This window comes from Liolophura sinensis, chromosome 6, assembly GCF_032854445.1.
Source record: "Liolophura sinensis isolate JHLJ2023 chromosome 6, CUHK_Ljap_v2, whole genome shotgun sequence".
Taxonomy (NCBI): Eukaryota; Metazoa; Mollusca; class Polyplacophora; order Chitonida; family Chitonidae; genus Liolophura; species Liolophura sinensis.
The window spans coordinates 6,865,282-6,937,370 of record NC_088300.1 but is presented as its reverse complement, the minus strand read 5'-3'; the positions used below and the strand labels follow the sequence as shown (position 1 = coordinate 6,937,370).

General features: G+C 40.1%; 5 protein-coding genes across 8 annotated transcripts in view; 3 read left to right on the top strand and 2 right to left on the bottom strand.

Moving 5' to 3' along the window:
- The window catches only part of LOC135469258 (uncharacterized), a 25,026-nt gene extending 7,750 nt beyond the window's left edge, over positions 1-17,276 (top strand). Inside the window, exons 1-3 of one of the 4 annotated variants that reach the window (XR_010444301.1) lie at positions 4,765-5,038; positions 12,995-13,182; positions 17,029-17,276. Coding sequence is in view for 1 of the 4 variants with exons in the window: in XM_064747854.1 (XP_064603924.1) it covers positions 11,180-11,190; positions 12,995-13,182; positions 17,029-17,231 (402 nt within the window). In the remaining 3 variants the exon portion in view is untranslated. Of the gene's footprint in view, positions 1-4,764; positions 5,039-11,122; positions 11,191-11,639; positions 11,742-12,994; positions 13,183-17,028 lie in introns of those variants that run through there. The other 3 variants (XM_064747854.1, XR_010444300.1, XR_010444302.1) reach the window with 3 other exon arrangements.
- Positions 17,277-23,147: 5,871 nt separating this feature from the next.
- Positions 23,148-43,187, bottom strand: LOC135467609 (integrator complex subunit 7-like). The gene is given in 22 exon segments (XM_064745383.1): positions 23,148-23,693; positions 25,837-26,028; positions 26,303-26,401; positions 27,200-27,335; positions 27,825-27,890; positions 28,414-28,517; positions 29,056-29,250; positions 29,867-30,022; positions 30,230-30,415; positions 31,938-32,080; positions 33,358-33,454; positions 33,871-33,974; positions 34,932-35,039; positions 35,655-35,769; positions 37,067-37,189; positions 38,163-38,279; positions 38,650-38,747; positions 38,750-38,778; positions 39,123-39,260; positions 39,577-39,723; positions 40,350-40,485; positions 43,088-43,187. Coding segments are annotated over 22 exon segments (2,844 nt in total). The 5' UTR covers positions 43,179-43,187; the 3' UTR covers positions 23,148-23,429.
- Positions 43,188-43,501: 314 nt separating this feature from the next.
- Positions 43,502-46,401, top strand: LOC135468375 (ATP-dependent RNA helicase SUPV3L1, mitochondrial-like). Its single transcript, XM_064746593.1, has one exon. It carries the CDS (start codon positions 43,550-43,552, stop codon positions 45,959-45,961), a length of 2,412 nt encoding a protein of 803 aa, XP_064602663.1. The 5' UTR covers positions 43,502-43,549; the 3' UTR covers positions 45,962-46,401.
- A 3,583-nt stretch (positions 46,402-49,984) lies between these two features.
- Positions 49,985-56,084, top strand: LOC135468917 (uncharacterized). The gene is made up of 4 exons (XM_064747406.1): positions 49,985-50,127; positions 52,341-52,585; positions 53,185-53,308; positions 54,140-56,084. The coding sequence occupies exons 1-4, from the start codon at positions 50,081-50,083 to the stop codon at positions 54,327-54,329; spliced, it is 606 nt and encodes a 201-aa protein (XP_064603476.1). The 5' UTR covers positions 49,985-50,080; the 3' UTR covers positions 54,330-56,084.
- A 479-nt stretch (positions 56,085-56,563) lies between these two features.
- LOC135468393 (aarF domain-containing protein kinase 1-like) lies at positions 56,564-64,798 on the bottom strand. Its single transcript, XM_064746634.1, has 9 exons — positions 64,139-64,798; positions 63,285-63,368; positions 62,475-62,678; positions 62,057-62,215; positions 61,692-61,850; positions 61,114-61,230; positions 60,428-60,571; positions 58,010-58,207; positions 56,564-57,221 (listed from the first exon to the last, which is right to left on the bottom strand). The coding sequence occupies exons 1-9, from the start codon at positions 64,271-64,273 to the stop codon at positions 56,865-56,867; spliced, it is 1,557 nt and encodes a 518-aa protein (XP_064602704.1). The 5' UTR covers positions 64,274-64,798; the 3' UTR covers positions 56,564-56,864.
- Between the last annotated feature and the right edge of the window lie 7,291 nt (positions 64,799-72,089).

The window sequence follows — 72,089 nt, the reverse complement described above, 5'->3', positions numbered from 1 at the left end:
CGTTCATACCATCTACTTCATTAGCTGTAAATGCTTGGAAGACGTACAATGCCTCTTGGGCCGACAGATTTGGTGGGCCACAAAACAAATCGATGTGGGGATTAACAGATTCGCTAATGTGTACAAAGATCCCTCCATTCAGAATTGAATCCTTGCTATGTGCTGTTGTCGATGATTGGCAACATCAGGTATTAGTAAAACTTCCCATGGGCCAAAATGGATGGGTGTGTAATTTAATTATATTGCTCCATTGGCCCATTAGTCGTGGAACTTTTGGGAAAAATCATGATTTTCACCTTATGACAAATGTATATATGTTATCGTTTGGTGGCTTCGAAAGTCTTTCTGCTTCGTACTCTGCTGATATACGCTCCATGTTTTTCGTTATGAGTTGGCTTCTATTGTTGGACCAAATACCCTGACGATAAAACGCTCATCGCTGTTTGCATATTTGCATTTTTTGTCAAGGCATATGCGGGACAATATGCCCTTGAAATTAGTTAATACACGCGTTTTTTTTTTTTCACACTGCACGATGCCCAAGCGGAATTCTCAGCATAGAAAGATTCAACATCGCATCAGTTCATAATGACAGTCTTTCTGTTAAATAACAAAGAAAGATAGAAGGATATCTATTAAAACTGAGAAAGTAGACCAAAAAACACATAAGTGAGCAAGGATAGCTAAAGATAGCATTTTCAAAAAATTCAGTCAGCCTTTCGCATTATTATGCATACCCAGGTAGGTCTTTGGTTTGCTTCTAACATTGAGCTCTGTTTGTGGCAAATAAGTTATTTAGATAGCCACTGGACAACACATTCTGTTTGTTTTGGGGGAATGGGTATGAGCAAAAGCGGCCCCTGAGATGCGCTGAACTGTTTCAATGAAGACGTTGGTAGGAGATCGTATGTTCATCCAACAGCATACCTATATGTCTAAAGAACCTCAACCCTGATGGACGAAGCAGCAGGTTTGCATCGTACAAACGTACTCCATTTCATGAATATTTAAAGATGTTTGCTACTATAGGATCACGATCAGCCTGTTGGGTTGGTCGAATTCCCAAGGGCACGTTCACTCACGCGTGTTAATGCACAATGAATGCGCATGCACCGGGTGAGTAATAATTCATGGACGTTTTAGCGATCGAGTGCTACTGGTTAAAATATTAACGCCCACATCACTGACAACAAAATTTCGAAATTAATTAATGTCAAACATCTTCAGATATGCTTGTGGAAAGTCGAGACGGGTTCCGGAAGAATGTATTTGTGGGTGATAATTTTGGGGGAAGATCTTCTGCTTTAGAGCTTTACAACAATAATTGCCTAGTATAATAGATACAGGATCGTGGGCGTATCACGGGAGAATCGTAAACATGTTTGTACATGTATTTCTCGCACACCAGATCGACATCAGTCTGAAAGCATCATGTTACTACTCACGGTTACCATACAGTGTAAAACCAGCATCATCAGTCCCGATACATTGTTTTTCTAACAATATCCCCGAATGCTTTGATCTTCATTATTTACTTGTTTCTGTATGGGAATTGTCCGTTGTGAAGGTGCAGTATATACAGGTTACAGCTCCGTGACAGGTCAACAAGGTTCCCAATGAGCTTCTCTTCTGCATTAACCTGCTCTGAGAGTTAATCAAATAAGAACGAATTCATCTGACATCTAAACACTAGTATAATTTGAAAGTAGTTATTAGCCTGTTTTATATAAAACAGATATAGATTCGATGAATTCATACATTTATTTATTTAGCTTATTGGAGTTCAAAGCCCAAGTCTTGATCAATAGCCGTGCAATCTGCTGTAACGAGAGTGACGCTTTAAGTGAATGAGCCATGCAGTCAATTATTGAACGACATAAATAAGATTTTTCTTTATTTATTCCTACAAACTTTGCCGTTTTCCATGCCTGATCAATCATGCGTATAAAGCATAGAACACGCGCCGTCAGATGCATCCAGGCACAAGTCATGCATATAAAGCATAGAACATGCGCCGTGAGATGCATCCAGGCCCAAGAACACTGCACACTTCAGATTTTCCACAGAATCATCTTTCGGTGGGAAAACGAATGTCAGTATTTGGAAGAGAGTAATGTTGTGTAACAAGTTTTGTCTTAACTTCATATGAATAAATGGAGACAACAATAACGTTTATTTCTTATATTGGAGACCTCTGCCTTTCATATCCTCTATCTGGAAGTGTGGATCGAAATTAAGGGTTAATATAACATATCTGCCTGGCGCTAATGCAGATTGGAGTGGACAGTTTAACACAAGAGTAGCCACACCAATTGGGTTTCCTGAGCTTATATTCAGCTGCGGCTTATCAGGTGCCAGGCCTGTGCACCATCATGTAACTAATATTGATTAGTATGGATCTTATTGGAAATCAATGAAGAATGGAAACCCTACATTACCCCCGGGACTGGCAGTCTATAGTCAATTACAAGGGACAAGGTACCTAATGAAATGTCAATCGTACGGCTCAGACTGCGGCTGTCCATTAGTTATTTACACTGTGAAAAAGGGATATTTTTTCATAGAACATTTATTAACCACAGTGGACGGTATTCTGGATCCTATATAAATGGTCTGGATCAACACCAAATATTCTTGCAAGCTTCCCGTTTCAACGATATGGTTAGCCCCCTCCCTTTTTCCTCAAAACCTCTGTTTTATATTCACTTTAAAAAAAAAAAGGAAATACTCCGCCTCAAGGAGTTTAAAAAACTTGAGAGGATAGTTTGCGCATTAAATATCTCTCCAAGTTTGCAACTCCTGGTTTCCGATTAAAGCTATAGTGCATCGTGGACTGTAGTTTGGTTGATGTTCTCCTCATGGATTTTCAAGAACAGAAATTCGCCTCACCTGAAAAAATTTCTCCCCCATGTATAGGCCTATCTGAAAAAAAAAACAACATACAAATATTTTAACTGTTGTATCCCAGGTGGAATCAAGCGTGGAATTGGGCGTTTATCCTTATTACACATAAGGCCAATCCGTTTGTACTAATTTATTTATTTGATTGGTGTTTTACGCCGTACTCAAGAATATTTCATTTATACGACGGCGGCCAGCATTATGGTGGGAGAAAACCTAATATCTACCTAATAATTTGTACTAATTTGTAGTCTACATCCGGTCCAGTGATGACAACCGCAAGTTTATCAGTCATAGTTTCAGGCCGTCAGTCAAAGCATTACAAAAGCCAAAATCCATACGCACACAGTCCTCATTGACTGGTCTTACCTGTTACATTTACCAAACACTGTTAAAACAATGCAATCTCCTAAAATTCCTAATTCGATGTACTCTACCAAGCAGCAAGTGACATAAACACTATAAAACAGTATCTGAGTTAATATCAAAGCTACCGTAATGGAAACTCAAAGGTGGTAATGAAACCTTACCGTTAGGGGCCTACCACTTGTAAATATTGTTATATACGTCTACACTGACGCATAAAGGACTGTACTATATGTAGATATGATTAAACACGTCTGCAGTGAAGCATGAGTAAAGAATGGTCATCATCCTGATGAGTGCCAGTGCATGTTCACTAAATCATATGACTGAGCTACAGATGAGAACAACAGTGGGTGACTTCCATTACGGACGCATTAGCCTACACATCAACATTTACCTAGATTTAACCCTACACCTCGCAATATATAACTGGGAGTTAAAATCACTATGTTGTATGAGCTTGTTTTGCAGTTCTCAGAAGAAAATCCACGTGTCCATCCATTTATGGACATCACCATTATGACGGGACGTGGTTATGAACCTAGGCCTTTTATCTAATTCCTAAACCAATCATAAGACCAACTTCCAAACAACATCAAACACCAAACTACCAAAAAATGCATATAACATATTAAGTAATTAGGACGCTCATTTAAAGAAGAAAGGAATGTTCTAGGCACGTAAATTTACTCAGCATCCAAATCATCTATGTACCGGTTGTTGTTAATTAAAAATATGCTGTGCATGCGCAGTTCCGCTTTGGTTGAAAATGTTCAAATATCCACCATATCATGCAACTCCTGTCCATATTAAGGAGTTCTGCTTAAGCAGAGTAGACTATATAGGCCTATAAAGCCCAACCAAAATTAAAGGCTATACAACGAGTTCTGTATAATTCCCAGACATCACAGGGATTACGTGAAGCATTAATGATTTTTCTGTTCAGTCTCACACCAATATATGTGTATATATAACTACATGTGTCTGTAATGCTGTTAAAATGTATGTACTAAAACATGAATCGATAGTTCGCATGGCTTTTGTGATTCTTAGACATGCACCGTTTGGAGTTTCCCAAAACAGGAGTATGGACAAACCGCTATAACCTTGCAGCGGGAGGAACTTGAGGTAACCGGACGTGCCGTCCGTCGGCCGATTTCGGGTTTTCAGAGTCATCCAGGAGAGATTGGGTGAAGGCAAAAACTAAAATTGGAGCCTCATAAATCGATAGGATGAAGGTGATAGGTATCCACGTTCGTAGTTAGAGTTCCCTGGCGCAGTTCCCGCTACAAGTTAGAGAATACTCGAGGCACGTCGGCCCGGCCGCCATGTCGACATTATCTCCTAATAAATTAACCCATCGATCCACGAGACTAGATTTGCGTGACGCCGCGCCAGCTCGTTACCATGGCAACTTTCGTATGGCCACTTTCACCGTAACCAGGGCTGTGCTCTGCGGCTGCTTGTAGTTGTGAAAATGCAGACGACCGAAGCGAAACTCTCGCAGTTGTTTCCTGTAGCATCAAAATAGTGGACGATTTGGGATGCCGTCACTTGGGTTTGGCCCAAAAAGTGTCAATAAGCACGTCGTTCTCTAGAGCTGTCGTCTGCCTCATTCAAACGCCACATAGAAACAGAGGCTGTTTTCACTGGAATACAATCATCCGGAATGACAGTTTTATTTCACAGCATCATCTCCGCTACTACATTATAACTAAGTGACGAAGGTCGGTAAAAGACAAGAGCTTGGACTAGGCCGACCCTAATTCAGGTATGTTCCACGGTGCATATAGCCTCAATTTAGAAAATAAATATTTACAGGCCTGTATTTATAAATTGTAAATTTAGTCATGCAAAACTGACAAATGTTCTATTATGATGCACTAGTTTCGTCTCCGTTTTGTTGACAATATGTGCTTTGTGTTGAAGAGGGAGGCGCGTGCATGCAAACCGCGAATGATGGCTTAGCTTGTAAAACCAAGTAAGAACAGATTTCAGAGATTTTTGGAATCTGGAAATGGAAGGTGCTACGGACCAAAATACATTCCCTGCAACAAGCAAGTTGAACGCGTTAACGAATGTTAATGCTGGCACTTGTTTACTATGTGAAGCCTGTGTTATTTTTGTTGACTCAGTCGATTTCTGTATAATCTATATACCAGGCCAGACTCTTCAGCTAGTGGTAATTAAAACGCCCATCAATTAGAAGCGCCATTGGTTTCACGTCGCGGTGAGATCAAAGGGCTGTTGACGCGGTAAATGGCCTTTGAGTAGTGAACAGAGGACGTATACTGTACGACTTCTGTTCACTGCCATACGAACCAAAGTAGGGTTATTATATGTTGATGCCATCTATGTAGCGGGAGCATTTAGCCAGACATTGAAAATATGACATATGCATTAGCGGCGAAATGCGAAGGCCTTTTCGTGATGTCGTCGAATACTTGATTTGACTCTGGGCTTACATATGTGTGTGCGCGAAAGATAAACCCGGTCTTTTCAGTTACACTGAGCTTATAGTTACTGCACATTCTGCTCTCCAGAACGCTCTCTGTGTACGGCGCTTCAGTAGCTGTTATAGTGGGCATTTATATTTGCTGGCGGAAGCCTTAAAATCCACGCAGAAGCCAATTCAGGCCATCGATCAAAACAGTACACGTATTTTGATGGCAGATAGCTGATGGGCCGCGAAACCGAATGTCTCGTATCCCATCCCTCTTCTACAAAATGCCAAGATCAGCTTTGTTCCGATTTTATTAGATAATTATTAATATATGGGTAAAGCCGACACTTGTGGTTTAACCATGACCATCTACTGCAATTCTACATGTTCTTAAGATTCCCATTTGTTGTGTTGTTAAGAATGTTGTGTTGTGTTGGATTGTGTCGACCATATTAAGCCTACAGACTCATTCACAGCTTGTGGAATGCATGCTTTGTTACTATTGGAAAGCCCCTGCGAGAGGAGGCTGTATACAGTGAATGCATATAAGTAAATCTCCTGTAGGTGTGTAAATGCATTGGTGTATTGATTAGGTCCTCATTAGGGGTAAATGGATTGGAAACAGTGTGACACGCACATATGATTACATTCACGCCAAACTGGTTCTGCCACTCAGGCCCCGGACGAGGGTTTGATCAAAGAACCATTGCATGGCGTTCACCAGGTTTCACATTTCACCCTCTGATGTTGTTGTACTTTTGTCTTGGATATTGTAGTGTAGAATACTATATATCCTCAATTTTATTGCTACTCAAAACTTATCAGTGCATTTGCAGGGATCATTAACGGTTATATCAATACCCACATTACCGTTATTACTAACCGTCACAGCACAACCACATACATTAGGTCCCAGTGCATTGTATACTGCATACAAAAAACATCACACTGTTATAGCATACACAATCCTGTGTACAATAATGAACTCCTTGGAGCCAGTTCTTTATGGACTAATGATTTGATCATTTTTTAAGATTCTAGCAAAGGTCTGTGCAGGCAGACAATAGACATTTAAATATCATTATTCGGTGTTCTATACATTGACAGTGTTTGCGCACCTGCACGTAAATGCTAAAGTTATTTGTACGGCTGGAAATGGTATGACTGGGTGGGGAGAGTTTATGTGTGTGTGAGGGGGGGGGGCGGATAGGAAGGGTGTGTGTTGAAGCTAGAAGGCGTTGGGGGGGGGGGGGGTGCAGGGGAGGGGGGTGTTGGAGCTAGAAGGCGTTGGATTATTGGGTAGATAGGCCTATTATTGAAAAATGCACGATAGGTTTCTGGTAAAATCTGGTGTATTATTGTTGTAATGCACTGAATAGCTATGAGACGTTTTGGAAGTGAGAGCTGTTATGTATATGTGAACACTACATTGGTATTGGAGCAATCTGCATAGTGTGGATGGTAGCTTTGCTGTGATGGGAAATTAACAAGGAATGTTGGGCCCATTCGTCTTAGAATACTAACCTGACACACGGTGCATAAAACAGGGATATAATATTACCATGTGTTGTCCATTCATCTTCTAAACTACTGCAAATATCGTCGAAAAGTTCTCCTAAAACCGTCCATACTCTGACGACCTATATCACGTGATGATCCCAGCATACCGAACACCTGCTGCAAAACATTACTGACAAGATCTGTGAGGTTGCAATTTATCACAGATTAGCAGTGGAAAATTTCATCCAGCAACAAGTAAAACCTACATGGCAAGCGAAAAATACATTTTTTGGAAAGCCTTGGCGTAATTCATATAATTGTGGAAGAGTTGAGATGAGCACAACAGCATTACGTATATTTGTGGTATCTTGCTACAAATGCCAAACATTCCCGTTTTCACCTTCAGTCTACATCGTTCTAACCGTTTTTGTCAAGACTTGAACCTGTTTGCGTCGTGCTTTAGAATATTGATATTGTCGTATTGGAAATATAATTAAGCCACGCCTAAACAACAGCATATTAAATATAGATGAGAGCTAGGAGGATAAAAAGGCCCGTGTACAGAAGTAAATTTAGACGGCTTGTACACAGTTGATTCAGGGAGATATTCCAACTCAATGCAGAATAGGATTAGCTGTGTTCATTCATACCTAGTGACAACTGTGTTGTGTGAAGAACAGCTGTACCACTATATATAAAAATATGGTGGTTTGATCCACCATCTCTGATCTGACCCACTGTATCGCCCGGATATGTAAGTTCTCGATCCACCGTCTATCATATCCCCAGGCAATGATTTTTTTTTTTTTTTTTTGATTGGTGTTTTACGCCGTACTCACGAATATTTCACTTATACGACGGCGGCCAGCATTATGGTGGGTGGAAACCGGGCAGAACCCGGGGGAAAACCCACGGCCATCCGCAGGTAGCTGACAGACCTTCCCACATACGGCCGAGAGAGAAAGCCAGCATGAGCTGGACTTGAACTCACAGCGACCGCATTGGTGAGAGACTCCTGGGTCATTACGCTGCGCTAGCGCGTTGACCAACTGAGCCACGGAGCCCCCCCCCCCCCCCCCCCAGGCAATGAATTCGGATTCGTGAGACTTCGATTCAGTGTCTCTTAATATGCTCTACCATCGACAAATTCGTAAGATTTCGACCCACCGTGTCTGGTTTGCCCAATTATGTCGTCCGGATTCGTGATTTTTCTTTTCACTGTCTCTGATTTACCGATCTATCTTACGGGTTCGTGATTGTTCAATCCACCGTCTCTGATTTGCCCAACAATCGTTCAGATTCGTGATTGTTCTATCCTTATTCTCTGATTTGCCCAACAATCGTTCAGATTCGTAATTGTTCTATCCGTAGTCCCTGATTTGCCCAACCCTATCCAGAGACTGTGAGTATTCAATCCAGCTGCCTCTGCAGAAAGTTTATAAGACATTGATTTCCGGTATCGATATGCGTAGCTATGCGACTGCCAGTGGTTCATACAGCCCATAAATATGAACCCAACCGCCTAACACAAGGTGATAAAGTTATGTTCTCGTTGCTTACTTGCATACACAGTTGATTTAATATCACAGCAGAATGGATCACGTCAGTTTAGTAGGTAGTACAGGAAACGATGCAATCGGTGTACACTACATACCTTTGCCCAATAGAGTGATTGCGGTCCGATATTTCGTTACCTCGTTAAATATATTGTTTTTGCCATGCTCAAGGTTGGCAAATGTCAATTCAATACGGTCAATCTGTGGGGATTTGGCTGCGTGCAACTGTCTGCATTGGGAATCCGGTTATGAGATGATTCAATTTCACAGTTGTGTACAGACATGGACAGCCGGACACTGAGAAAGTCTGCGGGGTCCATAGACGATGAGGATCCGTAACCTTATATCCACAACTCTCACTGGGTATTAGGACTGGTGTCCGGCTCCCTGACAATTAATTAAGGCCTGACGAAGATATAATGCAAAAACTACTCCCGGTAATGAAATTAATTATTTGGTGAAGAGGTTGAATGTCGTGCCTGGTATAGGCAACTGCTCGCTGTACCTGTGTTACAACAGACACATTTGCCCGCTGTCCTCCATGGAGGTTGTTCACAGGTCACACAATATGACCAGTTGCTGACACTCCACGTGGTACTAGGTTTGGCCACTGCGACATTTAACCGATCGGTGCCATATAAACCTCGTCTATACAACTGACGTAAAAATGCCTATTGTCTGAGATATTACTGACCGTGACGTCAAATGTCAGTATTGTACAGCCAATAGAGGTATGCACCCCTGTGGATTTATGTCCGAATTGTTTATACCACTGCTGTGAAATTGTCATCATTAAAGATAGATGTTATTATACGGCAAGATATGTAGGATTCTGTTCACATCAGGTATAGACTGATGTAGCAACAAGTAGTTTGTTCCATAAATTGTACTGAATAAACTACAGCTCACAATCGCTGTGTAAATGAAACAGACTTCTTTTCCATAGTACAACTTATTGCATGTGATGTTTTTTTTTATCTAGTGTAAGAGAAATTTTGGACTTTGTCGTGTCCAGTGATGTTTTTTTGTTTGGGATTCTTTAAATTTTCGTTTTCTCGTCACCAGCCAATACTTCATGCTCTTCCGCTCCGTAAACTGATTCCGCTTATAGGCTCTTGATAATTTGATAATTTGATAATCATATGATTGCGTTGCAGGGAACAATAGTCTTTAGACAAGGATGATTTTTGTTAATAGGAAGGCGAAAATGAGCTGAAATGCAAGCAGATGGATTGACGTCATAGAGTTTAACTCAATTTACTATTCGTTCTTCTAAAACCGACATTGTTGAAAAACATGCACAAAAAGAATATCCATAAACTCAATGTTCCGCATCAAGGCAATTTGATTACGCGATCGCCTGTAATGGCTACCACTGCATCCATGTAATTGCTACACGTGACAGATTACAAGGGCATTTATAGTAAGGGCTTATCACAAAGATGTGGCGTTCTGATGGCATCACAGATGGATATCAAAGGCTGAAAAACCCCCCTTTTGTGTGACACACGGGTTAAATGTTTTATAGACCTATTTAAACTCTGTTTTTCACTTCTTTGTGGATATGTCCATTGCTTTGATAATTTTTCTGAGATCTACAACAACAACGTATCAGTGGACATGTCTATCGTCTAAGTTAAAACGACATATGCTATACAAAGTGACATTGGACACGAGCCAAGCTAAGACAGAGCACAGATAGCGTTCATTTGCTTCACATGGCACGTGTATTTGTCATTCAATTAGATCGTGGTTATGGGCAAATCTACTCCTGGCAATGTGAGCCAGTGAAATATTTAACTCGTTCGATAGAAGTCGTAAAGATCCACGCTATAATTTATAGCAGAGAAATCGTGTAGAACGACAGCGGTAAAGCCGTGACAACGGATAGGTGGAGTATCGAGTGAGGAAATAGACGAGGATGACAGATGTTTTGCTGCTGTCATAGTTATGGAGGACCACGTGATGTGGTTTACACAAGAGTCGTGGATCCGGCTGAAAACAGTTGGCACATACATCCATATCGTTAAATGAGTTCACACTGAAACCTTAAGTGAGTTAAGTGATGCTTCACGGGCCCATGAATGAAAATTTGATAATCGACGCCAACAGATTTCAACATTTTTTTTCTTTATATTAGTCTGAAATTGATGATCGGTCTGCCTACACAAGGCCTGAAGGCATGGCGTGGTTTTGATTATTGGCTATGCAGTGGTTATTGGAAAATCCGCCTTTTCCTGAAGAGATAATGTTTACTGAACCAATGATAATATTAAGGCTGTCCAAATCCTGTTGTCTGATCAAACAGACTGGCATCGCTATAACATTTAGCCAAGTATAGTATGTGTTCTCTATAAGACTGATCCAATCGACGTGCTGGAATGACATCGTCAAGTTTACCTGCTGACAGAAGATGTTTGCATGGTAAGCAAATATTCCTTGGATGTGTATAATCTACTGATATCATTATATGTTATGAACTATATATAGGCCTAAGAGCCATGACTCTCGAATATAAGCATCATAAGAAGCATAATGCTTTTCCCAGAGCTATAAATAGTGAGATTCCTACAGATAGATTTATCTGTACTGAAATTAAGCCCCACATGTTGAACTCGTCAAAAGAGGTTTTATAGGTGTGCAATTCCTCCTCAGAAATTAATATTTCAGCCCCGTTAGCGGAGTCATCTTTATGACGTCATATCAAACGTCAGCACCTCTCAGTGACCTGGCACCGAAGTCGATTAACGAATCACTCGCCCATGAAAAGCCTAACAGGCATTGTGACGTCATGCATATAGCGAACATCACACTGCATCGGACGACACATTCTGTACGTCGTTAGATTAGCTGACGCTGGTACAGCGGCTGCACGTCAGTGGTGATTGCGAGTGTAGATATTTATGCAACCTTAGGGTGCATAAATTTGACCGGGTATCGACACGGTGGAAACGGGTGACTGCGTTAATATTTTAGTAAGTGCTTCTTCTGCCTGTGGGTTTGGAGCTATCATCAGATCCATAGAGATTTTGCTGAGGTAGTTCCAGTGGCTTTTTATCTGGCCATCAGAAAAACATGTTTGGAATTATTATGTTTTTTCGTTGCTTTATTTACGCTACTTTACTTAATACAGATTTTTGTTGGCTCCATCTCGTTATGACGTATTCTCTTAAATGTTTTATGAATGTATCATGCACGTTACTAGTCTGGTTGTACATAGTTAATTCATTAATGTAGAGGGCGCAGTTTGTCCTGTATTGACGCTGATAAAAGCACAAAGCAGATCGTTAAGCCAGGAAAATGTTGGACTATTATCTTTGGGCTATGTAGTATTATCCATAATTGTTACTTTATTACTGGTTTTGTGTATAGGATATATGGAAAGCTTGATTCTTATTTCTTAATACGTAGTATATGATATGTTCTAGCATTCAAAACTACAAAAAGTTTATCAGATTTCTTCTTGTGGCATGAAAATCGCTTTAAATTGGAGTTTTCATAAGGCCCCATCGGCCAGTGCTGTCAAAACAACATTGATGGTTGGGGAAAGCGAGGAGGGCTTGGGAGGGGGGGGGGAGAGGAGAGCAAATTCGGGATATATAAGCTGGTTTCGCGTTCCCAGTGTGTTCATCGATTGCGTCATTTCCGAATATTTCCCATCATTGACGAAAAGAATGTAGAAAGTAGAGGTGTTATTAATAAATGTGAATTATGCCTACAAAAAACCTGTTTTAATTTTTATTTCTGTTGTTTATTGGCAGTTTCTTCCTTCATGCTCCTTAAAGCTATACTCTACGTTTTATAGTACCTTTCATGTATGCTTTAAACACTACCGTAGTATATTTTGTGAACTTGCATTAGTGTTATTTTTTTGTATTCTTTGGAATGCCGACGTTAAGTAATTCAAAGAAAGCATTCTGTACATCATCTATTCCGACATGCAGTGGAGATATGAAGATTGCATATTTGACTAGCACAAAGCTATACCTTAAGCCTGCTTAACACTGTCAGTGCACTGTCATGTACAGTTCATCTGTGTAACATGTACTGACGAAATATATATATACCTTCTGCGAAATATTTGAAAATGCATGAGCCTGAATTGTATTTGGGCCACATCTGTTAATGGAATAATGTTAGATAAGTCTACGTTTCTTTTATAAGAACGAAATTGCAAGTCGATTATTTCGTTTGTAATAAATAATGAATATTATTCCTTGTGTTACAGGCATATTTCAAGTCCTCAGTGCCTCCGTACCACCATGACAACCATGTACCCGTTGGGTCAGGAGAATCACATGATCTCGAAGACGCCCGTGCAAGACGATGAGGCCGAGGAGGTCAAGGTCGCAACCTTGACACCATATGCACACAGAAAACTAGCAATACTCGCACTTATAATTAACCTTCATTTTGGTAAGTCGATGGTTGCAAGTGGAATATTTCCCAATTCAACACTGCTACAAATTGTCGGCATTTATTAGTTAAATTTGAGTAAACCGTGGTCTCGATTGCACGGACACCTGATTTATACCGGACACCATGTTTGTGTTTATCATATTTGCGAGCAGGAAACTTTTACGGGCGTGCAATATTGGCGTACTTTTAAAGTACTAGTCAAAGTGGCCAAATCATCAACTGTTACAAATCAGGGACAACTCTGTACATTTTAAAAATTGCGTATTTCTGAATCACAATTCCGTACTTCCCAGGAAAACAGAGAAATCCCGCCATTGCCTTCTTCTCTGAGGCTGAAAAGTTATGAACTGATTATTTGGTTTACAAGCAACACGATTCAGTCAGCATGATATTTTACAGAACAAAGTATGTTATTAGCTGTGATTAAGATAGACTGTCTTAATCGCTGATGATATGCTTGCCGTGTTGTTCGGCTAAATTTACCCTGTATACTGTATACATGAGATTGTCTCTTTGGATGTTATGCGCGCTGTGAGCTGCGGCGGGATCATAACCCAGTGTTTTACGAAATAATGCAAGACTTTTATATACGGTGGATACTTCAGTCAGTAATGAGTAAGTCGTTGTTACATACGTACAATATTGCGAAAAGCACCGATATCAAGTACCAATATATAGCTCCAATGCACCGGATGTTTCTTCGATTAGAGTGGAGGCGAAGTCTTTAGCCATCATGTAGAGAGTGAATTGCGCTGAAGCGATTGAAATCCTTCATGTTTTCAGCTGTGTGAAAGTAACAATGAAGGCAGCTCGAATTGATCCTGGCTCTACAGATAAGCGGGGTTCCATTTTTACTGGCTGTCAATATCGAACAATGCACCATACCAGAAATAGCCGCTAACACTGGACTGTAAAGTAATATGTGCACTGGTGATCCTGTCAGGGAGTGTAGATTCTGGCTGGCAGAGGGACGGACTGTATAGCGTACAGCCTAATCACGCTGATGTTTTGTGTGTATGTCACACCACACAGGTGGGAGGGTGAAAACCGCTAAGTGTAAGGGAAAACCAATAATCTCGGCTTGATGTGCGAATTCTGCCAAGCGTAGGGAAATCAACAAGATTGAGAGAGGAAAAAAAGTAAAACCCATCGCAGACAGCCAACCCAATGCAACAGTTTAGGAGAAGTGGAACTTTTAGGGAATAACCTTAGGTTCTCAAATTAGGGAGGCCAAATACCTCCGCTGACTGTTAGCTGAGGTCAGACCATAGCCAATAAAGCTAGTTTAACTCTGAACACTTGCCAAGCCGTGGCGTTATGTAAAAGTTTTCTACAGCTGTAGAAGTACGACAAAGCGTTAAAGAAAGCAATCATCCCCAAGAAACCACTTGTATTTTTTGTTAAATGTTGGTCAAGTGGTGTGCGAAAATTAAGGATAATTATTAACCTCCAAGGTACAAATTCTTCTGTTCAAACAAGTGAAAATAATTCAAAACGACCCTTATATCAGCTTTTGTTAAATGCCAGGAAAGCTGATTACAACTGATCTATTGTCCATATACAGATATTGTTCATGTCAAAAGAATGCTGTATATATTAAAATATTACTGTAAGATTGGAGAATACAGACAAAGCCTCTCCAGTGAGAGGAAAATTCCCATCACGCTATCACCATAAGTGTGTTCATGCTCAAAGAGCAGGCTTTACGTGAAAAGCAATTCATGGCATCTAATCTTGTTTTTGGAGGGTGCTAGCGGCGGAGAAATGTGGGGGAGAAGTCATCAATATACAATGTACAGGTAAACTTTACTGCACCACTAAGGAAACTGTCCCAAATCTTTACCAAAAACTAATCCTCTCCCTTGCTAACTGGGACTTAATACGAGTCTAAGCTGCAGTGTGGATCGATGGGAGCATACAGTCCTTGGTTGATACCATTGCTTCAAGTAGTAATTACAGATAGGCACAGACTATTGAAAGTCTTTGAAGTGACCTCATGCAAGGAGAGAGATTAATCTAAGTCCCCGCCATGAAGCTTCGGAGTCCGCTGACATGTCAAAAGATACAGTATTACTGATAGGCTCGCCACAGCTAGTCTTGAATTGATATACAATAATTCCAAAAGCGATGAATAATGCATTGAAGAACATATATCGATAAATCAACACCCCCAGATCTGATTCGGGCTTTCTTAGAGGTGTCGCAATGCCCTAAAGATCTGGGCAAAATCTTGGTGTTGGCGCGCAGCCAGGGAACTGTTGTTGTCTTCCTATAAGACGAATCCAGAACGTGGAAGTTCACCATGGCAAAGCAAACCTTTACACATTTTCTTCGTGGGTCATCCTGTAATCTGGGTTCTAGGTTTTACGCTATCTTGGTTCTGCATACAGTGCCTAGTTAACAGCACGTTTAGAGCCGTTTAATTTCCCTCACACAAAGTTAGTTGGCGCTGCTTCCATCATTATGATGTAGACATTGATTAATTTATTTTATTTCACTGGAGTTTTACGCTGTACTCAAAAATATTTTACTTATGCGACGGCCGCCAGAAATATGTTGGCCATGAACTTTTGGTGGTTGACGTAACCAAAAAATCGTTTGCGGGTTTTAAGCCTTGAATAACACATCGGTCGGTTTCGCCACGACGCGAAAACAGACCAATCGTTCGCGCAAATTTGTTACGTGAACATGTAACTAATAAAGTCATCTACAGTACATCCTAGCAGATTTTTTCCTTTTATTCACTGTGTTATAAAACCGGGCAGTACTTAGACCTCCCGACGTACGACTGGACAGGAAGTCAGCATGATCTGGCATGAACTCAGTGGTCGCGTTGGTGAGAGTCTCCTGAGTGACTATGCTGCGCTAGCACGTTGACCACTAGGCCACAGAGCCCCGTCCCCCTTCCCCGCCACACATATACACACCGAGGAAAATAGGGCATGCATAAATCGATAATTTAGTCCGGGTAATGCAGTTTCTTCCACCCGTGTAGGGAATTGACCGCCATTTCATCACTGAAATACTTCGCTACAATATGGCTGCGTTATTATGAAAGTGGCGCTATAAGCCCTACTCATTCAATCATAGCTGAAATATTCTTGAGTATGCATGGCATTAAATACCATTCAGTCAGTGGATAAGTCAATCCCAGGTGTTAAAGTTATTCTTCGAGTTTAAGTTCGAGCAAGCTGAGATTTAATTTACACGAGATCTATAAAAGCTCTGAGGGTTTCGTGAGGTAGAAGTAGTCCTTCTGACTACAGAAACCTTTGTCTTACATCCAGCTAGTGGTAGGTGGGTCAGTGGGAGCTCTCTCTAATTACCCCCAAATTCAGTTTTATTTGACCTGGTGCCTATAAGGCTGACACCAAGGCTTCATTATAATGAAAACATTGTAATGGAAAGGCCACTTAAAACATAGATTAATTATTGCTAATGAGGGATTTATTTTACACAAAACTACAACACTGAAACCAGATGTAAAATGTTGAGCATGGTCTAAATAGCAAGAATCACCAACTTAAGACAGGATTATGTGGTGGAAAGGTCACTTAAGAAAAGGTCAGTGGGCGATTGGCCCCGAATGACCCTTGAACATGTTGAACTCTTAGAAATGAAAGCTGGTGGGAAATGTAAAGTTTCATTTCTTCATCATTAAATCACCAACTTAAGCGGTTGAAACGTAATGTAAGACTCGGTCAAAGGTCAGTCTGTTGCCGTGATGAAGTAACACTTACAGCTTTTATAGCTCTCATGTCTATTAAATCTCAGTTAATCACTCTAAGACATCCCATAATGTCTCCCTACTAAAGCTTATCTCTCATTTTTTTCTGATTCCAGGTATACCAGCCATTGTGTTTTCACTCCTCTGTCAGATCGACTACGAGAACGGTGACATTAAGGCGGCTAGGAGGAAAGGTGGCCTGGCTTACAAGCTCTCCATAGCCGCCATTTGTATGACGCTTTTCTTCGTCCTTCACTTCATTCTGCTACACATCTTCGTGTTCCCGTATACTATATACCCCAAGATCTTTAACAGCTGATTTCCTTAGGACCAATAAAAACACTGCCCACCACGTCTCCTACAATCTCAGGCATTCTCTTTGATTTTTTTTTTTTTTTTTTTTTTTTTTTTTTTTTTTTTTTTTGCACAGTTCATGAAAATTTTCGTCGGGTGACAATTTACATATATACATGTATGGGTTCAAAGCACATTCCTACGTGACATTTCTGTGATTGGAAACGTTAATTTACTGTTGTCATGTTTATGTGTATATTTATGTGTGTCTCCGCGTGTGTACATATTACAATCACTTTTCGGATAATGGCAACATAATCTGACTTACAACAGACATGTGTATTCTTGGCAATGAATTGTGACATATTCGGTTCATTTAGATTTTATATGTCATCCACAGTGACTTATGGACACGCTCTCTTCGCCTATATTCTCGCGAGTGTTATATAAGGCCGCCTTGATTGGCAGGAAAATAAACTGAAAATGATGGCATTTTGAGGTGTATGTTTTGGAATATCATTCGAACAGCTTGTGACGTGCATTGTGCACTAAATGCCATGCAGAATTGACACTCAAGGACATGTGATGCATTTGGTGAGAATCCCTGGGTAAAGTGACAAATGCATTCAACCGCATGTAAGCAATAGATGTGGAGTCTAGATCTGATGGAAATATGCAGTCATAAAACATATGCATTCGTGTGAATCATACGCGCATTTAACGGGTGTCAAGTAGAATGTGACAAATGCATATATGTGAGAAATCTTTTGTGAAGGTCGGGAGTGCAACACACAAATACAGTCCATTAGGCTGAAGTGCTACACGCAAATACCATATATTGGTACGGAGTAGGCCCCCTATAGCTTACAAGAATCATGCATTGTGGCTGCATAGGATGCACTGCGCAAATACAGTTCATTGGGTCGGAATGCAGTACGCAGATATCGTTCACTGGGTTGGAGTGCAGCACGCATAAACCGTTCACTTGGCAGGAGTGCGGTATGTAAATACAACTGTGATTGGAGTGCAGCACGCAAATGTCATATGTTCGGCTGGAGTGAAACTTGACAATGTCGTCCGTTGGGCGGGAGTGCCGCACGCAAATACCATATATTTAACTGGGTCTGAGTCCAGCAAACACACACGGCACTTTTTCAAAACGGATACCGCGGGAACCGTGGAGTGGAGGGCATATGCAGAAAGGCGTTTGGAAACATTTTAGACCGTAACTTTTACACCTTTTAACTCTTACTATGCACCTTCTAGTAACAATAATCTAGCACAAATTCTGCACAGTCGGTGTCAATATCACTAATACCCCGTTCACACGAGCAAGGAAGCTGATGAAAGTGGCTTTCCGCCAGTTTGACGTCCCTCGTGTGAACGCAAAGTGGGGGCATTCAATCCGGTTTATTTGCCCCATTTAGTGACGTGGCTTTAAGTCAGTTTCAGGGTTTGAGCGGGTGTATCTGTGCCGTGTGAACGGCAACTGGATTAAATAACCCGGGTACGTGGAGGTCAGGATGATGTCGTAATTACTAAACCGATTTAAATGTGAGCGTATGAACGTGCAAATCCCTGAACTGGCTTAAAACCGGCTTGGTCATATGGTCGTGTGAACGTACGCATTTTTACAGCTGGCTTCGATTTAAACCAGTTCAGATTTGATCCGGTTTAAATTTTGGTCGTGTGAACGGGGTATTTTATACGGCACGTGAATCTACTGTCACGGCTGGAATTGCATGTATACACGAAACTTGGGAAGTAAAGAATGTCAGAAGTTGAGTTTGTGCTATGCTTTAAAAGGCTGATTTGCTTATTCTTTTTCAGCAACTGTCTCCGCAAAGCAGAATTCTCCACGTGTGTTTTTCAAAGCTGTTATAACATGCCGATGAGTTAGACGAGACCGTCATGTCCATTGGGCATTTCCAAAACCCAACCCGGATGTACGAAGCGAATTGGGTCTATACCTGTCCTTGTCGCATCATGAGGACAATTTTCCGCTCCGCCAATTGGTCTAGCTATTTATCTCTGGCGCAGTTTAAATAAAACCATATCTTATGAATGAATGAATGAATGAATGCTAGAATGATCATGGGTTAAAGCCATATGCTATGAGACGCTGTCGTTGTTGAGGACCAGAATATTCACAAAATTCGTCACTCCTCTCTTCCTCCTCTAATTCTTCTCAGTAAACGTATGATTTCTGCCGTGTTTGTTTCTATTCATTCTGACTTAAGACTGCTCCTGACATGTCTCAGGATTTTGGACTTAATTCTTAGACTTAAGACAGATATTCCTTCGTGACCTAGTCCCCATAGAAATCCTTTAAGAGTGAAAATTTAAAGTTAAGACAGAGGTTTGTTCGAAGTCAGAATCGTGGCCCCGGGCCCTGACGCCAAATCAAGACGGGTCCCCATTGTTGGACACGTCCACACTTTGTCTTCAGCTTACCAGACTGATGATCCTACCTAGCATAGCAGCGAATCTTGTATACGCTACAGCATTTCACTATACGGTACCGTGCGACTGCAATATATAGAAAATCAATGTAGAAGAATAATTCATTGATATGACAAAAGGAAGTGTTGTTTAGGATATGGTTTTGATCGAATTTTCTTGAACGTCAGAATGTAGGCTATTCCATCTAGCTGATACGTCGAGTCTGGTCTACATTTAATATAGTCTGCAAATTTGCTCTAGATGATAACATGCAGATCACTTAAGTGTCTGGCTAAACATTCCGAATTCTCCCCATTCTTTCTACACATTGTGGTCAATTTACATTTGGCGGTTTGAGGCAGCTTTCCTCGTCGCAACAGACAACCAAACAGGCGCACCAGACACTCGAGAGACCGGCTCTGTGCCAGATAACGCACTGAAGCTCTGTTGTAGCAGACGGCTGCCATCCCGCCCACCCCCAACAAATATAGCAATAGTACCGGTATCGCAATTTAGAATCATGCCCCTGTGTATATGACAAGTACATTTTGATCAGCAGGTTGTATCTCCCGTTGGATGAGTACATGAAGTTCTCTTTGCAATCATGTGACGCTCCCCTCGCATCGGTCTGAGACATGGCAGCGGTATGACGGAGGTGGACACTCTGACAGATAGGGCTGTCAGCTCTGAAGTCACTCCAGTTTGCTTCTATGAATTCCCGACGGCTTGCAGAAGAATGATCCATTTGTAGCATTTCTGCTCCATAACCCAAAATATCTATGTTAATGCTCAATCACTCTGGGGGTGGAGTGGACGGGGCGGGGGGGAGGGGGTTACATGGTCGAGTGATAACAATGCTTTCCTTTCCATCGCCAGGGCAGTCCGGATTCGTATCGCGCTTTATATTGGCAGTGTGTATTCGCGCTTTATCGGCGTTTTACATTGGCGGTTTGTATTGGAGACCACTTTTCTTCCACCAAATTATATGGTGTGATGAAGTGCGTCAGTAACATGCCAAATGTTTACGCCCGTACTCCGGTCTTCTGTACACGTACAAACTGACGGGCCATCCTATATAATTGAACATTTTTTGAGATCCTAGTTAAACAACTATCAAAGAAATAAATAAGCCCTTTCGAAGCTCAAAGCCGTGAGTACACTATATATATATACCACGTTTCAGCGGCTGTATAAATACTATTTCATCTCTGGTCGCTTGGTTATGCACTTATTATCATGTGTCGTCGCTAATAAGCTGCCAGCAATGAGAATCTTAGGATTCGACAACGCCAACATTGTTGCAGGGTTTATGAATGTCGCAGTAGTTGTTGCTGTGATTGTGGTTGTCGAGTTTAAAGATGTTTTTTTAACCAAGAAAGGTGCAGATTGTAAGGTGAGAAGTTTTATGTATAATGATGAGAATGCATATTTTCATCACAAATTGCACTTTTGTGAAATCTGGTCATATGGCATTGTATACGTAACCCTATGACATGAAGCTAATCTGATATTACACTAAGATTACAATGAACAAAAGCATGAAATTATGAAAATGTCATTATTCCCGGTCAATAGAATGATTACATTAGCAGCCTATCTTTGGTATAAGACTGAGTACGGTACTGACCGTAAAACAGTTTTCATTTATTCCGCGACTGATTCTTACCTCAGCATGGTAAACACTGTTGTTTTATGTCTAATGGCCAGACTTCCAGCCGGAGCTTTACTTTTTCATATATTACAATGTCAACTGTGGGAAGAACATCTATTCTTCTCTCGAATAGCGACATAAGCACCACAGGTAAACAGATGCTGTATACGCCAATGCCCACTCACAAAACGAATTAATTAACAAATATATGAGCTTTAGGCAACAGGTATGTAAATATGGAATGAAAATTGCGCAGTTTGCCGGACATAAAAATGCAATTGTCAGTAATAAAATGAAGCCTGTTATTGTAAACAAGGACATAACCAGGTGTGATTAGCAGAAATAGTTCTCAATGCAATTATATTTGGAAGCCCTCAGATTAACTATACTGGTATATAATATAATGATATTAGCGCATTACACAATGGGCTGTATATATGTATTATCTTTAAATTTACCAGTATAGTCAATCATGTGTGCTTCAATTTGTTGTAGCAAGAATAAAAGATCATTCGAGTAAAACCTTACTCTCGTCACAGCTGACTGGCCTTTGGCCAGTGGGGTCGCGGGATCGAATCCGAACTGCGACTGTAAGTCAGGAGGTTTGTTAAGTGTTATATGGACAAAAATTACCAGGATGGAGTCGATGATTGTCGAAAATAACCAGAGTTGTCCATGAAAGAACTATATGGCATCAGAAGTCTTGTCTTAATATACTTTACAAATGGTTGTACAAAGTCTGTGGAGAATATACTTCAGTTAATTTATTTTAGTAATCTCGAGCTGTTGAACATTTACAGCTTGCATCAAGCGTAAGCGGTAAAAAAAAGGAACTGGAGATTGTCATTCATACAACAATGGAAGCGGTCATAGATGTGAACTTCAGAGGGGTACCGGAGCCTACATAGAAACCCGGATGAATTTCCCAAACATGCATGACACCCGTCATACATATAGTTGGTTTGAGCGTGGAATTTGATAACTTTGAAATCCAGTTACTAATGAATTGCATTTTAAAGTGTGCACATTTCTTTTTTATGTGATTAATACTTTGACAAAGGCTTGATTTGCGTAGGTTCACTACCGATGTGTCACAAAGAGATAATCAAAGACGGCTGGTCCAGTCTATACAGTCACAATGTACATCTGGGCAGTCGATATAAGTCCACTTGTTTTCCGCAGCAATTACAGAGGAGACAACAGGCCATAAAGTGTCCTAAAGGTCAAGTGGAATATCGCCTCAGGCTACCGTGTTCTCAGGAGATCAGTCTCCTCGTCCCTGCACGGTCGGGGACATGGAGAGTTTATATGAGTGTTGGTGTAACACTCATAGTACACAGAGCTATTCTTCCCATCAAAGTTATCTCTAATAAGATAGTGGAGAACAAGCTTGTTGCTTGATTGTAAATGGGTTCTCACAATATTATTTGTTACAACTTTATATATGTTGTATTACATTCGATTTTACAGCATTGGCCTAAAATCGAAATTGGCGATTTAGTTCACTCAAACAATTAATCTGTTAATTTAAACGGAAAGTCTGTTGTCTGAGTGGTGCCAGAATGTATTCTGCTATTGCAGTAGATTGGTCTGTTGAATATAACACACATATTCTATTAATTCAACATAAAGATTCTTTTATACTAACCGGATATTATGTTGAATATGACAAGCATTTTCTCCAATCTCAAGCACAAGAGATTTATTCGATCGATGTTTAACACCTTCCTCGAGAACCTGACAGAGGTCAGGTTCATGCGTGGTTATTGAACAAAATATTATTTACCAAATATTACTGAAGATAACATCGCTCGTTTCACATGGCTGACTATATACCCAAACTGTGGCAATACTGAGTATTGTTGAGCACTGTCTGTTATGGAAAAAAAAGATGAAACTTTCATAAACTTATGCACAGTATTATATTTTTATAATACTTTTTATAAGACTTAACAAAAAGCAGCATAAGCTAAATGACAAAGAAAATATTAGACAATTATACACATTCATGAAGAATTTCAGTTCCTTGCTAATATAATTCACTGATTTCAGATTCAAAAATAACGCAAAATGGCTAAGCTGATCTTCACAAGCTGACAAAGCTAGCAATTTTCACATCAGGTTTCTTGTTTAATGATGTGCTGCTGAGGAAGCCCTATGCATAGCTCTGATTAAAATCTGCTGTTGTTTTTGAAAGGCCTGGTCCTCGGACTTTACTAGGAATGAGCTCTGAGCACTCGTGTTCCACACAATGTCCTCAGAATCCAAGATGGACGCCCTGATGGTGACACCATGAATACCGGTCACGGGGAAAGTCAGCAGGAAGTTAGCACTGAAGTAGTCGTTGTGAGGCTCGACAGTCTTCACGAGATCGTTACTGACAATGTCCTGAGGCTGAAATACAAAGTCCACGAGATATTCTACAAAGTTTAAACATGAACTAACAGCTATGTTATAAAGATATTGACATTTATGATTTGGAACTGCAACATTTGTTTGTTATGTACTTACAATTTAGTGTAAATTTCAACATTACTTCAGCCAAATCAGACTTGTTTGCTTTTGGCAAGCCAGTCCAACTACCTAATCCAGGGCAAAATCCCCGGTGGGCAAAAACCCGGGTGTACAAAAACCCCGCGGACAAAAGCCTCGTCGTCTTATTTAACTAATGAAACATGTCCGACAGTCTAAAAAACATGATGTTAAATATTTGTTGACGAGAAATACATAGTGTGACTGCGTTTGCCATATAAAAAATTGCCATCAAAACGTATCTCTGTCGGGCACTCGGGTTCAACAGCTTTCTTTCTAATAAACTCTGTACACATACGTTTCCAAAACGATATGGTCAAACTAATACTATTATCGAATACTTTTCGTCAAGCAAACATAAGTTCATTCTCCGAAGCGTCTACCAGTATACTCAATTTGATTGGTTGAAGTTTTTCAGCACGGCTGACAGGTTATAGCTTACTAAGATTCACAGTGTCAGCTCGCGCATGCAATGGCGTATGCTTTTTGAGTCGGTTTACAGGCACCGTATGCTGTTTTACATGTTCACTGTAACAAATGTATTTGCAAATAGAGATTATTTGAAATTTGAATCAAAATTTTTTTTTACTTTACAAGAAAAACATTATTTTCGAATACGAAAAAAGAATAACAAATCAAAATTTATATTTGCAAGTTTCTGTGTAATTTCTGTTTATAAGTACAACATGGATGTGTACATGTATGATCTAATACAAATTATTCGGAATCATAAAATCGCAAATTGCAAAAGCTAAAAAACTGACATAGGGTGCAATTTTTGAAAACCAACAGTAAACTATCCATTTGAAAACACAGAAATTGTTGCCACAAACAGAAAAAAAATGGTTTCTACTTTCGTTTTGGTTCTTATTTTTTTATTTCATGATTTTATGTATACCCATGGATATATAGGCCTATATCGCTAAACTTATCTAGTTAGGCTGATATTTAGCAGTAATAGAAGCAATAAAAAAAGGCCCGTTTAATTTCTTTTGTTTCCTGAGGATAAAACAATCCCTGCTGCAAGTATTTACAATAAACCATAGTCTGTATCATGTAAAATATATTCCTTGGATAGAAACAATCGACATATTCACACAATCTGTGTTCACATATGAAAGAAAGTCCAACAGGAGCTTCAACAGCAATTGTTTGCCATATTTGTAGATTTCTTTTGATTTCAGAAACTGGAACGAATGTCAAAGCATTCCCTTGAGAGAAAACATCTCTTCCCAATTTCGAGTCAAGTAAAAAAATGATTTCGTCAACAAACATGCTGTTTGAACAAGTAGGGTCTACCTCTCCTGAAACATCACTTCAGGTAGAAAGTTTAAATTTTTCTCAAATAAGTTATCAACGTTTGTCTTTCAGTGTATACTCTTAATACTGTCCACCGGGGCTTTTGTCCGCTACCAGACGTGACACCAATTCAGCCAGAGCTCCCTGACAATAGACATGACACCCATTCAGCCATTCTGACACCACAATATCAGTCAGAAGTCCTATACACCAGACAGGACACTCCACAAAGAGTGACACCACCATTTTGTATTTGCCAGTATCTGACCAATTTCAGTTTTGGTGATACAGGGCTCTGGGCCATCTCCCTAAATACATATCTAGTAGTTGCTCCTAACACTAGCTAGACTAAACATTATGGGAAGGTGAAATGTGCATTGAAATGAGCAAGGTAAAAGGGTTTAACCTCTCCAATTAAAGGATCATTGGGCAGACTGAGAATAGGTGGTCATGGTGGATCATGTATTGGGTCGCATGCTTGTGAGGTGTACTCTCTTTCCCATTACTGGCCAATGTAAAGTGGAAAATTACAATGTGGGTTCCACATGTCTTGTTCACTAATACAACAGTTCTTTGATGCAGCCTTAGACCATATGTTTTGATTGTTATTTTAAGGTTACACTTCACCTCGAGTCAAACTGGATGATTTAAGAACGAAACATTTGTTTTACAGCTTTCTCCCTGTACACTGAATGTCTACACTCACCTTGCTCTCCTGTGTCATCTGACTGCGAGCCTGAAGGTTAGAGGTCACACTGACCCTGACAGCGTGGACGCTACGGTACAGCCCCGGCCGTTTGCCATGCTGGATGATTCCTTCCACCTTCAGGGTCAGGTGAGTATCATGTGACAGCATCACCGGCTCCGACAGAGATCGAGGTTGGGGAGATATTGCCAACTGTATGAAAAATATCACCACTTTATAGCAAGCAATTTCATGATATTATAATATTCATATGCTAACAATAGCATCCAGAAGTAAATCTGTTTATCAAGGCATCAGTCTGTTCGGAAAAAGTCAGTTAGTTTTCCTTGGCTATCAAAAATAATTACTTAAAAATGAAAAAAAATCTGAACTACAAACATATCCAAAATCTCTCTAGGTATTCTGATTTTGCCATGCTGTATTAAACACAGCCATTTACTTTAACATATGAATGTAAAAGGATTACCTTAATGCTTGTGGACTGTAGGCTCTGGAAGAAATATCTTGGGAATCCAAGAGATGCTGAGATCAGGTTGTAAATGGCTTCCGTCAGAGTCTCGATGTGCTGAGCAAAGAAATGTATAAGATTAGAAGTTGTACATCTTGAAAAAAACCCGAACAAACATAATGCACATATCAGTAAATGAATAAACACTGCATCATAATGTCAAGAAAGCAAGTTTGTTGTGAAGAAACCCCTCATGTTTTCACTTCTGAGGTTTATATCTGGAATGATTTCTAATCCACTTACCATGGCCCAGTCCACTTACCATGGCTCAGTCCACTTACCATGGCTCAGTCCACTTACCATGGCTCAGTCCAATTACCATGGCTCAGTTCACTTACCATAGCTATGTCCAATTACCATGGCTCAGTTCACTTACCATAGCTATGTCCACTTACCATGGCTCAGTCCACTTACCATGGCTCAGTCCACTTACCATGGCTCAGTCCACTTACCATGGCTCAGTCCAATTTTCATGGCTCAGTACACTTACCATAGCTATGTCCAATTACCATGGCTCAGTTCACTTACCATAGCTATGTCCACTTACCAGGGCTCAGTCCACTTACCATGGCTCAGTCCAATTACCATGGCTCAGTTCACTTACCACAGCTATGTCCAATTACCGAGTGGTACAAATAAATGAGAAGCTACAGTAGCTAACTACCACTTATAAGGAGCGCACTGGTTATTCAGGTTTTCACGTCTGTGATAGGACTGCAACAGCACTGTGTAGGAATCCTTACATTGTGCTCACTTCTAGTTCCTTAATACAGCTACATACATACAGTTGCTTTTGTAGTTGACAACTGTCTACCAAATCAGTCACAAAACGACCAAAAAAATAAAGACTCTAACAATATAAGTGAGAGGTCCATTAGAATCATCAGTGAGAATGGCAGAAACAGCTGTGGGAATCTGTCGGAGTACGTCTGTGTAACCACTGTAGGCTCTCCGCTTAGCACCATCCAAGCCCATCAGGAACATACTCTGTCTGCAATACACCAATCCACGATAAATTCAATAAACACATAAATCAACAAACGGTACATATTTACTTAACTGACTGGCATTTTATGTAAGGTTCAAGAATTTTTCACTCATTTGACAAAAATCAATTGCAGAAATTGCAATTTGGTTGATCAAATTGCTCAAGTTTATCAACATATGTCACGAATATCAGCCTACATGTAGTTATGTGTATATCTCGGAGCTTGCATAACCAAGAGCAAATCAGTGACTTGACCAATGGAAAAAACAGAATAAAAACAATCCAAAAAACTTTTTTTTCTATATTTCCACCCAAATTAATGCCATCTAATGTGAGTTTTGTTCGATTTCTGACCACAGACATAGTGTATGTTTCGGGATGTTATGTTATCTGGACAGCTTGTTTGATTAATTTATTTATTTGGAGTTTTATGCTGTATTAAACGGCGACAAGCATTATGGAGCGAAGAAACAGGGCAGAGCTCTTGCTTACCTTGTCAGAGAATTTTGTAGCACAGACAATATAGCCATGTTAAGAACATCACAAGTTTCTTGTAATCTGGGTCAAAGGTCAAGGGTTAGATGCATTTACTGCTTTCTATGTCTCCTTTCTTTATGCATATTTAAAAGAATTAATGACATGTAAAACATGCCCGGTTTTGTTAAATGCTGGGCAAACAAAATAAAGTTTTGACAGATTTAAGAAAATCAGTTCATTAATCTGTACTTTTTTGATGTTAAGCAGAGTTTGCTTTGAATATTAATAAAACGATCTCATTTATTTATTTGATTGGTGTTTTCCGTCCTACTCAAGAATATTTCACTTATACAACAGCGGTCAGCATTATGGTTGCAGGGAACCTGGGTGAAACCAACAACCAATTGCAAGTTGCTGGCAGGCCTTTTCTGAGAGGAAACCAAAATGAGCTGGACTTGAACTCACAGTGATACCACTGGTGGGAGGGTCCTGGGTCATTGTGCCGGGCTGGTGTGCTAACCCCCTTGGCCATGAGGGCCCTCTTCAATCAGATGGTTTCAGTAATACAACGCTGTTGCTCTTAATGTGGACATGTACAGGATACAGCTTGACGTTGTAGAGGGAGATCAGGTCAGCATCAAATGACTGGTGATAAAGAACAGCAAACTTCTGGCTCAGCGCTCCAAACTCACATGCACATTTGTGTAACTGCAACAACACAAACCATGTCTATGATCATTCCAGTGAAGAAAATCCTGTTGGGAAATCTTTGGCTTTAGACACAAAACCTTAATCAAATGGCTTGGCTAATCTTTTCAATTCTTACCAATACTGGTTTCAACATAAAAATATGTCAATGACACAGTTCCAAAGGCCTTTTTAATACCAAAAGTACTATCCTGTATGTCATACTTGTTCAGCAACAAATTGTTTTGCCACACATGACTGCATACTCATTGAGGATGACCTAGGACCTTGTTCTATACTTCAGCCAGTGACCTTGACCTGCTAACTTATGATATGACCTTTACCCCCTGACAGAGGATCTAACCAAAATGGTCCGTAACCGGTTGATTTGAGGTGTAACCTTCACTTCCTGACCTCTTGCCTGACTGATACAACCAAAATGACCAGTGGCCTGCTAACTGGAGGTATGACCTTCAACCCCTGACCTATCACCTGATCAGACCACACTGGCCAGTGATGAGTTAAGTTGAGGTATGACCTTCACCCCTTTACCTCTCACCTGACTAATGAGCTGACCACAGCGGCTGACCTCCTGACCATTAGTGATTGCCAGAGCCGTTGCTATAGCAGGGGGAGGACAGCTGCGGAAGGTATTACATGTCTGCAGAACTTGTGTAAACACCTGAAGCATCTGAGCACGCGTGTGGGCATAGCCACTCTGAAAAAGCAGCGGGAAGCTCGGAGTCGCAGCAGCCTGAAAAATGAAGGATAAGAAAATATGCAAACTTTGGTGAATACTTCCATATTCCATGTACCATGTATCCATGACATAACATACTAAACCATTTTAGTATGTCAAAGATGGTGCATAAGCCCAGACATAATATGGTCCAAACTGAGTCATAATATGGTCCAAACTGAGTCATAATATACTGGTACCATTATTTAAAAGAGAATGTACAAAACCCACAGTTTTCAAAATTTCACCTTTCACCCTGTTCAGGACTGAACACTGACCTGTGACAAAAAAGGCAGATACTCGACAGCTGCATGGTAAAAGATAGACTTGTCTTCTCTGGAGCAGTGTACATTTGATATTTTGTATAAAGAATAAGAGAATTGCTTCATACTATAGGATTTTCTCTGTGGTTTTAGTCTTCTATAACTACATGTATTCTGCATATTAACAAATAAACTGAAACCACTTGGATCCTCAAGTTAACACAATCTGACAAAGAGTTGGTAATCAACATGATCCACAACACATTATTGTATAATGACTTTTTTACTAAACATGAAATATTGATATTATCAAAATGAATTTCATCAGAGTTACTTTTTGTTTTTGATTTGAGGGTAAAATACTGTACCTTCAGAGAGGTGACACCTCTGTGGTAATTCTCCACAGCGTGGGTGATTTTCTCTATCATGTTACCGGCGTCATTCTCCATTGCACTAAGGCTCTCTTCTCCTGCACAGAGGTGTTCTAGTCCATTCAGCCAGAAGTAAAGGTGTTCTGTGGACACCTGATCAGGAGGAATGGCAAACAATGTACTACAAAAGCTCCAGTGAGAATATATTGAATTTTTATGTGTCAGCAAATATTGTATTCATTAAATGAAAAGAAAAATTACAATATTTGGTTATGCTGTGCAAAATACATGTACTCTTATCAAGGTTTCATAAAAAAAAAAAGACGAAAACTTCCAAACGTAAGCTGAGCCCATTTTCACCTGTTTTTTTAAAGATTTGAAGACTTCTTTGGCAATCCAATACTGCCCATATCTCATGGCTTGCCTGCCTATTTTGTAACTTTCCCAGCCATTAGTAGATTTTGTAGTGTTGAGCAAAAGGTGACGAAGGTCAGTGGGAATGGAATGACTCGAGGAGGCTTGGAAGATTAATGTGCACAAGCAAACCTGTAACAAAGATCAGTGTACAGAGACAAATCTGTGACAACAATTAAGGTACAGAGAAAACAATGTAACAAAGATTAATATATTGCCATTGTCATGTTCGTGTTAATTTATAATAGTTGTTGAACATGTCGAGCAGTAAGCTTATCCTAAGTGAACTTCATCTGTTAGACAATATGTTACTGAGTTATCTCCCTTTTATACTGTACTACAAATGTGACAGTTGTATATTTTACTTTTTCTTTTGTTTTGGTTTTTATTTATTTTTGTCATTTAATTAAAAGTGAACGCATTAAAAAACTGCTGGTGTGATGGTTTTAGTTATTGATAGGTCTCAAGTTAGCAGGTTTTCATTTGTAGTTGTTTTCATTCCGGTAAAGATGAAGCTATTTATGTTTAGTTGCGGCGTATGGAGCTTGGACACTGGGTTAGAGGGGTGGTTTGACCTGTTATCCGCATTCAAGTGGGTCGTGATTGGCTTGTGCCTGATCTTGAGAGCTCGTCTTACAATTTTGCACAGATTAAGCACACTTGAGATTTTACCTTTCATTTGTGTCAAGTTTGTGACTCGTGTCGAGTGTTACGGCAGGAATGGCCTCGTTATTGAGTTATACGCAAATGCTGTTTTGTGAAATTCATTATCTGTAGTTATAACCACAGAGATGTTATGAAGGTAGCCGACTGCTCTGGTTGAACTGACCGGCTGGGTAACTATATGACAATACAGACATCATACTAGGACTCCCAGATGGAACAAGATTATATCTTGGTCATCTGAATGACCTTTGAGTAGTTATCTGGCTGCATCACTTTCATATCATCCCCACAGGTGTTGACCCAACATCACTGAAACTTCATACAGTGAACAATAAGTTTCTTCTATCAAATGTTAACAACCTTCACATTGATAAACGTAACTCTAACCACTATAAAAACAGTTTTACATTAGGGCGCTGACATGTATTGTTGTAGAGGGCCTCTGGGAAGAGCAAACTGTTAAATTTGACAGAGCTACACTCTTTAAATAAAGGTTTCATTCATTCATTCATTCATACTTAATGTGGGTGAACTGAAGCAATCTCTAGACAGGATAACACTGTGGTCAGTATAACTCACCTTCAGCCTAGTTTCTCTCCACACAATCCATACTTAACACATTACTTCTTGTGAATACCAAAATGTCTCCTAAACCGATATATATATATATCTGTATACACATACTTATATATGCTTGGTGATTTTAGGAGTGCTTTTACAATGAGCCACACAGTTAAAGGGTTATGGTTGTTTTTTCCCTGTGCCTGCATTGCCAGATTACATGTACTTCATAATCCATGGACAAGTATCCTTATTAGCTTTAGTGTATGTGTTTTACCATTTCATGAACAATAAAAAAATTTTATTATATGATTAATTCCAAAGCCAAGCATTTGGGTTAGTACTGCTGCATGTTTTCAGTTAGTCTATGTACATGTTGCACCAATTAATTTACTCAATTCACAAGCTACTTAAGCGCTAGTCATACCAGATTTTTGCTCGTTTCAGCGTCGTTTACCAGCAGGGCATTCCTTAAGCAGTCAGTAAGGACAGGGACTACCCTCAGTAATGAGTCTCCGTCTTGGTCGCCTATAGCCGCCAAGCCTTCAGACAGAAGCTCTGAGAGGTGACCTGTAGGAAACACACACAGATATGGAACGGACATTACAGGAACATCAATGCACGGAATCAAGTATAAGCAGTAATGCGCACTTATTTACGTATATTTATTTATTTATTTGATTGGTGTTCACCGTAAGAATTTTCCCCTCATACAATGGTGGTCAGGTTTATCTCAGGAAAAACCACCAACCTTTGGAAGATACCTGACAATCTAGCCACAGCCCAAACAGCCAAAGCTGGCATCAAGCATGTGGCTTTAAGGGCATGGTGGTTTCAACAAACCAGCTCCTGCATGATCAGAGCCAGAATAGTACCTCAGACCATAGGTGTACCAACGTGTATGTACACGTAGATGTACACACAAAACACTTCTTACCATGTACACTACATTTGAACATGTGTGTATACATACACACATCATTTTGTGCTATAAAGACTGAAATGTAACTATTCATTTCATAAATAACACATTAATTAATACAGCTTGTAGCCTGACTGACAGCAGAAAGGTTTTGATGCATTATTTTCTTGTTTTACTGAGTTGCTCTACTGATTGTTAAGCTTTACATAGCTCCCTTATTTCTTATTAGGTTTGGGATGCCTGATCTGCTGATTTTAACCAGTACATATGTAACTTTAGCAGGAATATTGAGTTTCTTTTTTCTCACATGGTTAGACCATCTCATGAACAACATACTCACACTTTTACTTTTCCAAAAGGCTGGTTTAAGAAATGTAATATTCTACTTTCAACACTTCTAATATGGTCTCAAAAATTAGCAGAATTAGGGTAATATGATGTTACTTCAGAGAAAAGTTTTGAAAAACTGACTTACAAAGTTTTGTGAATGTGACACATGCTTACTCACTGTAACTCACCTACTAAACTCTACACTTAAACTGCTTGCCCAATTTCGGACAGATGACCTCCAATCACTCAGGCAGGACAGAATCCCTTCCCTAACTCACACAAGTTCTCCTTACACACTGACATGAGACACTGAGGAGGAGATCTGCCATGGTCTCTACACACACAGAACAGGCTGATGGAATGTGGCTACAAGTCTTTACATTCTCCTTACACACTGACCTGAGACACTGAGGAGGAGATCTGCCATGGTCGCTACACACACAGAACAGGCTGATGGAATGTGGCTACAAGTCTTTACATTCTCCTTACACACTGACCTGAGACACTGAGGAGAAGATCTGCCATGGTCTCTACACAAACTGCACAGGCTGATTGAATGTGGCTACAAGTCTTTACATTCTCCTTACACACTGACCTGAGACACTGAGGAGGAGATCTGCCAAGGTCTCTACACACACAGAACAGGCTGATGGAATGTGGCAACAAATCCTTACTGCGCACTTCAACACAAGCTGTCAAATAATAGATCCAGGCACATGTAAATATATAAGTATAAATATAAATCTGACTTCCTCTTTCTCCACTTACATGAGCATGCTAACTGTAACGGAGTTAAAATTAGATCCATGACCATAAAGTTATTCATTTTTCCAGATTCTTCAAAGATCTAAACAAAATTAATTCTAAGGTTTAACTTGAAGTCAGGAAGATATTGTACTGAAAAAATGTATAATAAAGTTAGGACCAAAACTAACACTTTATTTGCCTCTTAGAATGCCCTTTTGTTGGCGAATTTTCTGGGCAAATGTGAAGTTTCTGTGAATTATTAAGTTTTTATCTCCTTTACTGAATGTCATTGAGGTTCTGACTAAGACTACAGCTTTTGACTGGAATGTGCATACATGAAGATGATGGACAAGATGGTTACCTTGACATTGGTGTAATCCTTGCTGAATGCAGGCTGTAGTGTGGAGAGTCGTAGTAGAGTCTGTATGGCTGACACCGTCTGCTCCACCAGGCCTGCACCTCCTTCTGTAACATAGTCATATGATTATCACAATAACACACATATCTAACACTTTCATGTACATCTAATTACTACAATAACACACACAGCCTAGACTTTCACCTACATCTGATTACCACAATAACACACATATCTAACACTTTCATGTACATCTGATTACCACAATAACACACACAGCCTAGACTTTCACCTACATCTGATTACCACAATAACACACATATCTAACACTTTCATGTACATCTGATTACCACAATAACACGCACAGCCAAGGCTTTCACCTACATCTGATTACCACAATAACACACACAGCCTAGACTTTCACCTACATCTGGTTACCACAATAACACACATATCTAACACTTTCATGTACATCTTATTACCACAATAACACACACAGCCTAGACTTTCACCTACATCTGATTACCACAATAACACACACAGCCTAGACTTTCACCTACATCTGATTACCACAATAACACACACAGCCTAGACTTTCACCTACATCTGATTACCACAATAACACACACAGCCTAGACTTTCACCTACATCTGATTACCACAATAACACACATATCTAACACTTTCATGTACATCTGATTACCACAATAACACACACAGCCAAGGCTTTCACCTACATCTGATTACCACAATAACACACATATCTAACACTTTCATGTACATCTGATTACCACAATAACACACACAGCCAAGGCTTTCACCTACATCTAATTACCACAATAACACACATATCTAACACTTTCACGTACATCTGATTACCACAACAACACACACAGGTAACAAAGACATACATCTCATTAACACAATAACACACAGAGCCTAAACTTCTATATACATCTGATGACCAGAATAACACACACAGCTAAGACTTTCATCTTGCTGATGATGGCTGTCATGTTGTGACTGTGAACACTGCTACAAGTATTCATTTCCATTTTCTCTTACTGTTGTATCCAGCCAGAGCAAGGTCAGTGAGTAGCTCTACAGCTTTCACAGCTAAAGACGTGTCGGCATGGTAACAGTAACGCTGGCAGACTTCCAACCCCAGGGAACCTGTAATTACAGAGATACATGTATCAAAACACAACCAAGGTCCCAGTCACTACAATTCCTAATACGTCCTTGGAATACACACACTGTTTCTTCTGTATTAATGAGACCTAATGTTATATGGACATACATACAGATGTACATACACAACACAACACACAAATATCGCAGGTGTTCAGTTTCATTGTCAAAGGCCTACAGATATCATGTGAGTTCATGTACATGTAATTTCATATGCACAAAGTTGTCCTACGTGATGCTAAAGGAAAAGTCAAACGCAGCAGTTGTTTTAGTGTCAGAACATTGCCTATTGAGCTAAGATGATTTGTTTGTATTTGACAGATGTTCTTTGTGTTACAGGAGTAAAATATCAAAGAGTTTGATCTATATGGTAGTATCTTCAATAAAATGAAATCAATTTTGCTACTGACTGTGAATTGTGAGTATAAACAACATTTAAAATTGCACACCAAATAGTTTAATTTTAATTTACTTTTTATTTACACTTATAATCACAAACATGAGCCAAAGTGCCATATCAACTTTTTTTTTTTGTTATATAGATATATTACCTGGATTAAACTCAAACCTTACTTGCTGATACTTTGAACAACTCACCTGGAGACAAGGAGAATAGATTGACAGCCAGGGATGAAGACAGGGTGGTCAGAACCCTGAGGATCCCCCACACCAGACCAGGGAATGTCACCTTCATGGCAAACCTACATAACACCTGTAAACGAAGACGATGTGGTCAGTACCCTGAGGACCCCCACGCCAGACCAGGGAAGGTCCCCTTCATGGCAAACCTACACAACACCTGTAAACAAAGACAATGTGGTCACTACCCTGAGGACCCCCCACACCAGACCAGGGAAGGTCACCTTCATGGCAAACCTACACAACACCTGTAAACAAAGACAATGTGATCACTACCCTGAGGGCCCCTCCACACCAGACCAGGGAAGGTCACCTTCATGGCAAACCTACACAACACCTGTAAACAAAGACAATGTGGTCAGTACCCTGAGGACCCCCCCACGCCAGTCCAGGGAAGGTCACTTTCATGGCAAACCTACACAACACCTGTAAACAAAGACAATGTGGTCACTACCCTGAGGACCCCCCACGCCAGTCCAGGGAAGGTCACCTTCATGGCAAACCTACACAACACCTGTAAACAAAGACAATGTGGTCACTACCGTGAGGACCCCCCCACTCCAGTCCAGGGAAGGTCACCTTCATGGCAAACCTACACAAAACCTGAAAACAAAGACAATGTGGTCAGTACCCTGAGGACCCCCCACACCAGACCAGGGAAGATCACCTTTGGGACAAACCTACACAACACCTGTAAACACAAAGCGCTCAATACCCCGAGAGTGTTTTAGCCATAAAAAGCAAATCGCCATTATGGAACTTTCCTTGCATAATCTTTTTTGGGTCCCAGCTCTCCTGTCCTGCTCATTTTGTGGGCAAACTGGTCATGTTGAACTCATGTATTACACAGAGATAATGGACAAACTGCTAATGTAGAACTCATGTATTACACAGAGATAATGGACAAACTTGTAATGTTGAACTCATGCATTACACAGAGATAATGGATTAACTGGTAATGTAGCACTCATGTATTACACAGAGATAATGGACAAACTAGTAATGTAGCACTCATGTATTACAGAGATAATGGACAAACTGGTAATGTAGCACTCATGTATTACACAGAGATAATGGACAAACTGGTAATGTTGAACTCATGTATTACACAGAGATAATGGACAAACTGGTAATGTAGAACTCATGTATTACACAGAGATAATGGACAAACTGGTAACGTAGAACTCATGTATTACACAGAGATAATGGACAAACTGGTAATCTAGAACTCATTTATTACACAGATATAATGGACAAACTGGTAATGTTGAACTCATGTATTACACAGAGATAATGGACAATCCGGCTTGACAAGTCTCCATTACACAGAAGCAGGTACCCCATTTCCCTGTCACCGCAGCTATCCTTACCTCTACTGTGTCCACCTTCCACAAATGAGGAGCGATACGTGCCAACATGCACAGATCAGACAATGCTATCATCTTGACCTGTCGTCTAGGGTCGCTCTCAAGGTAACTTGTTAACAGCTCCACCTATGGGTCAGAAATGTACGCTGAAAAGGTCATGAAAGTCTTATCTTTTATCACTGAAAATAAGACCTGAAGTTGCTCTTAAACTGTAAGCTTTAAACTCTCTCTTGGTTAAACAAGTATACAAGTAGGACAAGTATGCTTCCAGACCATCAGAAATTTTTTCACATGTTTTCCAGTTAAAATGGGAACATAGATGATGGCTAGCAACTTACATGGAGACTTACTTTGAATACCAATTCCAATTTTATCCACATGAGTGCTGAATATTCAGTTATCCACATGAATGCGATGCGGAGCAGTGAGTCATCCACATGAGTGTGACGCTGAGTAGTGAGTCATCCATGTGAGTGTGATGCTGAATATTCAGTCATCCACATGAGTGTGACGCTGAGTAGTGAGCCATCCACATGAGTGTGACGCTGAGTAGTGAGTCATCCATGTGAGTGTGATGCTGAATATTCAGTCATCCACATGAGTGTGACGCTGAGTAGTGAGTCATCCATGTGAGTGTGATGCTGAATATTCAGTCATCCACATGAGTGTGACGCTGAGTAGTGAGTCATCCATGTGAGTGTGATGCTGAATATTCAGTCATCCACATGAGTGTGATGCTCAATATTCAGTCATCCACAAGAGTGCGATGCTCAATAGTCAGTCATCCACATGAGTGTGATGCTGAATAGTCAGTCACCCACACGAGTGTGATGCTGAGTAGTGAGTCATCCACATGAGTGTGATGCTGAGTAGTGAGTCATCCATGTGAGTGTGACGATGAGTAGTGAGTCATCCGCATGAGTGTGATGCTGAGTAGTGAGTCATCCACATGAGTGTGATGCTGAATATTCAGTCAATTCCGACTTTATTTACAGTAATGCCCACCCAAAGCACAGTTCAATAGAGATTCTGAAATCTCTGTTACTTCAGGGTATGGAGTAAGTGCAGCGTAGACATAAAGAAAACAAAGGAAGGTAACCTGTTGTGGAATGTCCATCAAGGAGCGTGCTGTCAGCTGTGACATTGTGTGCAGAATAACCGTAACAAACTGCTTTGTGGGGTACTTTGGTAGTAATGATTTACACACTTCACGAGCCTGAATACAGAAAAGAATACTGCTAATGACATGATAAACAAGAGGTAAGTATAATTTCAAACAATTATAGTAAGTCCAAACTGTGGCTTAAAATGTTCAAACCATAAATCTTAATTTAATATTCAAAATAATTAAATTTTATAATTTTTTATAATTAAATTTACTTTAATATAAGGGAAAACAGAAAAAAGAATATTTATCTGTAATTTCAAAATGGCTTCTGTAACCAAATAGTGTTATTGGTGTTTGATACGACATAAATGGAATGAATCATCTCTGATGCAGTTTTAAAGTAAAAGAATGATTGGGGTTTTAATGCCAGATTTCAGCAGTATTTCAGCCATGTCTTTTAAGTAAAAGAAATATTCACCTTTGATGCCGTACTCGCATCATGATACATGTGTTGCATTATGGGTATGAGTTTTAGTTTCCTGTCAGCAGGGGTGGTTATACTTTCAATCATCTGGACAGCTTTTCGCAGTTATTTGCTGCAAATGTTCTGAAAGCAGTATATATGTATAAATATTCAACACATCAACAGGTCGGAGTTAACACACAAACATAAATCTCATTACATACAAACTATGTACGAATACCAAGGGCTGTGAAACAGATGTTTGGCATCATCATGGGATCTGATTCTTTCTTATTTCATTTTTTTATCTGATTGGTATTTTATGTTGTACACTTGTATATCTGGTTTTGATTACAAATGGAATGCATACTTAATTTCTCACTAAGAATTCTTTTCCTGAGTTTCCTGAGTTGCCAGACCAATTTATTCTTTGTCAAAAAATGTTGAGCTTGGAAGTCAGCAAATAATTCCAGTCACACTGTACATACTTTGATTTGTCTGCAAAACGTTCAGCGGCAAATATGGCCGCCTCGACTTCCACATTGTCATGAGAATCTAAGGCAACAACAATACTGTGATGGATAATTTTCTTCTCTCGGATCATGTTGGCAATACTTCCCAAGGTCCTGGAGAAACAAGAAATTTTACAGCTTTAATTTTGGAGTATGTGCTCAATAGATCCCACGGAAAGGTACATATATAACTGGATGAAACTAGTATTCATAAAATATTTGATAGTTTTTTTTTTATAAAAATTGCAAAATTATTCAGAGGATAAATTTTTTGAACTTATAAATTTTGAATCTTACATCTATATTTCAAGCACCCATATTACTATAAAACATAAAATAAAGCCTTTTCATACTTGAATTGAAAATAGAAAATACTCAGTTATTGAGCTGTAAGCTAATGTGTGTACAGGTCATATTTTTGACGGCTTACCGTAGAGTGATTGCCCTGGCAACAGGGTCATTGCTGTGTATAACTGCAAAGATACGCCTCAGGAAATCTTCAACATTGAGGACTTTGTCATGGTGCTTCTCAGTTTGCTGCACCACTTTCAGAATACACAGTCGGATAAAATTATTACTGAAGAGCAAAAAACAAAAATATCTGATTATGCTTTTTATTTCATTGTTGCTTCACCTCATACTCAAGAGGACTTCTGATCCCAAACTTTAAAAGTGATATTGTGATCATGCGTAAAGAAATTTGTTTATAATGCAACTGTAATTGATGCTTACTGAGATATTTTAAGTCTGTGAATGAAAGAAACTGGCATGAAAACTTCACTGGTAAACCATCATATTTTGTTGAATTTATTTGTTAGTTTTACAGCATGATTAGATTGGACGCCGACTAGTTTGTGAGCCCAAACACTTTCCAGAACTAACTGGCTCTATATATTATGGCACTGGAACCTGACATACTGATACAGTTTACTGACATACCTTCCCACAACTGCTAAACAGATATGCTCACCATACTGGTGGATTACATGTGGTCTTCAATGAAGGTTAGACTGTGCAAACTGCCACACGAGCTTCATCGCCCGTTTACTGCAACTAAGGCCCCCCAGACAATGAGAGTGATAGCAAATTAGATCTGTAAAATTTCAACATCCACACATTCCTTTTCGTCAATTATCTTTGTTTTGTTTTTTGTCTTTTTTTTTAATTAATGGTAATTTACTGGATATTAAAACCGAAGCTTACCTGAAATCAGCTCTGAAGACATCAGCAAGTTTGAGAACTGCTGAGTTAATGAGAATAGGAAATGGATACTTCTCAAAAAGAGTTGGGAATCTGACGACAGCTTCACATTGCTCCCCAACATTAGACGATCGTAAGCCTGTAAATACATACAAACACAGTCTGAAAAACACTTAGCAATCCTCAGTTTATTTTCATTTTTTGCTATTTCTTTGGTAATTAACTTTTACATGTTTTATTAACTATCTGTTTTGAAAATGTTGATATTAAAAGTGTTAAAATTAATGCAACTAGAGCATGGTGGATATATTGCACATTAATGATGAGGTTCTACGGTGATAACGGCTATGTTTTAATTAGATTTGACTATCATTATCTCCGCTTCATAACTTTATAAAATGAATATAAAGTAGCACTGGGTTTTGCAGAAGACATAATTCGTCTGGTAGAACCAACCATCATTTGATGGTTAGCTATTACATGTGCATGTTCTTTTCTGTTTGAAGATGAAACATCACATGACACAATACTCCATATCAACTTGAGTACAAAGTCTGAGGTGCTTTTGTCACCTAACAACAATTTTCCAAATTGTTAGCGTTTACTGAACTAAACTGTGTACCATCGTTGCAAATGTCATTTGTTCCAAAGCTGGAAGTTGATCTCCACTACTTTCAATTTAGCCCTGGCATCACTACAGTTACACTCTACATCAAACAGACACATCAGGAAAGCCTGTTCCCCACTTCAATCCACATTTCGCTCGTAGTGAGTCACAGTGAGACCGATGATGTGGGAAAAATATGGTTTGGGAGTGGGCTTCCCTTATGTTTATGCTTGACCTGGAGCTAAATTAAAAGGTGTTGAGATCGACTTCCAGCTGTGAGCCAGGTGACGTTTGCGACTACAGTACACACATTAGTTCATTTACCATTGATGAAGTTGTGGCCATTTGGCAAATTCATATTTTGGCAGTTACCCACTTTCTGACCTGTCAGTATTAAAACAGTATCTGACTGAAAAAAATTTCTAATCTAGCTCCAGTGTGAATATTAATAAGAGATGGACAAGATAACCTAGAGTCATTTAGATAATATTGCAGCAGGTATTCAGTATGTCATTTTACTTGTTGAATGCTTGTTGTAGTGCAAATAAGAGACTCTCATTTGAGCAGCACAGCCATAAAGTTATAATGTGATTCAAGATCAAATGTGTTATAGGATACTTTCTCTGTGCAGAAGAATTGTAGTTCAGTGTTGGATAAAAAAAAATTGTGCGTAAATTCATGTGCAACTATCAATGACAATTGTGGCTGCATGTGTGGCCTTTATTTAAAGGAATTGCGGAAAAATATATTTCTTCTGTGACACATTAGAAAATATGGCAGTTCTAAATGCTACTAGGCTGACGCCTTTGTAGGGATGTCAGAAATATTACATATGGTGGTCGTACATTTAACACTGAATTAATGCCTTTGTTGGTACCTCAGCTAGTTGGCCACAGTGTATGGTAATGCTATGTGGACAGCCATGTGGACAATCTCATTAAAAATAACAGCTCGAACCCTACCTTACATCTGGTATGCACGGATTTCCTAAGGCGATCCAAAAGTAGTTATGTCACAGCCAGCATCGGTAAATCATCTTTTAACAGTAATCCAGGTGTTTAAAATTTTGAATTGAACATGTCAAACCAACACCTGTCTTGTTTTGAATTCCAACTTCCGTCAAGTTCCAGCAAGGTTATAAATTTTCATAGTGAATTTGTTTTTACTGTATTTATTGTCTTCAAATACAAAGGTACCTGGTACCATAAACGATAGATTTTGTTGTCATCAGTTTATTTTTGAAACAGCCAGCAGGTACCTTGCCAGGACTTGGCGGAAGTCTGAATTCAAAACATGCTGTGGATTACAGGGAGTTGTAAGGACTCAGGCTATATTTACATGTTGATTTCCACATGCATTCTGTTGTCATTTTTTTCCCCATGGTCACACGCTTTTACTCATTCAATGATTAAGACTGAATGGGGAGATGTTCAATTTGCATGAAAAGGAAAACAGTGTAAATAAGACATTTATCATTCTAGTTTCTTAAATTGTTGTGAAATGCTCTGGATACAAACTTCCATCAGACAGCATGTCAGGTCCGTAGCCAGTTGCTTATACCGCTACACCACTCGAGCTGATGTGCTAGAACGTGATTTTTAGACGCCTGTAAGGCAGATGAACATGGTAGGGGTTGAATGCGTATGTGCGTGTGTCACATGCTTTTGTCACATGAACTACATCTGCAAAGAGTCTCCTCCATATTAGGCCAACCTCATTCTGCGAATCATGAAGGAATTGACGTAAGTAGTAACATAGAAAGTTACATGTAAATATAACCCTAGTCTTTACAACAGCCTGGATTACTGTTGAAAAATGGTTTGCCGATGCTGACTTTGACATTTTTACATATGAGCCATTTCAGGGAATCAGTGGATAGGGCCTACTAAAAGTAAGATACCGGTAGGGTTCGAGCTGTTTAGTGAAATTTTCATCGTGAATCTAGACTAAACCGAGGCTGGGCGTCACGCTATGTTCATTGTGAAAACGTTAGTCTACTAGAGCAGAGACACCAAATTCTCAGGACTGCGGGTCTAGAATCAGATTATGTCAGTAGTATCAATGGGCAAAGAGGTAGAACTGAATTTATCCTTTCAAACGGTCATACAGTTTGACTAAATTTTTTAGGTGTCACCTTTCTCTAATTCCATTAAAGCTGAATTAGCGTCTGGGTCGGAAACGTTGTGGTAACTGTCAGCGATTCCTTGAATCCCTCTCATGTTCATCGTGCTAACTATGGGCGCCGCCATCTTTACTGAAGCTGGAAACATTTAAATTCACGAATACAAAAATAAACGAGAAACAAACTATTTCAGGGAAGTGAAAGCTTTTGAAAAACAATATGCCACTTTATCAGCCTATTTTCAAAGTTAAAAAGACAATATATATTCATCTGAAGAAGAAAAGAAATGAGAAATAGCATACTGATTTGAATTAACCAAATGGCATTTTCGCATTTTCTTAATTTGTGCACACCTTTGAGCTTCAAAATGGCAGCGCCCATGTATGACTCCTTCTAGAGAATGTGTGTGTAGAATTTCAGTGGTTGCATGGTGTTTAGTGAGGTTTTCCTTTGGTGAATAGCTGCAACATCAAGATGGGCCACAGGCTGTTGAGATCATTCGTGCTGCCATCCTGTCGATCGGGATTCAGAGGCAGACAAATGTTCCCTACCCCGACAACGTGTTGGAGAACAACAACAACGCCTAATGAAACATTGTTTGGCGTTATTACTTCTGCCCGACGCAACAAGTCGGATGGAAAGGGCAAAGATATCAGCTCCTTGGTACAGCCAGTGTACGTCAAACCTCCCAACAACCCAGATGACATAAATGTTGGGGCAGAGTTAACCGGCTCTCTCAAAAAAGAAGACTTACTGAAATTGTTAAATCAGTTTTACAGAAGGCCGGAGATCAAGCGGCTGTCAGCCGAAAGTGGTCTGGACAACAAACTGTTTCATCAAGCTTATATCAGCTTCAGGCGGTTTTGTGTTGAGTCGGAAAATTTGCCTGTTGATCTTCATGTTGTCCTCAGTGATATCTTACAAGAGGCAGGGCATACTGATGATATTTTTCCTTATTTCTTGCGACATGCAAAAGAGATTTTTCCGCATTTAGAGTGTATGGAAGACTTAAAAAAAATAAGTGACTTGAGACTTCCTGCAAACTGGTACCCTGAGGCCAGAGCAATACAACGAAAAATCATCTTTCATGCAGGACCTACAAATAGTGGGAAGACGTATCATGCCCTTCAGAGACTGTTCAGTGCTAAGTCAGGTGTGTACTGTGGCCCGCTTAAAATGCTGGCTGTGGAAGTGTTTCAGAAGAGTAATACAGCTGGAACAATGTGTGACCTAGTAACTGGAGAGGAAAGACGATATGCTGACCCAGAGGGAAACCCCTCGGCTCATGTTGCCTGTACTGTAGAGATGACCAGTGTTACTAACCCATATGAGGTGGCTGTGATTGATGAAATACAAATGATAAAGGATACGCAGAGAGGCTGGGCATGGACAAGAGCGTTACTTGGAGTTTGTGCTCAGGAAATCCATGTGTGTGGTGAAGCATCAAGCATCCAGCTTGTTAAAGATTTGATGATGGTGACAGGCGATGAAGTAGAAATAAGAAAGTATAAACGGCTCACAAAACTGAAATTTCTGGACAAAGCTGTTGGGTCATTTGATAATGTGACACGTGGTGATTGTATCGTTTGTTTTAGCAAGAACGATATCTATACTGTTTCCAGGCAACTTGAGAAAAGAGGCCAGGAATGTGCTGTTATTTATGGAGGCCTTCCACCTGGTACAAAAATGGCACAAGCACAAAAGTTCAATGATGCGGAAAATTCATGTAAAATAATGGTGGCAACAGATGCCATTGGTATGGGACTGAATTTGTCTATAAAGCGCATTATATTTTACTCACTGATAAAACCAAGGCTTAATGAAAAGGGGGAAAAAGAAATGGATGTTATCAGTACATCGCAGGCTCTACAGATTGCAGGTAGAGCAGGAAGGTTTGGGACAGAGCATGAAGAAGGGGAGGTAACCACATTCAGGAAAGATGACCTTGCTTTATTAAAGGATATTTGTCGGAAAGAGATAGAGACAATAGAGCAGGCAGGTCTTCATCCAACGGCAGAGCAAATAGAACTGTTTGCATATCACCTGCCCAATGCTACCCTCTCTAACCTTATTGACATATTTGTCACACTGTCTCAACTGGACAGTGATAAATACTTCATGTGTAATGTAGATGATTTCAAATTTCTTGCAGATATGATTGAGCATGTTCCTTTAGCATTAAGAGCCAGGTATGTATTCTGTTGTGCTCCTATTCCCAAGAAACAGCCATTTGTTTGCACTATGTTTCTGAAGTTTGCTCGTCAGTACAGCCGCAGTGAGCCAATCACACTAGATTGGCTGTGTCGTCAGATTGCTTGGCCCTTCTCACCACCTGAAACTATACTGGACCTGGTTCACCTGGAGGGTGTCTTTGATGTCCTTGACCTCTACCTGTGGCTTAGCTATCGTTTTCAAGACATGTTTCCAGATGTGAGTTTGGTGCGTGACATGCAGATAGAGCTGGACTCAATAATACAGATGGGTGTATTCAACATCACTAGACTCATTAAGGCAACAGAGACGCCCACCTCAAGTGCCCCACCCACTGACGAGGATGAGTTTGAGATGAAGAGCAGGTCTCACAAATCTGCAATGGCACAGAAAAATTACATGAGTGATGATTTTGGTGAGAGGAAGTCCCAGAAAATCAGACATGAAAGAGCAGATTCAGCGTTTGACTCAAGACTTTCAGCAAACTTTGTGCGGGCAAAGTCTGAGACTGCTCAAGGAAAGGCAAATGGAAAAGTCAACCTAGGCCATGGGCGATTAACAGATCAGCTGATTAAGCAAGGCTTGCTGACTCCTGAAATGCTGGCAAAATTGCAGGAGGAGTGGCTTAGTGAGACTCCGCCCACTGGGAATACCCCAGGCTCGGATGACAAGTGACAGCTTTCTGAAGTTTTGCAGACAGTTAGGGTCAAGAGTTCCAATAGTATCAGAAGAAACATTACAGTGATGTCCAACAGTGCTGATTCTTAATGAACTGTGCTTAATTGCAAATTAATTGTGCCATAATAATTAATACATAAGAGCATTAATAGGTGAATGTGTAATTGGATGACACATAAGTATGCAAGATCACTGAAGTATTATATTTCTGGATTGCAGCCTATACATGTATTTGATTGTGTTTGTTACATTTACATATAAGTTATGCTATTCAAATTAATGTTTCATTGTAAATGTTTACTTGGAGATGTATTTTTGTTTCAGTTATGCTGGATGCCCATGTCATGTGTTGAGTTGTTATGAATCTACATCCAAAAGATTGTGTTGATTGAAGATTTTAGATGTCTATAGTAAACGTACCAAATACAACTCTCTTTGCCGCAAAAATTTATGTATTTTGGTGTTCAGGTTTTATGATGCCCTGATAATTGTGCTGAGCACTCACTGGTTGAGCAGTGTAATGGGATTTTGAACAAGATAAATAGACAGTGACTACCGGTAATGAAGTACCATGTTCTTTTTCACCTCATACTGGTTGGGCTGCAGCTTGAAGTCACAAACTTTGTCAGGCATTTGAAGATTTTAGAGCTGCTCATCTCAGTTTTCCCCACCCATTAACCTAATTACTGTCAAATATGAAGTGAAACATTATCGAGTTGAGTGAAAAACAGTCAGCTGGTTAATTAAATGATTAATTCACATCGTCTCTCAGTTTTTCTGCCTGGTTTCCACTGACTCTCACTTCTAGATCTACTTGTTCGCTCTGTTCCTAGGTTTTACTATACTGAGAAACCTCAGAACTGACTTCAGCTAGCTTGACTTCATGTACATTTTGGGTTTAGTTTCCTCACAGGTATAAAGGTGTTCATCATAGTTAGTGCCTCTACATCTTTGCTGACATGTCTCCAGTATTTGCAGATAAACAAGGAATAAGCTGCATCTGCTGTGGCATTTAGTTTACATTAACTTTGGTCTACCTTAATAATAGAGGGAGAAAATCAGAGAATACAAAACTACACAGTTTACTGGAGTTTGTAGCCAAAGACCTAGGTTGCCATCAGCTTTCATTGAAAATGGTATATACAATTTGCAGATATGCTAATTAACACTAAGCTAGGTATGGATGAAATGTGACATTACAAAAGTTGTTACATCTGACGTTATAATTTGTTGACAGAGTGGAAGTGGAAGTTTGTGCCCGTAAAATGTGATTTTGTGGAACATATGCACATGAAGTGTTCACCAGAGGGAATTCCCCATTAGCCTAGTGGTAGAAGTGTGGACTCCAAACACAGAGATTGCTGGTTCAAATCCCCATCAGGTAAACCCCATCAGGTAGGGAACTAACCAGGATCTGGGGGGAGATTCCGCAGGCACGTCTGGTGACTTCATTGAGACGAAAAGGCATAGAAACCATTGGCCATCATGGTGAACACACCAGTAACCCTCATGGTGAACACACCTGTAACCCTCATGGTGAACACACCAGTAACCCTTATGGTGAACACACCTGTAACCCTCATGGTGAACACACCTGTAGCCTTCATGGTGAACACACCAGTAACCCTTATGGTGAACACGCCTGTAACCCTCATGGTGAACACACCATTAACCTTCGTGGTGAACACACCTGTAACCCTCATGGTGAACACACCTGTAACCCTCATGGTGAACTGAGCTTGACAATCTTCATTTGGGCCCTTCCTCTGTCGATGACCTTGAAAACACTTTAGAGACGTGACTTGATGAGCTGCATGAATAAACATTTTTTGTCTGATCATTGACAATATATATTGTTCTTCGACCATGAAAAAAAAAGACTATGCTGTGATTGGATAGTCGTTCTAATAAATTCATTTTTGACATGTTTATTTATCTGACTGGTGTTTTACGTGGCAATCAGGAATATTTCACTGATACGACGGCGGCCAGCATTATGGTGGGAGGAAACTGGGCAAAGCCCGGGGGAAACCCACCACCATTGGCAGGTTGCTGCAGACCTTCCCATGTACAACCGAAAAATAAACCAGAATCAACTGGTCTTGAATTCACAGCAATTGCATTTGTAAAGTACAGTATCAGTATTCTGTGGACAGGTGAAACCTGGTATTTAATAGTATGAAGACGATATGAAGGTGTTGGTATTCTGTGACTGGCTGTATGGTGTATGTATGGTGTTGGTAGCTGTAGATGCTGTGAGCTGGGGGAACATGTACGGTGTTGGTAGCGGTAGATACTGTGACCTGGGGGAACATGTATGGTGTTGGTAGCGGTAGATACTGTGACCTGCGGGAACATGTATGGTGTTGGTAGCGATAGATACTGTGACCTGGGGGAACATGAATGGTGTTGGTAGCCATAGAGGCTGTGAGCTGGGGGAACATGTACAGTGTTGGTAGCGGTAGATACTGTGACGTGGGGGAACATGTATGGTATTGGTAGCGGTAGATACTGTGACCTGCGGGAACATGTATGGTGTTGGTAGCCGTAGAGGCTGTGAGCTGGGGGAACATGTACAGTGTTGGTAGCGGTAGATACTGTGACCTGGGGGAACATGTATGGTGTTGGTAGCGATAGATACTGTGACCTGCGGGAACATGTATGGCGTTGGTAGTGATAGATACTGTGACCTGAGGGATCATGTATGGTGTTGGTAGGGGTAGATACTGTGACCTGGGGGAACATGTATGGTGTTGGTAGCGGTAGATACTGTGACCTAGGGGAACATGTATGGTGTTGCTAGCGGTAGATACTGTGACCTGGGGGAACATGTATGGTGTTGGTAGTGATAGACGCTGTGACCTGGGGGAGCATGTATGGTGTTGGTAGTGATAGACGCTGTGACCTGGGGGAGCATGTATGGTGTTGGTAGGGGTAGATACTGTGACCTGAGGGAACATATATGGTGTTGGTAGGGTAGATAGTGAGACCTGGGGGAACATGTAGGGTGTTTGTAGTGATAGATACTGTGACCTGGGGGAACATGTATGGTGTTGGTAGCGGTAGATACTATGGCCTGGGGGAACGTGTGGTGTTGATAGCGATGGATACTGTGACCTGGGGGATCTTGTGAGGTGTTGCTAGCAGTAGATACTGTGAACTGGGGGAATATGTATGGTTTTGGTAGCAGTAGATACTGTGACCTGGGGGAACATGTAGGGTGTTAGTAACGGTAGATACTGTGACCTGGGGGAACATGTATGGTGTTGGTAGTGGTAGATACTATGGCCTGGGGGAACGTGTGGTGTTGATAGCGATGGATACTGTGACCTGGGGGATCTTGTGTGGTGTTGCTAGCAGTAGATACTGTGAACTGGGGGAATATGTATGGTTTTGGTAGCAGTAGATACTGTGACCTGGGGGAACATGTAGGGTGTTAGTAACGGTAGATACTGTGACCTGGGGGAACTTGTTTGGTGTTATTAGGGTAGATACTGTGGCCTGGGGGGACATGTAGGGTGTTGGTAACGGTATACACTGTGAACTGGGGGAACATGTATGGTGTTGGTAGCGGTATATACTGTGAGCTGGGGGAACATGTTTGGTGTTGGTAGTGGTAGATACTGTGAGCTGGGGGAACATGTATGGTGTTGGTAGTGATAGATACTGTGACCTGGGGGAACATGTATGGTGTTGGTAGTGATAGATACTGTGACGTGGAGGAACATGTATGGTGTTGGTAGCGGTAGATACTGTGACCTGGGGAAACATGTATGGTGTCAGAATACTGCACCTGTAGTACGGGACACGAGTAGCAGTATTATTCGTCACATCTTTATCTACCGTGTAAGGCATTATCAGGTAAACAGGCTTAATCACTGGACACTGCAAGTCATGCTGTACTTTCTAACCTGGAAATAGAAACCTCGTGTTGTGACCTACCTATGCGGTGTGATAAACGATATCAAAGTGTCCATTACGTTGATATGTTTGCTTTATACTGGCAGAGGGCGGGATTCGGCCTGTGACACTGAGCAAAAACAGTGTTAACGTTAAAGATTATATGCAGAGTTAATCTGTTCACCGACAGGAAAGACAGCACTGAATAATTTGAAGATGTCCTTGTTTGCGTTGGCTAGGATTTCCTTTGCTATTTTATTAAGGTATGTCTAATGAATGATTTATTGTAGAGAAGATTACACCGACCAGGTAAGGTACCTCTTGCAGTCGCACGTGTTAGCATACTTTCCCAAAATATAACAGCTTAAACAAATTCTTAAACAGTAATTTCTTCTCCAGGCGTTGATGACCAATGGGAGTGGCGTGCTCAGGCGATTGCATCTAGATTATTGGTTTAATTTTACATCCATAGATAATTGGAATTGCATTTTATAAATACTCACATATTTTATTATCATCACATTTCTCACCTGTACTTACAAGTGCCTCGTATTAACATGTTTGCAACAGCTCCAGTCCTACCTGACTGGACTGATTGCAATACTGGTTTCTTTGTTTCTCCAATTCGTTGAGGATTTAGTGACGAAATTCGAAATATACATACATACATAGTCCTAGTTAATTTATAAATAGGACTTGTGACTCCTTTGGGCATATCCTCCTTCAAAACGCCTTGAGCGTCCGTCTAGGGTCGGGTCACACCTAAGGCCTTAACAGAGGAAGTTGTAACTTCCTCGCTTGGCGTTCAGCATTAAGGGGATAGTGCAACGACTGGTTGATCCATCAGTATAATGGCTCGGGTGGGGCGACTTACTTGCCTTCGGTAAGTCGTGTCAATGAAGCAGCACTAGATAAAAGAGCCCTGGAATACGTCCTGCATCAAGGAGGCACAATACACATATATGCGCTCTAAGAACTCCGTCATTTGGCTGACAAATTGTTCATTACTATGTTAAATCCTAAGAACTTGCACTCACTCAAAACGTCTTAAATCGGCTATAACTTGTCGAAAAGTAAAGTCTGCCTACCACGCGTGGAAAAGTTTCTCAAAGTTTTGTCGGCTTTATTCCCTGTGATCTGACAACATGTTGAGTTATTCTGTCTGAAAAACTGACGAAGTGTCACCGATTAAGGGTAAACTGAATCTGGTATACCATGCGTTAAAAGGTCAGACTGAATCGGGTAACGTACGATAATAGGTCAGACTGAATCGGGAAGAATATGATACATGTGCGACAAACGGTGAAGAAGGATCGAGTAGTCTTCGATAAAAGGTCAAACCGAATCGGATAACATATGATAAAAGGTCAAATTCAATCGACTAGCATATGATTAAACGTTAAATCGTAACATAAGATTAAAGATCAAAGTGAGTCAGTAGCATGTATGATAAAAGGTCAAACTGAATCGGGTAGCACATGTTAAAATGTCAAACTGAACCGACTAGCATACGATAAAAGGTCAAACTGAATCGGGTAGCATTCGATAAAAGATCATTTGCATCCTGTAGTATGTTAAGTGAACGCATAACAAACCCTGAAGACCAAAGACGAACTGACTCTTGAATCGGAGCTCAATGCTTAGTCATCTTAGTTTATTTGTAAATGGTGTATAAATTTGATAAAATAAGAAATGGTAAACTTTTTGACTGAGTGGAGAAATGTCAGGTTCTGTGACATGAAGCCATGCTATACGTTGAATTCATTAATTTCTTCATTTATACGCAATGCGTATTCCAGTATTTTTCACTTGTGCCATGTCAGTTTTATAGATGAAGGAAACTGGAGTTCCCGTGGTAAAATGATCCCGTTTGACAAGTTTGGACTTGTATAGGGAACGGTTTATGATTACTTTTGGGGACAACATATTAGAATCCATTTTTCACACAAAGTAGCTATATACAACAGAAGATATTCTTTCCCACAGAACCAACTACATATATAAACCTTACAGTACACTGCAAATATGGCGTTTAGAACCTAAACGCAACCCTAAACGCATATTTCGTGTTTTTTTTACACCTTTAGATCCTTAATAAGCTGTAGTCCTCAACATGTCTAGTCATTTAGTATATCCCTAAACGCATCTTTCTCGCCGAAAACATGTTTAGTCTGTAAACATGTTAAAGGGAACTAGTAAGAATATATATTATTAGCTGTGACAGTTATCATGTTTCTGAGCCCGCTTTTAGGAAACCTCGTCAGATTTTTTACTTATGCAAAAGTGGTTTTCTTACCTCATCGACTCGGTCAATCTTTACGTGCTGTTTGCCTTTATTTTCTTCGAGAAAACGTTCTACGTTGGATTTTGGCAAAAGAACACCAACTTTCAATAGTTTAATAGGCTATAGACATTCTCGTGAAACAAGTCCCAGAGTTTTTTTTTAAATAACCACATATATACTTGTTCTTTGTAGTTCCCTGGGCACATCTTCCCTGGCTGAGCCGACGGTCTTGAAATCCTTCTCTGAGATCGTGGCATATGCGAGTAGTGGAGCGCCTATACTGATCAGTGTGGACATTGACCACTGTACCCATGACTTCCCCCCAAACCTCCAGCCATATTCTTTCACGGAACGCCTTGATTTCTTCATTCTTACTGATGTAGGGATTTCATCTAACAGAGAAACGACAGTGAATGGAACTCGACTAAAGCTGGTCGGTAAGCTTGTAACAATTACATGATTGCCAGTCTGTTTTACTTCTGATGATTTTCCATACACGTGCAAGTGAAGCTTTTTGGTCTAAGGTTGTTGTCATTTGTTCAGAATTATAGGCCTAAACTTGTCTCAGTATAGGCCTGTATGATATACACTATATTTAATATATTATATACAATTCTAGTCTACATCACCTGCGTCGTGAGGGGCCAAGGAGCTTCTCACCAATACGGTCGCGGTGAGTTCAATTCCAGCTCATGCTGGCTTAATATCTGGCCATACGTCTATCGGAAATCTGCAGAGGATCACGAGTTTCTCCTGGGTTTTGCCCGGTTTCCTCCCATCATAATGCTGGCCGGCGTCCTATAAGTGAAATATTCTTGAGTACGGCGAAAAACACAAATCAAGTAAATCAATATATAACCTGCGTCGTGAAATTGTCTTCAAGTAAAACCCTAAGCTGCGGACCGCGGACTGTTTGGTGCAACAATTAAAATACGAAGTCAGCAAACATCTCATGGTTGTATATATAAGCTGTTTATTAAGACCTTTGTAATATATAGCCCACTGACCAACGATCATATTTGATAATTTTCACCAGGCCCGGCCACTCGTGTCTTAGCCATGAACCTTGACCCATCTGGATCGGCCAACTTCAGAATAAGCGATGTCGATCCGAGTACAGGGCAAGTCGTAACCTCGGGCACCATTGTTTGTCGTATTGGGTAAGCCATTCAAAGGACCTGGTATGGTAAGGTGGGGAATCGGCCCCAGTGCATTTTCTTGAAAATGCCCACCTCAAGAAGCGAAATTGACTGTGATTGATTTATTTATTTATTTATTTGATTGGTGTTTTACGCCGTACTCAAGAATATTTCACTTATACGACGGCGGCCAGCATTATGGTGGGAGGAAACCGGGCAGAGCCCGGGGGAAACCCACGACCATCCGCAGGTTGCTGGCAGACCTTCCCACTTACGGCTGGAGAGGAAGCCAGCATGAGCTGGACTTGAACTCACAGCGACCGCATTGGTGAGAGGCTTCTGGGTCATTACGCTGCGTTAGCGCGCTAACCGACTGAGCCACGGAGGCCCCGACTGTGATTGAGAGCTGCTGAAAACACTTTTTGAGTTGTTTTACTCTTCTTTTCATGTTATACAGGAAAAAAATCATGCGACCTAGAAAACTCCAAACATGCACTGAAGCAATTTATCGGTCGTAAAATCGATAAGTGATTGGCCGCTAGTCACACTGAAATATATATTTACATTTTTTGTATTTACTGAAATTTACAGAATTGTGCTTGGATTTTGAAATTTTCACTTTCTTCCTCTCTGGGGCCGATTCTCCTCTTTACTCCACCAGGTCCTTTTGTCAGTCCGATACATTTGGCTGAAAAAGTCACGACTAAAACTTGTGCCCTTCATGTACATCTCAGTATTATCGATAAACCCTTATCTGATTATAGCTAATCAATACAGTAGTATCAGTGGTTTACATAAGACATATCATACTTTTTTGATAGTACATGTATATTTTGCTATCTCAATGAACAGGTCTGGTCTAACCCCAACTGCTGGAGCCAGTCCCGGTGTTCCTCTCATCAATTTTACCGACGTTCTGGACACACTGCAAGCAGGTTATAGAGTATACGTGGCTGGCGAATTGAGCAGATGTAAACAGCCTGGACACCGCGAAGGAGACCAGGGACACCTTCTTGTCTATGGGAAATTGTGGGTAAGTTAAACAACATACTGAATTTAATATCTTATGGAAATTTTCTGTTTGAAGGCTACCGGGAAGTATTTTGTTGAATGTATCAGACACACATATGTAAGCGTAAATATGTCTTTTTCGCAACGTCCGATGGGTGAATCAAATTCACAAAAAGGCTAAATGAAAGCTTTACTGACATGTAGACCGATTAATCCAATCTATAGGTAGGCCTACACGTATATTGGAACAACTGGACACCCATAAACCAGTAATGTTAGGAAGATGTAACATTAGAATCAGAAATTTGAATCAAGAACGTTTACGCCTACACAAAGTTTAAAACCGTATCTGACACGGTAGGACGTAATCTTCTTCACGCCGACATGAAAACATAATTTCTTAATATGTCGATCGAATTGGATACACGAACTAAATGCTCCGAGACTGTACTTTCAGTTTTGAATTGTAGGCAACCGTTCAAATGTTGGGCGCTATAATGCAGCCTCTCGATCATTTTTCAGACCATCGCATAAGCCAGGGCGGTTCCGTGACGTTCAGCAAACAGACACCATTCCTGGAAGCCGACGAACTCTCGCATGGTTATGGCAATGTTAAGCTAAACAAAGATGGGTCCATTGATGTGTTTTACTACGTCTACAGACCTAACGCTCAGATAGCCCCCGTTAGACAGCACTGGAAGTGTCAGCTACAAGAATCATTTAACTATATCAAACAATCCTAGCCGGAGAAGGCATATACTTTACGCAAAAGCAGAACTCGTGACGTCTGTTAACTAGCTCAAACCTAATTTAAAAGCTTATATAAACAGCATTATGCATGACAAGTGAGGTTGGTTCGTTTCCCAAAGAGATGCAGTGCTTATTCTTGACACATTCTCTCAAAGCAGTTTCAATTTCCAGGCATCAACTTTTGACTTATTAAAGCCTGTGTGTGGAAATCTTATACATACTATTTCTAAGAACCTGTTCATGTAATATTGTGAATAACTTTGCTTGTAAGGTTCTGGGAAAAATACCGATGCCACCGCCATATTGACACGTGTGCGATTTTCTGGCAACAGTGGCGGTGATTATCAACCTACGGAACTGTCCGAAAATACATGAGATATTTCAGTAATTATGCATCCAAAAAGTGCAAGACGATACATAATACGTGTCTACCAGAATCGTCGTTGCTTGATGCCCTTATATATATGCGAAGTAAACAAATTAGATATGAAGTATTTATCTGAATCCCCGTATGTGTTTCCAGCCTTTGGTTTCAAACATTAGGAAACGTAATATCTTATCTGCAATTTGTAAAATGTGCAAGAATTGTGCCAAAGTGGTTAAACACCAGATCAGAGGTTAAATGCTGGATCAAAGATCAAAAACTGTATCACACTGTAAACAATGTGTCACAGCCTAAAAGCTGGATCAAAGAAGGCAATTTACACTGGATCAAAACTAAACGCTGGGTCAAAGACTTAATACAGGATCAGAGGCATAACACTGCTTCAGGGGCTAAATATTGGATCAGGAGATAATTAACACTTAATTAGAACTGAACGCTCTGTCAGAGGCCAAATTACTGGATCAGAGGATGAAACACTGGATCTGGCAGGAGCTAAACACTGATTCAGATGTTAAAAGCTGGACCAGATGTTAAAGGCTGGGCCAGATTTTAAACACTATATCCAACAGATGTTAAATCTCATTCAGATGTTAAACATTGGATCAGAGGTTAAACATCGGATCCAGCAGGTGCTAAACACTGATTCAGATGTTAAAGGCTGCACCAGATGTTAAAGGTTACACCAGATGTTAAACACTGGACCAGATTTTAAACACTGGGCTGGGCCAGACTTTAAACACTATATCCGACAGATGTTAAACCTCATTCAGATGTTAAAAATTGGATCAGAGGTTAAACATTGGATCCAGCAGGTGCTAAACACTGATTCAGATGTTAAAGGCTGCACCAGATGTTAAAGGTTACACCAGATGTTAAACACTGGACCAGATTTTAAACACTGTATCCCACAGATGTTAAACCTCATTCAGATGTTAAACACTGGATCAGACATTAACCACTGGATCTGACAGCTGCTAATAAACACTGATTCAGATGTTATACACTTGGTCAGAGGCTAAACACTGGGTTAAGCTCAAAGGAACTGAATTAAGATCTATCCTAATAATGTTTCATTATATAAAACACTGGCCTTATTTTATTTATCTCCAGTATGGCATAAAACACCAATCAAATGAATCAAAATAAATTTATTTATAAATAAAACAGCACATTCATCACATTCACTATAGGCTGAGGTAGTTTAGACAAACCTGAAAAGCTAGCTTCAAGCTTTGTCTGTCCCCAACAATGAATCTTACACACTACATACCCGTCACACATGTACAGAAGTTTTTAAATGTCCCAGAACACCTATCGTCCTTTCTGAACATGTAGATTTTCCCTGAATGCTCTACTACTCTGGCGTCCTTATATATCAATAACTATGGATTGTAAAAATTACAGTATTAATTTTATTAAATCAGGCTATTATCATATAACTCTGTGCTTGAAGATACGACTGAAAGTCTGGCCCATCACAGTGCTCTGTAACCACAGGGAAAACTCATACACAGAAATCACAAACAAATGCCAGTGAGTGTTGATGGACACACGTATTTTACACATCCTAGATTGGCAATGTTGGAGTTCATACTGGCCCACTGACCTAATACAGCAGCGGGACATGTTAATGAAAGATGTCGCATTGCTGCGAGTCTTCAATGAATGCTCTATACTGCGTAAAACATCGTTGGTTTTCAGCAACAGCAACATTTGGCGTGGTATGCGATTCAGGATTTGTGAAATCTGAGGGAAGTAATCGGCCACACTGGACTTGATCTCCTCCCCCTGAGAAAATTAAAACACAAAAGAGAGATAAGTTTACAGCGTACTACAGCGTTTACAGCATAATTTATAACTGACTATCGACTAACTGACTATAGAGGAATAAATCTTATCCTTTATTACCCAAGGTTGTTGAGTGATAATGTGAACTACATGTACATCTAATCTGATTCATTTATTTGACTGGTGTTTTACACTGTTCTCAGGAATTATGGTGGGAGGAAACCATGGGGAAACCTATGATCATCCACAGGTTGCTGGCGGACTTTACCCACGTATGGCCAGACAGTAAGCCAGCATGCCAGCATGAGCTGGAATTGAACTCACGGTGACTGCATTGGTGAGAGGCTCCTGGTCATTGCACAGTGTTGTCATGCTAACCCATTCAGCCATGTAGGCCCCTCATCTCATCTCACATTGTTCTGTTGTAGGAAGAAAATCTACAGCCTTTTTCGTGGTATCCAGTTGTAGATACCAAATACATCAGTCTACAATACCACTGTTTAACTATCACACTGCGCTTCAAAACTGACAAGGACTCACAGGTATCACGTGATATGGTATTTATTTAATTGACTATTGTTTAATACTAAATGACGGTGATCAGATTATAGTGTGGAGCGAACCACAGGAAACTTCTTCTAATCAGATAACCAACAAGGCATTCTCATTTAAACCGTAATATGGCATAAAATCCAGCCCTGATAAAAGTTTTCACGTCACTTCCAGCCTACCAACATGTAGTTTGCACAGGCCAAGTACTTATCACCTTATAAGAGAGCTGTGCCCACCTCTTTTGCTGAGAACTCCTTGTTGGCAATCCCTGAGGACACAGCCGTCCAGGACCTGGCTGTCAGCATACAGGCAAACAAGGGGTAGAGATCACCAGCATTCATCAGGCTGGAGTAGTGCTTAATTCCCTTCTGGTCTGCATTGATCAGAGACATCCACAGCTTGCTGTAGTTCACACGGAACTCATCTGTCAGTGACTGTTGAAGAAGACGTAGGAGTAAAGGAGAACAAAATAGGTGATACAGAAAAAGATATGCACAGCAAAATCTACAGACAACAGGGACTTTTCACTTTCACAAAACTCTGTCAGATACATTTCTCCTAACTTTCTTCACAAAAAAAGTTGTCTATGTTATAGTGCCTTAAGGCAACGTCATTTACAAGAAAAGCTGGTTTTTGAAGTTTAATGAAACTGAGCCCTGAAAGTACATGTAAGATGAAATGTTGATGAGGAAAACAAATTTTGTTATACGTGAAATTCAACTGTAAACCATTCAGTCAGTGTCCTCATGACATTCTACCAGATCAGGATTGTTCCAATTCAACACTGTGATCGGAAGCTCCTTGCTAACTCAGAACGCTGTCCTTAATTCAGCCGCAGATCAGGGTTTAATAAGTAATTTTGGTTTTCGGGCTATGACGTTTGTCAAATACTTGGTAAGGTGCAGCAGTTTCCTCAAGCAATCCCACTCACTGTCCTCACCACAGGTACTAACACCAAGTACCGATCAGAAGTTGACGTGGCTGAAGGTACAATACATGCTGAATACTGATTTTGACATTACAGTTACACATATATGTAAGATTGCAAAGGAGGAAGAAGTAAGAGATAGATATAGATATGAATTTAAAATTATGCAGGACACCTTAAATTGAACTGGTCATGTGTTTATTACAGCACATTCCATTTTTATTCTGAAGTACATGTAAACAGAACCTAGCTTTCTTCTAACAAAGTGTAGATGACTTCTAACAGAGCCTAGGTTTCTTCTGGCAGAAAATGAAATGCTTCAAGTAGAGTATAGAATACATCTGGTAGTCTCGACTCCTTCAGAGCATATACAGAGTGATTCTAGTAAAGCCACAAGACTGCCTCTGCATGTAGGCACAGCCTAGATTCTCATGTTCGTAGCACAGCCTCGATTCTCATGTTCGTAGCACAGCCTCGATTCTCATGTTCGTAGCACAGCCTCGATTCTCATGTTCGTAGCACAGCCTAGATTCTCATGTTCGTAGCACAGCCTAGATTCTCATGTTTGTAGCACAGCCTCGATTCTCATGTAGCCTAGATTTCAATGTCACTTAAACTCTCATGCTGCCTAGATTTCAATGTCACTTAGATTCTCATGTGGCCTAGATTTCAATGTCACTTAGACTCTCATGTGGCCTAGATTTTAATGTCACTTAGACTCTCATGTAGCCTAGATTTCAATGTCATTTAGACTCTCATGTGGCCTAGATTTCAATGTCATTTAGACTCTCATGTAGCCTAGATTTCAATGTCACTTAGACTCTCATGTAGCCTAGATTTCAATGTCACTTAGACTCTCATGTAGCCTAGATTTCAATGTCACTCAGACTCTCATGTGGCCTAGATTTCAATGTCACTTAGACTCTCATGTAGCCTAGATTTCAATGTCATTTAGACTCTCATGCTGCCTAGATTTCAATGTCACTTAGACTCTCATGTGGCCTAGATTTCAATGTCACTTAGACTCTCGTGTAGCCTAGATTTCTATGTCACTTAGACTCTCATGTGGCCTAAATTTCAATGTCAGTTAGACTCTCATGCTGCCTAGATTTCAATGTCAGTTAGACTCTCATGTGGCCTAGATTTCAATGTCACTTAGACTCTCATGTAGCCTAGATTTCAATGTCACTTAGACTCTCATGTAGCCTAGATTTCAATGTCACTTAGACTCTCATGTGGCCTAGATTTCAATGTCACTTAGACTCTCATGTGGCCTAGATTTCAATGTCACTTAGACTCTCATGTGGCCTAGATTTCAATGTCACTTAGACTCTCATGCTGCCTAGATTTCGATGTCACTTAGACTCTCATGTGGCCTAGATTTCAATGTCACTTAGACTCTCATGTAGCCTAGATTTCAATGTCACTTAGACTCTCATGCTGCCTAGATTTCAATGTCACTTAGACTCTCATGTGGCCTAGATTTCAATGTCACTTAGACTCTCATGTGGCCTAGATTTCAATGTCACTTAGACTCTCATGTAGCCTAGATTTCAATGTCACTTAGACTCTCATGTAGCCTAGATTTCAATGTAGCCTAGACTGTTATATGGCATAGCCTAAACTGTTACGTGGCATAGCCTAGATTGTCATGTAGCATAGTCTAGATCCTTATGTAGCATGGTCTAAGCTCTCATTTAGCATAACCTAGATTCTCATGCGTCACCTGATATAGTCCATGATCCAGCAGGGATATCTCTACACCTTGGTCTGTCTTCTTGACCAGTACATTGCCAGGGTGAGGATCACAATGTACATAGCCGTGCACAAATATCATCTCACTGTACAGCTTTCCCAGGCTCCTGGTCACCTGATTGCAGAATACAAACAGAATAGGATGACAAATATGAAATTAACTTCCATGCATGATAACCAGCATAAACTGCCATGGCAAACAGCATTAACTGCCATGGCAACCAGCATTAACTGCCAAGGCAACCTGCATTGACTACCATCGCAACCAGGATTCAGGCTATGGGCATTATGTTGCCATGGCAGTACATGTTTCTCATCTTCAGAGGGTTTCGTGCAAGACCAGGATTGATCAAATCATTCTGAATAAAAACTGAACACCATGCCTGTTCAAATTTGTATCAACACTTCATTAGTTCATACCAGTTTGCCCTACTTCTTCCATGACAACACTTCAAGAGAGGTTCAAGGTTAAACAGTACTGAAATTTCAACTCTTACGTTCAGGACAGTTTATTGTTTACAAAAACACACATTTCCAAAGAAAAACACAAATTTTCCACACAAAACAGGAATTTCTAAACATTTATTACACAACAGCATAAGCTGATATACTTTAGAAGAGCCACTAGGTGTCCTCCCTGACCCCCTAGTGCCTCACCTCATTGACACTGATGCCATGTTTGGTCATGTAGTCTCGGTTATCTACCTTCCCCCCTTCACAGAACTCCATGGTCAGGACCCTCTCCGAGGACAGGTCCCAGTAGATAGCCGGCACCTGATACAGACAGACACGCATTACCCACACAGTTGTCTTTGGTATTCAAGTCACACCCTAGTTTGCAGGGTGAACTCACTTCACATGGGGTAAATGACTTAAAAACACAGGCAAGAGGGCACTTGTTTACCACTGCTCTTAATGTCAACTTTCAGATATAAAATTGTAGGTGAGTTCAATATAGAACAGCAACCTTGCTGTTATGTACACTGTAGAAATAGAACACACAAAAACAAGCACTGTGCTAACATCTGTTGGTTATCTTGTATATTACTACACGTACATGTTTCCTTTATCCCATACTTTCCATGTACTCACCACATTGTGAACGGATGAAAATGAGGGTTCTACTCTTTCATGATTACCAGTGGAGCTGACCTTTATTGTAACAGACAGTGCTACTTTCACACTAATACGAAATCAGACATTACCCACAGTTTCTGAAGTATAATATCTGTTACCTTTAAAAACCTAAAGTGTTTGAACATTCTCCCAACCCGCTCACAGTTCCTTCCCTCATTCAGGAAGTCCAGTTCTAATGGCAGATTTTTCTTGGTTTCTTCAGCTAACCACACATATTGAAAGTCCGGGAAAAGCCAGGCCACCAATTTCACCAAGATCTGAAGCACAGCAAAATCATACCGGATCCATGAGCCAATTTTAAACCACTGGCTTGAAGGGAATAAATTTATTAACATGCTTTTTTTTTGTCAACATGCTTTAAATCATACTGCACTGATGTACTGGTATAACCATCAATTTTCAAACACGTTTTTAAAATTTCAGTAAACCTTGAACTGACAGAGTTTGGTTTATGATGCCTTACCTCCATGGTTTTTATGTCCACAAAGGAGTGGGCCTTGACTTTAACATGCTGTACCTTCACTGCCACAACACGGCCGTCCCTAAGGGTGGCCTTGTGTACCTGAGCTAGAGAGGCCGCACCCAGAGGCTGAGGGTCAAAGGTGGTGAAAATCTCAGATACCTGTCAGCAAATAAAAAACAAAAGCAGAAAGTGCTACAATGTACTGTATCCTGCCAAACGATCTGATTGACCAGTGAGGGTGGGTGGTGGGTGTTTGGTAGGGGATGGGGTTAGTCTTTCTTCTATAAAAAAATCATTTCTAGTCATAATAATTTTATTTTAAGCAAAATTATCTGTGACAAACTATAATCTCTCCTAGACACATGTTAATTTAAAAGGTGAAAGGTCTTGGAGACAGGTGAAGGTTTTGTTTGCCTACCTTCTTACCGAGGTCTTCCTCAATAACAGAATACAGGTCCTCCAGAGAGGATTGGGGTGCCTCGCTGTGTAACACCTTCAGCGTCTGGACATACTCGGCAGGCAGCAGGTAGTCCAGTGCCCCTAAATGCTGCCCTACTTTGATGAAGGCCCCGCCATTAGCACAGCACAGTTCCCGAAGTCTCACTGCTGAGCGAGTGTGAAGCTGTTGACATAAATTCACTGTATTGTACACATCATCCATTATTTTATGTTTCTATAGATTTTAAGACAGTGCAAGCTGGAAAGATTTGTAAACCCTGAAAAAGGCCAGTGATGACAATGCTGGTTCAGACCTAAAGTACGTCATCTTGCTGCTCACATCTGAATAAATGGACTCAACTGGTTGTAACTTGAACATTACACTTTAAGTGGTTTCCTCAATAAAATTCAAGCATGTGTATCTTGGCAATTTTCAAAACAATGGAAGTAGTGCATATCCGTATTCAGAATTAATATGAAAATTCATCAATCTTGTTCATTTATGGTTTACTGGATGAGTAGACACTAGACAAGGAAAACTCAAAGCTATCTACCAGACCAAAAATATCAACAGATTTATATTACTTTTGTCATACATTAATTCATATACAATAGATAGAGGGTGGAATATAACACCAACTACTGCCTTTACTATTAAAGAAGAGTGCATATTACCCCCTATTCCCACCCCTTTATGTTTCTAGCCAGGAGGTACATGCAAGAACTAGCAGAACCCAATACATAAAGAATTAGAAAAGAGAACAATTCATATGCAGTACATGCAGCAAACCTGAGAGCGCTTGTCAGCGTACTGCTCATCTTCTGGATTTAGATGATACATGGTCATCTTATAGTCACACACAATCCGTGCTGCCTGAAACAGGACAAAAATATTAAACATAGACAATACTGAACAGTGATCTTACTTCCATCATGTTGTTCCAACTGCTAAAACAAAAAAAGTTTGGTTACTTTAGAAATGATTGCTTGATAAAGATCAGCAAAACCTTACTATCCTCTTGCTGAGGCCATAGTCTTCCATGTGCTAGCTCTGATGAAAGATCGAGCTCACAAATCTTATACAGGTGGCTAATATATACAATCCAGAAGGATCAATAGAAACCACTCTACCATAGTAAAGCCCTAACATGTTGCTGATGTAAAGTTACTGTGAAGTGGAAAGGTGAATACAGGCCAAATCTCTGATAGAGGTCAAGTTTTGAGTATGAAGGCCATTTATAGTTCACATGTGGGTGATCAGTGATGCCAGGTATTGATGAAGTAGTTTTTATTTTGTTGGAAGTCGACACCCTGCCTCTGTATCTATGTTTATTCAAGTTGATGGACAGAGAGTAACAAGGTGAAAGCTAACATCCTTTCGCCTTTACAGATACTTGTTCCACCTTTCAAGGTATAGTTATTAACCACAGCTCCCATATACGGCTCATATTACTGCTCCACATAAGGTACCACCCTTCCCTCTAACTGAAAATGTGCCATATTGCCTCCTTTAGACGGGACTAGATCGACCCATTGTCAGCAGCTTTCACTCTGTAGCTCTGGATCCATGTAGCTACAGCACTGTGTCTATATAGTAGTAACAATGTTGTCAAATGCTCTCTAGTTCATGGAGAAATCACTTACTGTTACAGCTGCACGGCCAAATCTCAGTGCTCCCACAGTAGAAATCTCCCAATCATTCTTTTTGATGATGAAGACTGTGCCACCAGTCACTCCAAACATGCTGGCAATCTTCGCCAATCGTCTCAACCCTGTCATTCCGGATTTACTTGCTCATCTTATTCCTGTCAGTTAATAGTCAGTCTGGCAGTGAAAACAGGAACTGTTAAAATATTTCTCAACTAATAAGTCTGACCCACGAAGCATGCAGTTGTACCACAAGGCTACATATAGCTCGTTCTCCCTTGGATACCACTGTGTGTATGTTTTCCACAGCCCACCTTGACTTTATGTTCATACCTAGTCAAAGCCTTTCATCTCATAATCAAGATCAGGCCCATATGTCTCTCTTTTAATCTCCATCTTAGCATGTAAACCCAGCTGTATGGGAATGGTTGTTCAATTACAATCCGTATTTCAAGGTGACTTCGAACTTCGGACTTAAGTTGATGTAACCAGCGCAACTATATTACAGAGGCCCCTGTTTTCGATACTATTCACAATTCTTTTCACTGGTAAGTGGCATTGTTCTGAATGATGTGGAAATACAATAAACATCATTAAAACTTTTAATACGTGTTTATACCTTGTTAAAAATGGGTAAAATATTTCTTACGAGCCACGATTAATACCAAATGACTTGCTGTCAGCCGTGTTGCGCCACGGGTTTTAGCAGACCCTAGTAAGTAGCCCATTTTTACCTCCAATTGTGAAGAACGAATACCAGTACCATGACCGGTTACGTATGTGTATGATTGAGGGGGAGGGGGAGGTATGTGGTGTGGTGGATTGTTTCGTACTAAAAACTGACTAAACGCGACTTTTTGGTATTCTTGGTAAATGTGTCTTAAATATGTCTATTACTGTGTTTTACACACTTGCATACATAGGCCTACATATTTACTCTTGGGACCACACAAGGCCCCGGATCACGAAGCGAGCTTAGACTGAAGTGAAAATCATTAATCATTAATCTTGGTATGTTCGATCCTTTCCGTTACTTTAGATGAAATTTGTTTTAAAATAACTTATCCAGAATTTACGTTGTCAAGCAATATTTTGACATCGTTACGTCAGAAATAACAATTTCACAGTGATTTGAAATTTTGACTTACCGGTAAGCGTGATATCTCTTCGTCCTTATCAGAACTGATGAACTTGACGCATAATTTATTTAACATTTATTTATTTGTTTCTTTAAAGCCATGATGCCTGAAGTAAATCGTTTACCCTGCCGGTGGGCTTGGCTTACCAACCTTCAGTTATGTAGCCGCAACACGACGATCATCAGCGAAATATGCCGGATTCGAATATGCATGTATTTGACATTGTTTTTCAAGGCAGGGAGCCAATAAATTTATCCAACTGGGCAAGTATGATTTCGGCTCAAAAGTTATTGACATTTAGACCTGCGCTTAATTTCAGGTGTAGGCTATTCATGTAAGCGCATGGTATTTATTTATTTACTTGATTAGTGTTTGACGCCGAACTCAAGAATTCCATATAATCATTCTCCTGTACGTTAAACACCGTCCAGACAAAGAGCTGAGAAATTATCCTTATAAATTTGTTGCCAAGTGTTACTGGTATACACCCCCTACGTACATGTAGGGTTCGTAAGCCAAGTGTGTGTACCCCTACATACATATAGGTTTTTGTGTGATTGTATGTTAAATACAACACGGCATGACAACACAGCATTCTGAGTACTTCTAGACCAGTGACGTCTAATAGATTGCAATTAACATCACTACATTTTATTTGCCTAACTCTGCTTGGGCCATGGTGCTGGAGAACGTGTAAATTGCTACTATTTATGCATTTACAAGAACAGTTAAAATAAAACCTTGGCTGAGATAAAATGACTGAATTAAGAGGCCGTGTTTTTTTCCGGTTACGAGTGACCATTTGCCAGCTATCACACTGTCGTCGCTGCTCTGGTTTTACTCTCTAGGCTGTACGTCTTTATTTATACTGTAAAAGATTTACAAAAACATATTGTGTATAATGTACGTTAAATTCCAGGTAATTAACATGAGGAAATTGAAAAAGATACCAGCATATGGGCCTATACTACCCTGAGTATCTATATACCCACTACATGAATGATTTTGTTTAAATTAACGATTAACTGAGGCTATTTAAAATATATTAAAATACAACAGCATGAGAGAGTAAACCAGAACGACGACAGTGTTGTAGTTGGCAAATAGTCACATGTAGCGCATGGAATTTAGCCCCCTGTTAAATTTACTCCATTAGAATTTATATAAATGCTTAATAAGAGTAGCAACCGAAACAAAAGATTATAACCCCAGAAAGGGAAATAACTCTACAGGTATTGATGAACCGACACACATCCTCATGTCGATTATAGAGTTAGTTCCCTTCGTCCAGTGTATATCTGAGTGGGGGTGGGGGGTGGGGGGTGGGTAGGGTGTTGGGTGGGGGGGGGGGGGGCGTTTGTCCTCGGTTAGTCTTTCCATTTCATATCCCAAATGATGCTTACCCTGGCTTTTTTTGATGGTTGCGTCAAGACCATTGTCTTATACATATATAAGACAACAAGAGGCTTTCAGTAGAAATATCTCGCCATTAAGTTTTTCAGACCACGAAGTACCGGTACACGTAAATGCGATTTGTTTCTTTGTTTACCTCGATACACATCTAGGAGAGAGGAGACGAGGACAAAGATGCGAAGTGTAATATTTTATGGGAATATTTTAGTCAAGTCGGACTGTTGTATATCTTTTATTTTAAAGTGGAGAATCTAAACATAAACAAAACCTATCAAAACATAAACAAGTTATTCATCAAGATTAATATACTGGGTGTACTGAGAACGTTATATACATGTATATGTATAATCCGATTGTGGTTTAACGCCAAATGAATTTAGAGATCACTAACACACATGTATTTGACTTAGATATATCGAGATATATACATACATGGGTGTCATTAAGGGGTATCACACCTGTATAAGTGGCCCTCTGGCCTGTTGGATTTCCTAATTCAATAAACTACACCAGCGTATGTGAGATGATCTATGGGCCTTGTTCCCGCACACGTGTTTTTTTTTACCCGAAAATAATTCCCAACAATAACTTTCCTGCACATGATCCATACACCATTAGAAGTTTATATGTGTGCATGTATGTATGAACATTTTATACCAGCTAGTCCTATATAAACAAACGTGAATGATTTGTACAGCAGCAGCAGTAATCTGCGATAAATGGTGGTTGCCTCATGCAGGCTCGGTGCAGTATCCCCCAATCATAGCCATGGATACAAATGGTGGTTGCCTCATACAGACCCAGTACAATATCTCCCAACCATAGCCATGGATATAAATGGTGGTTGCCTCATACAGACCCAGTACAATATCCCCCAACCATAGGCATGGATATAAATGTTGGTTTGCCTCATGCAGGCTCGGTACAGTATCCCCCAATCATATCCATGGATATAAATGTTGGTTTGCGTCATGCAGGCCCGGTACAGTATCCCCCAATCATAGCCATGGATATAAATGGTGGTTTGTGTCATGCCGGCCCAGTACAGTGTCCCCCAATCATAGCCATGGATATAAATGGTGGTTTGCCTCATGCAGGCCCAGTACAGTATCCCCCGATCATAGCCATGGATATAAATGTTGGTTTGCCTCATGCAGGCCCAATACAGTATCTCCCAATCATAGCCATGGATATAAATGGTGGTTTGCCGTAGGCTCGGTACAGTTCCCCCAATCATACGCATGGGTATAAATGGCGGTTTGCCTCATGCAGGCTCGGTACAGTTTCCCCCAGTCATATACCTGGATAGATATGGTGGTTTGCCTTAGGCTCGGTACAGTTTCCCCCAGTCATATACCTGGATAGATATGGTGGTTTGCCTCAGGCTCGGTACAGTTTCCCCCAGTCATATACCTGGATAGATATGGTGATTTGCCTTAGGCTCGCTACAGTTTCCCCCAGTCACATACCTGGATAGATATGGTGGTTTGCCTCAGGCTCGGCACAGTTTCCCCCAGTCATATACCTGGATAGATATGGTGGTTTGGCTCTACAGTCATATACCTGGACATAAATGGTGATTTGCCTTAGGCTGGGTACAGTTTCCCCCAGTCACATACCTGGATAGATATGGTGGTTTGCCTTAGGCTCGGTACAGTTTCCCCCAGTCATATACCTGGATAGATATGGTGGTTTGCCTTAGGCTGGGTACAGTTTCCCCCAGTCATATACCTGGATAGATATGGTGGTTTGCCTTAGGCTGGGTACAGTTTCCACAGTCATATACCTGGATAGATATGGTGATTTGCCTTAGGCTCGGTACAATTTCCACAGTCATATACCTGGATATATATGGTGGTTTGCCTCATGCAGGCTCGGTACAGTTTCCACAGTCATATACCTGGATATAAATGGTGGTTTGCCTTAGGCTCGGTACAGTTTCCGTCAATCATACACTTGGATATAAACGGTGGTTTTCCTCATGCAGGCTTAATACAGTTTCACCAATCATATACCTGGATAGAAATGGTGGTTTGCATCAGACTCGGTACAGTTTCCCCCAGTCACATACCTGGATAGATGTGGTGGTTTGCCTTAGGCTCGGTACAGTTTCCCCCAGTCATATACCTGGATAGATATGGTGGTTTGCTTTAGGCTCGGTACAGTTTCTACAGTCATATACCTGGACATAAATGATGATTTGCCTTAAGCTGGGTACAGTTTCCCCCAGTCACATACCTGGATAGAAATGGTGGTTTGCCTCAGGCTCGGTACAGTTTCCCCCAGTCACATACCTGGATAGATATGGTGGTTTGCCTTAGGCTGGGTACAGTTTCCCCCAGTCATATACCTGGATAGATATGGTGGTTTGCCTCAGGCTCGGTACAGTTTCCACAGTCATATACCTGGATAGAAATGGTGGTTTGCATCAGACTCGGTACAGTTTCCACAGTCATATACCTGGATAGAAATGGTGGTTTGCCTCAGGCTCGGTACAGTTTCCGTCATTCATACACTTGGATATAAATGGTGGTTTTCCTCATGCCGGCTCAGTACAGTTTCATCAATCATATACCTGGATAGAAATGGTGGTTTGCATCAAACTCGGTACGGTTTCCTCCAGTGATAGACATGGATATAAATGAAATATTCATGATTACGGCAAAGACACCAACAAAAAATATACAGAAATAAAGTGAAAATAAATACAGTAAAAACCGGCATTTGCTGTATCACAGAATCTATATAATTGCTCATACAGACTGGTTAACTCATTTTATAAATGTCTGGTTGCGAGTAGTTCAATAACTATTCTAGAGAGATCAACAAGGAAATCGCAACTGACAGGAAAAACAATTCTTTGTGGGTTTTACTTTTGGCTGTTAAAAGTCAACGACAATTTTGTCAAACGTTCTGCTAAGCTGCCGAAAGCCTGAAACTTGTGAACACAACTGCCATATGCATGCAGAGCTTTGAATGTTGCATGGACTGGCTACATGGAGTTGTGACGAAATTTGCATGATCGTATCTTTCTGCGAAAACAATTTTGAGGAATACACACAGAGACAAATCCGCTCTCCGCACAGCAATGTAAGGTTCCAGATAATCTTTTCCAAACATCGAATATACGCCACATAATTAAGATTGGCATTGTTTGTTAAGACAATGACATGACCAGAACGTGTACATCTCGTCATTCTGTTTCTCATATATTTGAATAAATTATACCGTATGCATGTATGTACAGCAACCATCATGCATGGGTCCATCTAGTGCACTGAGTGCTACTTGTTTATTTATGTATTTTTTAAATATCTTAGTGCTGACCACCGAACAGCTGTAGACATGTAACTCCTGTCAACAGGGTTTATTTTGCAGTGCATGTCTTTGCCAGAAATGTCTGAAAATGTGGGTATATATGGTACTCAAGATGAATACAGGGCGTTTGGACTGAGCCAGTGCACATTGTAGGTAGTATAGTCTTCATGTTCTAGCTCCTGTAATTGTCTTACAAGATGATATTAGACAGAATTACGAACGATTCAGTTATTACATATTCTTGATATGTTCTGTATTTGTGTTTGTTAGTTACAGATATACCTAATTTTCTGATTCTTAATCACCACAGTGATCAATATTTTGAAACATTCTGAGAGAACAATGGAGTGTAGAGAAATAATCTGCATAGCTTTATGAAGCTTGAATCTTTAAAGGACACAAACAAATGTTTTTTTTCATAATAATTGTACGCATAAATTCCACTGAAAAAAAGTGCTTTAGACGTCGAAAAGGTTAAAAGATTTACAGTAGGCACGTTTTCTGATAATTGTCAGTCACGAATATCTTCGATTCTACAGCAGGAATGATTATTTTGTAAGTGATAGGTGGAAGTAAAATGAGGTTTTGAAAATGAAAATCTCCTGTACAGGAAAAGGCTGTATTTTCGAATTAAAACAAAAAGCCATGACAAAATATTCAAGGATACCAGTATACAGGTCAAATAGATTTTTTTCTCCGTACGATTTGCATATGGCAAGGTGGGTATTTAAGTGGGGAGTGTATGTTTATCATCGACTCATATAGCATGTTGTGCTCCTATTAAATCGGTTTCCAAGTTACTGCTTTCTTGAAACCAACTGGCTCAGTCAGTAACGATGTACGAAGTAATTGATTGATTACCGGTTAACGCCATATACTCACACATTTTTCACTGATGCTATGAGTACCCATGTACTGATTACACCGAAGTCTTTGGTAATTTATACTAACGAACTTTGCACATATTACGTAGACTTTCATCTTCATACTGACGGAAGAAAAATGGTTGATGTCCAAAGGAAATGGTGGGAACACTGTGGGCTAGTGAAACATATCTTAAACTTGATCATGTTTAAGTATCGTACAACATAAATTCAAAGTGGAAGTTTCGCCAAACCAAGTGAACACTAAAAAAAATAATCTGTTAATTTTAACAGAAAGTCTGTTGTCTGAGTGATGGTAGAATGTATTCTGTCATTATAACATAATACTGTGTTAAAATTCAACATAATATCCTGTTTGTATAATGCAGTTCTTATGTTGAATTAATAGAATATGTGTGTTATATCTGACAAAATAATTTAACTGCAATAGCAGAATACCATCTAGCAAAACTCAGGCAACAAACTTTGTTAAAATTAACACAGTAATTTTTTTAGTGAAGGGTCATAGGTCTACGTATTGCTGCATTACTGATGAAAGTAAAAAGATAATATTTGTGATTTATAAACGAAAAACACGGATGTCATATTTTTTGTATTTCCATCACGCAGCCCCAGAAATTTACGCTCTTGTTTGCAAAGTCCAGTTTCTGTTTAAAATGACGTAAACATTACAGGCGTCATCCACGGCTTCCGGATTTCGGCAATTGCGCGGAGAATTTAGTTTGAATACCTCAGCTATGATTAATAGATTTATGTTGCCGAAGATAAATTTCTGTTGATTTTTTAACATCTTTTGAAGAAAGGATATCATGACAGTTGAAATGGGATTACCAATAAGAAGAATGTTAATATTCTGAATATTATAGACTGAATGGTCCCAGATAGACTCAGCATGCTGGAATATTTGTGTCGAGGGTAAGAATATTTGTGTCGAGGGTAGGATATAATAGACGCTGCGAAAGAGTATACAGCTTATTGCTGCTGAGTATGTACTCGTAAAGTTAATTAATGTTGATCTGTTTTCCTCTCACATGCATTGTATCCCAAAACAAAATGTGTGAAGCCGTGTGTATTTGGATCGTACTGCGATGGACAGCGACTATTACAAATCAGAGCGGGCCGATATGATGTATTTCTGGATGCGTTATGCCCCGCTTATACCTAGTTTACATGGATTATACAGTACATAGATAT

Coding starts and splice junctions, on each gene's coding strand:
- LOC135468393 (XM_064746634.1), bottom strand. CDS start 64,273: ATGACAGGGTTGAGACGATTGGCGAAGATTGCCAGCATGTTTGGAGTG. Junction 63,369..64,138: donor TTGGCCGTGCAGCTGTAACA/GTAAGTGATTTC, acceptor GTCCTGTTTCAG/GCAGCACGGATTGTGTGTGA. Junction 61,851..62,056: donor TGGACATAAAAACCATGGAG/GTAAGGCATCAT, acceptor GCTGTGCTTCAG/ATCTTGGTGAAATTGGTGGC.
- LOC135468375 (XM_064746593.1), top strand. CDS start 43,550: ATGGGCCACAGGCTGTTGAGATCATTCGTGCTGCCATCCTGTCGATCG.
- LOC135468917 (XM_064747406.1), top strand. CDS start 50,081: ATGTCCTTGTTTGCGTTGGCTAGGATTTCCTTTGCTATTTTATTAAG. Junction 52,586..53,184: donor AACTCGACTAAAGCTGGTCG/GTAAGCTTGTAA, acceptor AATTTTCACCAG/GCCCGGCCACTCGTGTCTTA. Junction 53,309..54,139: donor ACCATTGTTTGTCGTATTGG/GTAAGCCATTCA, acceptor CTCAATGAACAG/GTCTGGTCTAACCCCAACTG.